Below are 72089 nucleotides of genomic sequence, written 5' to 3'. Positions count from 1 at the left end.
CTCCCAAAATGCTGGGATTACAGGCATGAGCCACTGCACCCGGCCAAGTTTGTGGTTTAATAAATTTTGGCAAATTGCTTTCATTGGGATTGTACTACTTCATATTCCCATCCACAGTGTTTAAGTGCACCTGTTTCCCCTTGGCCTCACCCACATGTGTTGCAGAACATTTGGACATTTGGAGATCTGAGGGCAGAAAAACATTGTTTCAGTATAGTTACTTTTAATTTGCATTTCTCACTTTAGAAGATAAGCATCTGGTAGGATTTGTTTTATTTTTAATTACTTAATATGTTGTAGATATCCACTATATCTGTTGATATAATAATAAAACATGTAGTACATATTAATACATAACATATTATATGGTATATATGTCTTAGGCATTTTTATATTAAACATATGTATTATAGATTTATATATGTTAATGTAATATATCAAGCATATGGATTATATACTTATATAAGTATAATATAGGTATGTTAATGTAATATGTATGAAACATGTATAAGTATATAATATATACATATATTATATTTATATATAATACACATGTGTAAGTATAAAATATTTGTAATGCATATGCTTTATATATTACATTAACATACATATGTTATACTTATGTATAATATGTATAAGTATATAAAACATATGCTGAATATTACATTAACGTATACATACATACATACATCTATATAGGCTAAATAAAAGAAAAAACTGAATGATGATCAAAGAGCTTAAGGTTAAATCTGTGCGTTTTAAGGACATGGAACTTGTAAGTGGAGACTTTCTGGGACCAAGTACAGTACACTTTTTTTTTTTTTTGAGACTGAGTTTCTCTTTTGTCACCCAGGCTGGAGTGCAATGGTGCGATCTCAGCTTACTGCAACCTCCGCCTCCTGGGTTTAAGCCTCAGCCCCCCAAGTATCTGGGACTACAGGTGCCTGCCATCACGCCCGGCTAATTTTTGTATTTTTAGTAGAGACGGGGTTTCATTATGTTGGCCAGGCTGGTCTCAAACTCCTGACCTCAAGTGATCTTCCTGCCTCAGCCTCTCCTGGCTTACAGGCATGAGCCACTGCACCCGGCCTAGTATTCTTTTTATTAATCTTTGCAGCTCATATTTCTAGGGTAGTTCAGAAAGAGAAAGGAAAAGATGATGTCACTAAAAATGAGAAGGTAAGGCCGGGCACGGTGGCTCATGCCTGTAATCCCAGCACTTTGAGAGGTCAAGGTGGGAGGACTGCTTGAGCTCAAGAGTTCAAGACCAGACTGGGCAATATAGTGAGACACCATCTCATTTTTAAAATTAAAAACAATGAGAAGGTAAAATCTTAGCTCTGCTTTCTTATTAGTATTACTGGGATACTTTACACGATGGGATAGTTTACACGATGCCAGGTATTCTATTCAATGCCAACTAGAGAATGCCAGCTCAGGGTCAGCTTCTGAGATCTTATAAGTATGTTGGGAACATAACCTTTAGAGTCAGTCAGACCTCAGTATGACTTTTAGCTCTGATATTAGCTGTGAGACTGTCTTCTCCCTAAGATGCAGTTTCTCCACTGGTGAAAAGCAGATGACAACGCCTGCCTATAATAGAAAACTTGAGGTATCTGCTTAGCCCCTTGATTCTTTCTCTCTGACTACTCTCCCCCTCTCTGTTTGTACCACATGATTCCAGGCCCCTGGCAGAACTGATTGGACCCACAGTGGACTGACTCAAGTTAGGTCAGTCAGAATCTAAAAAATACTTAAGAATAACATCCAGAGGCTCTGTTAATTCTTGATCCGGGAAGTGGGGGTGACACCATGACTGGGTAACCCTATCTGACTACATGTTGGAGTTTGAGGGGGCCCAATAAGTAGCCTCCCCTTTCCTTGCCTCACTTGCAAACCAATTAAGGGATTCATGAGGTTATGGCAGAGGAGGAGTAACGCATGAGCTTTTTGCAGGTAAACATGGTTTAGTGTGGCAATGCTGAACACATAATGAGACAGACTTTTCATAGACAACCCTGAATAGCCAGAGGCTGTTGCATGTAGATGGAGGGGAAAATACGAGGGGAAACAGTTGAACTATGAGTGCTTGGTCCCTTCCCCAAATTCATGAACCAAAATCCAGGAGTATAGCCCTAATGGAGGTTTTTGTACTTAGAAACAAGAAGGTTCACCCCGACATAGAGATGCATAGAGAAGCAGGGTCAAAAGACAATAGCCCCTGGAGAAGTAGGTCCAGTCAGTGTTCTGACTTCCCAGTTTCTGCTTCTCGTCTCTCGTATGAAGCTCAGCCACACTTCCGACCCTTGAGTTCTCCCAGATACACATTATTTATAATTATGGGTATCCCTTTATTTAAATTCTTTCAGGTGGGTCTTGCAACTGGTAACCAAAAACCTTTTATTAAGACTCTAAGTCATACCTTTTTTAGGGTGAAGTTTATTTATTTTTTTATTATTTATTATTATTTTTTTTGAGATTCTGTCTCGCTCTTCTCACCCAGTCTGGAGTGCAGTGGTGCGATCTTGGCTCACTACAACCTCCGCCTCCCTGGTTCAAGTGATTCTCCTGCCTCAACCTCCCGAGTAGCTGGGACTACAGATGCACATCACCATGCGCGGCTAATTTTTGTAGTTTTAGTAGAGGCAGGGTTTCACCATATTGGTCAGGTTGGTCTCGAACTCCTAACCTCGGGTGGTCCACCTGCCTCGGCCTCCCAAAGTGCTGGGATTACAGGTGTGAACCACTGCACCCGGCCTTGGGTGAAGTTTAAAGAAAGAAATGAATGTAGGGCACCTAGCTTGGTAGATTCAACATGTATTTAGTTTTATTCTTCACTTTTTGATGGGAAAGGGGATGGAGCAAAGCTCTGAGGCTCACTCAACTCATTTCCAGTTTGAATATGACACGAAACAAACTCCCAAATTTTGAAATTTCTTCTTGACAGTCAAACACTCATTAAAAGTAGCACATTTGCTATAAAAATGTTGCTGAAGACATATCTATCACAGGCTGGAAAGACAGTGTTGGTTAGTAGCTGGAGTCAGATATACTTGGATAGTAATTCAGGTTTCAACGGCTACTAACTGGAAAGTCTTACAAAAGTCATCACCTCTGGGAGCCTAATTTTTTCAACCATAAAAGAAAAAACTAATTTGTTTGGTTTGGTTGTTTCAAGCACAAAATGTGCTCTTGGTACATAGAGAGTACTCAGTAAATGACTGTTGTTATTATTGTAATATTCTGAATGCTTTCAAGAAGGGTCAGGAGGGCCTTCCTTTCTGTTATTGAGAGCTACATGCCTGATTATGTTTTCATTTTTGCCTTGATTGCCCGGGAGTTCAGAATCAAATTTAAAACTTAGTCATAGCAACCCTGCTACTATTAAGGTTGGCATATTTGTAAGTCCCTTTTCCTGGCTGTTGAGTTTCTACTTCTAAAGCTTGTCAACCAATGAGAAGCAGCTTATCAACCAGACCAGACTAGGGCATGCATATAAATGTATGCGAACACGCGTGCGCGTGCACACACACACACACACACACACACACACACACTCTCTCTCTCTCTCCAGTCAGTTATTTTTCAATGCAGTTTTCACTTGGGTAATTCCTTGCCAAGAGAAAACATAAATCACTTTCCAGTCTAACATCCAGGGGCTCTACAAAACAGTCCAAGAGAAATTTAATCTGGGTCTACATAACAGAAACCGGGCAGCCAGCCAGCAAATTTTTGTTTTGTGTTTTAAGAGAAATGCAGCATGCTCCTTGTCAAGTGATGTCTGGGGTGATCAAGCTCACCCCCACAGGGCCAAGGGCTAACCCCGGAAAAGGTAGCTTGGCGGCTTGTGCTAAAGAAGGGCCTCTGAAGGGGTCAACTCCCCTCGGTGAGTTAAAGGCTTCAGAAAATGCTACAGAATGAAATACTGAGTCTCAGCATTCAGGATGTTGGTTCTAAAAGTGTCACAAATCAGAAGCTGACCCCAGTTGGGTAGGGGTGAAGAGGCAGAGGGTGGGAGGGAAGCTGTGGAAATAAGCTGGGCTCTTGGAGGAAAGGAAGCCATACTGAACCTTTCACTAAAGGTTTTGGAGAACTCTTGGACCATTTTAAACAATGTGGTCTTTCCTACTCTTCAACTCAACATTGATTACACCAGGACTCAGGAGCTTCCTCATTATCATGTAATCACTATAACAACTCTTGGAGGTAAGTTTTATTACTTTTCCAGTTGAGTAAACTGAGAGTCACTGAATTGCCTAGGATTAAGTGGCTAGGTGGAGCCAAGAATTGAACCCAGATCCATGAGCCTTCAAGTCCAGTTTGCATTTTCCAGTTTGGTTCCAATGCAAGGGCAGTATCTTATTTAACTCATTTTTTGTTTTATCTGTCCCTTACTTCTTGGTCCCAGGTCTCCAAAAGTTAACAGAGTTTGGTGGGTTGTAAAAGTCAAACATGCCCTCATCATTTTGTTGTTGTTGTAGGCCCTAGAAATGGCTGTAGGAGTTGGCAAAATAAGTGCACTCTGAGGCCAGCAGCCTCTTTCTTCTCTGAGCACATTCTCTGTTCCTTTCACAGTCTTTGGCAGAAGAATTTTGCCCATGAGAGGTGTCTCAGGTGCCGACCTTTCTGTGCCTCCCTAACACATTCCTGCATCTAAATCAGAACTGGTCAATGTTTCACTCCTCCGCTGTCCTCCCAGCCGTGTCTTCTGAATCTGGTGAACAATTAACCACCAGCAGTCCCTGCTTTTCCAGCTTTCAATCTTACCTCCTTAGAAGCCTCCCTACATTTACTGCTAGGTGTCAATGATCTACCAAGCTTGAGAAGCACCGGGGCTTCCTTCCATTCTTTAAGGAGCCTCTTGCATATCGTTTTACAGTGATCCTGATGATACATGATTCTTCTCAAGGAAATATATCATAGGGAATAATCAAGTCAAAGCACCCACATTGACTCTTGGATTGTGTTTTCCGTTGGGAATTCTTTCAAAGAACTGGAGAAAATGGGCAAAGATTCCTGGCCAGTTCTGCCACTTACAAGCCAGGTGACATTAGTCAAGTTTCTTAACTTCTGTGAGTCTTCTTTTTACACTTATTAAATGAGGAGGGTCATTCTTCCCTCTTAAGTTTGTCATAAAGACTAAATGACAGTGTGTACAAAAGTGTTTGGCCCAGACTAGCAACTTAATCAGTATTCTTACGTAAGAAACTGTAGTCTAAAGTTCATAAGATCATAGAATGCTGGAACTAGAAAATGCCTTATAAAGCTTGTATAACTTTAACAAGAGAGGAGGTCCAGAGAAAAAAGTCTGAGATATACATATTCAATGACCTTTCAGCCAGTTGGTGGCCTGTAGTCTAGTTCTGCTCTGTCCATTAGAAATATAATGTATAAGCCATACATGTAATTTAAAATTTTCCAGTAATCACATTAAAGAAATAGAAGGTGGTTTATGCTAGTAATCCCAGCAACTTGGGAGGCTTAGGTGGGAGGATCACTTGAATTTGAGACCACCCTGGGCAACACGGCAAGACCCCATCTCTACAAAAATATTTTTTAAAAATTAGCTGGGTGTGGTAATGTGTGCCTGTAGTTCCATTTTTTTGAGAGGCAGAGGTGGAAGGCTCACTTGAGCCCAGGAGTTCAAGGTTGCTGTGAGCAATAATCACACCATTGCACTCCAGCCTGGGCGACAGAGACCCCATCTCAAAAAAAAAAAAAAAGTAGACAGGAACAGGTGAAATTAATTTTAATAATATATATTATTGAGCCTGATGTATGTGATATATTATCATTTTAACATGTAATGGATATAAAAATTAATAATGAAATATTTTACATTTAGTAGCCCCAAAAAAGGGCTACTAAATTTTCAAAATCTGGTGTGTGTTTTGCATTCACAGCACAATCAATTCAGACTAACCACATTTCAAGTGCTTAATAGTCACATGAGGGTGGGACCTACAGTGCAGGTGTAGTTTAATTCAAGCCAGCAAACATTTTGTGCACCTGTTATATGCCAGGAAGTCTGTTAGATGCAGGAATATGAAGGTGAACAAACATACTCGGGTAATAGGCAGACAGCTCTGGAAAGCACAAATCATAATTCAATGCTGGGTGTCCCTTCCTGTCTAGGCTGCTGTATTATTTATTCATATGTTTGATTGAGCAAATGTAGAAAAAATTCTCTAGAGAATATCTACATCTTCAGGGCATTTTCTTTTGCTTAGGTATTAAGGGATGGAAAGTATTTTTACTGAGCTACTACTGTGTCCCAGGTATTGTATCTGCACTTAACAGGTACTGTCTCATTTAATCTTCATAGTGATGATGTGAGGACATTATTTTGCCCATTTTGTTTTTATTTTTATTTATTTATTTTTTTAGAGATGGGGTCTTGCTATGTTGCCCAGGTTGGTCTCTAACTCCTGGGCTCAAGCAATCCTCTTGTCTCGGCCTCCCAAAGTGCTGGGACTATAGGCAAGAGCCACTGTACCCATTTTGCCCATTTTAAAGAGGAGGAAATAAAAGTTGAGAGTGGTTAAGTAATTGTCCATCTGATTTATCAGAGGTAGACCTGGGATTCAATCTTGGAAATGAGGCATGTTTAACTTGGTCAGTATTGTCTCACGGAGAGGTAGGAGAGAGGAATGTTCCTTGGCCATTACTATTTTTATCTATTTATAAACATTCCCAAAGTTTCCTGAATAATGTGACTGGAGCTTTATTTTAATAATAACTTTCCATTCCAGGTGACCAGTGGTCCTCCTTTCTGAATGCTCTTGCTACAAAGGAAAGATGAGGATATCCTATTTCTTGATCCCTCTCAGCTACTGGGAGCTGCTTTGTGCCTTGGAAGCCTCAAGCCAAAATGGATCTCAGCCTTAAGTTTACCTCCAAGAGGGTTCACCTTATTTCTCTGAACAAAATGTGCTGCCTGTTGCTTCCCTTTGCCAGGAGTGGTGTTCCCTTTTCCACAGGTCCAGACCACCGTGTTGCTAGCTCCCGCTCCTGGATACCTGGTTATCATGTGTTTCAGTAAAAAGCATCCACAACGTGCATATCCACTAAGCTGTAATAGGGCCTGCTGCAACTATAGTATTTCCTGAAAAAATATCAACTGCCACAAGGGCCACAAATGAAGTTTATGAACTTGGAATAACCATGGAGAATGAAATGTTCTGATTCAGATCGTCAGTGGGATTTCATTGGGAAATCTCCCATTGGGCAAGAGTAGATGATGGAGGAGGAGAAACAGTCACTAGAAAAAGGTGATACTTTGCATCAAGAAACAATTAAAAATTAGATCACATCCTGAAACACTGAGCATATGCCCCTTTGTGAGGCTTGCCTGGCTGAACTTGAACTGGATTGAGTGAATAATTTCTTAAAAACAATCAAAATCACAGATTTATTCTATTTGAAATACTTATATTTACTTATATTTCATTCAGAAATTAGTGAACAAATAATTTTTGAGTATCCTAGGAACTGTTCTAATTTTTAAACATGCAAGTTTGAAGAAAGTAAGGATGAATCTGCCTGCATGGAGCTCTCAATCTAGCAAGAAGCAGATAAGAAGAAAAATGTCAGGGAAGATCACCGAACCTTCAGGTAGCATTTAAGCTGAGACCTCACTAGTTGCTAAGACTGGATTTCAGAGGTCAGGTTTGCATATACAAAATTTAGGAGCTGGTACATGACATTTAAAACCATGGGAATGAATGAGATTTCCTAGATAGAAGAAAAGAATATTGACATTTGATATTGAATGGAGTAGGAGGAGCTGAACAGGGAGACCAGGAAGGAGCAGACAGTGAACCTGGAGCATGAATAGGAGAGTGGGTATCATGGAAGCCAAGAGAAACAAGAAGTCAAGAAAGAAAGTTTCTCACTGTGGCAAATGGCACTGAGAGGGAAAGTAAGGCCATGGAATGATGACAGTGCCAACAGTGACAGAGGATCATTGAGTATGGTATCATGCTGGCATTTGTTTCTACCCAGGCTAGGTAGTTACTGAGGGGTGGTAGCTAAGATAGTGTGGTTGAACATGAGGAAGTGAAGACAGAACATGAATTTTTGGTAAGTTTGGATACAGTAGGAAGTAGAGAAATGGGGGTAATATCTGGAAGGGGAGGGAATTGAGTCAGTAGAGTTTTGTGTTTTGATTTTATGGTAGGGCATCTAGATAGATCATGTTTATGTGCCTATTCCCACCCTGTTCTCTCTTCCTAAACAGTAAGTCTCCTCTGGCAAACTCCATTCTGCGAAAATCCGTATTTAAGTGTCCTGTTCTTTGTCAAACATTCTTCCCAGGCTTAGTATGATATCTGTCTCCAGGCTTCCATGCCATTATGTGTACACATTATCTGCCATAAGGCTTACTTTGTTGTATGGCAATGGAAGTTTTTCCTCCCTCTCTCTTCTTCATTAGACAAGAACAGGGTCTTGAAGAGCAGAGACTGTCTTCTCAAGTTCGGACTTCTGGCACAGGTAGGTGCTCAGAACTTGGCATCAGGAAGATGCTCCTTAAAATATTTGAAGAACAAATAAGTAAATGAATGAATAGACTAACTGAATTTGAAGGCAGTGCTATGGCAGCTTTTTCTCATTTTATGAATGGAAAAACTGTGGCATAGAACAATTTGGAATCTGATAATTTTACAAATTAGTAGGAGTGCTGGAAAACAGTAAAATCTTCAATCTTGCTCTTTGAGCTGTTGCCCAGATCCCTCTCTGGGACTACACTACCAGCCCTAAAAAACACCTGGGGCTGATACCCTCACATTCATACCAAACCGCAGACTTCACCACAGAAGCACAGGCCTTCACGCTGGTGTCTGCAGTCTACTTGTAGTTTGATTTTAGTAACTTTTGCTAAGTTGAGGCTGGGAAGCAGCTGGTGAACAAAGGGTGGACGCACTTTTCCGAATCTAGGGGGAGACAAGGTTAGGGCCATGCTAAGTGAAGCTGATAGGGTGGGTGGGCCACGCAGGGGAACAGGCAAAAATATCCTTGGTTCCCTTAAACTTGGGCTAGAAAAAACAAAGACATGGCTCAAGGAGAACCACAAGATGTCACTGTTGATCCTCAGTTAAACAAAAACTGATTTGGGCAGGGACTTGAGAAACACTGCAAAGATCTTTATTTTGCACATGAAGAAACAGAGGCCTGGGGAGGTAACATGATTTGAGTAAGATCATGTAACAAGTTAATGGCAGAACAATTATGAGAAACCAACTCTCTTAACTGATTTCAGACTGGCAGGACCACTTTCTCCCATTGCTCCTATGATGGCATTTTGAGATGAGGATTAAGCCATCACTACAATCATTCCCTCAAGACAATGGCTTTCAATTAGAAATAGAACAGAAAAAAAAAATAGAGAAGAAAAGAATGAAAAAAGCTCAGCATTCACTCTCATATGTGCCTTATTCAAAGTGCTGGGCTAAGATGCCAGTGCCTATAATGAGAGAGTGGCCCACAGGGCCTCCATCTGTGGCAGGCTTGAATGCCCGAATAGAAAAGTATCAGGTAAAGGATTTCATTCTTTTTATGACTCCAACTTAAAAAAAGCCTGGTTCCCAAGGAAAACAGTAAGCCAAGTTGCTCAGCAAAGAATTGGCTGAAATCTAAGTAGGACCCAGATAAAAACATTTGCTGGATGGAAGGATGTGGGCAAATTTCTGGGCCCCGCTGCTTGGGGATGGGAAGCTATGGGGCAGAAGACCCTTTGTGAACCAGTGACCCGTAGACCAGGCATTTGTGTGGATGTCTGGAAATTGCGAGACAGCGGAGGAGTCGTTAAGTTAGTTGGCTTTTTAACTCCAACTAACTTTACTCCACCAAGTGTCTCAGGAGGTTTCTCCTGTGCTGTTTGGCCTGACTCCCACTAGGCCCTTACTCCTTCCATGGTGGCTTCTAGGGGAGCCTCTTTCTTAGTTCCCAGGTTATCATTTAAAAAATAATAAATTCAATTGCTTTCTTAGGTAATATGTGCTCATTACAAAAATTCAGATATCAAGTAGCAGAATGAAGAAAATAAAAGACATCTGTAGCTCTCCATTCAGAAATAATTGCTGTTAGCTAATGCTGTATAGAGTCAGGCTGTTGGCCTATGGAACACCTGGTATGTGTGTCCTCAGCCCTGGGTTTAGGGCTGTAAAACTGGCACACACTAATCTCAGCTCTCACAGAGCCTATGTTCTAATTGTCCAGGAGAGACAGACAATAATATTTTGTAAAAAAGTAAAATACATAGCATGTCAGATTGTGGTAAATGCTATGAAGACAGATAAATTAGAGAAGGGGATGGAGATTTTAATGGTGGTGAGGTGGCAATTTAAAAATAGGATATTCAGAAAGTGACATTTGAACAAAGATCTGAAGCAGATGTGGATATCTGGGAGAAGACTCCTTTCTTTCTGTACATATACAATAATGTGATTATAACATAAACAAGATGTGAATACATCTTTGATTTAAAATCTTCAAATAATACAGAAATATATGGGAAACAAGGGAACAACCTTCTCACCACCCTCCTATTACCTTCTCCTCTCTCCCAATAAACACTTTGGCAATGATGTGTTCCCTGCCCAAGCTTTGTCTCTGCATTTACATTCATTTCTGTATATACCGACACAACAGCTTTATTTTATTTTCTGCGTAAATGAGCTCATCCTTTTTGAAGGTGATATGTTTTATTTTCAGCAAAAGACTCTTCTTAACATTTTCTAAAATTGAAAGGTATGTGAGAGCTATAGGCCTCATTACTAAAAATGAAATAGCTAAGTTTGATTGCTAAGTGTAGGTAAATGTTTTACTTCTTCCTTTGGGCTAATAATCTAGCATATACTGAATTCTATTGAAATAATTTGTTTCTGCCTGTCTCTGCTACTACACAGTGAATTTTTTGTGGCCAGGGAATTATATCTTCACATCTCTTAATTTCCTGTGCTTGGTGCAATGCCTAGCATGTGGTGTTTGGTAAATGAATAGGCAATCAATTATACTTTCATGCATTACTGTAGAAGGCTTCTAACACTGGGTGAAATATTGGCTGAGATCAAATCATCTGCCCTAATGTGGTCCAATCTTCTCTCCATTGAAATATCTATGTCACTATGGGATACAGCCACTGTGGGATGATAGCCAGGATGACTGTGGTCAGATCCTACAAATCAGATAGTCCAATTTTAAGCATTAGAATTAAAAAATCAACTGAGAGCTACCCTTCATTCCTCTTGCTGAAAGAAAATCAAGAGTTAGGACACAAATGTGCTAAGCACTTGCCATAACACTTCTTGTTCAAGGCATGAAAGCCTCAATGAAGTAGTAGTATTTTGTGGACAAGGAAACTGAAAATCAGTGATTAATATGGATATTAATTAGATCCATTCATGTGTCTACCATACAGACTTACCAGATCTTAACATTTCCCTATGTTTGTCTTAATTTTTTTCCCCAGAAATGTTATACCACATATAAATATACCCCAGAGGGCTATGATCACAAATTGATTGATTGATTGAGACGGAGTCTCACTCTGTCGCCCAGGCTGGAGTGCAATGGCTCAATCTCGGCTCACTGCACCCTCTGTCTCCTGGGTTCAAGCGATTCTCCTACCTCAGTCTCCCAAGTAGCTGGGATTACAGGCACATGCCACCATGACCCACTAATTTTTGTATTGTTAGTAGAGATGGGGTTTTGCCATGTTGGTCAGGTTGGTCTTGAACTCCTGACCTCAGGTGATCTGCCTGCCTCGGCCTCCCAAAGTGCTGTAATTACAGGCATGAGCCACCGCACCTGGTTCCACAAATTTAATTGCGAACACTGGATGGCACATTTAAAAAGCCACTTAAAACAACGTTGTCATTTTAGTCAATAGACATTAATTAGCCTCGGTGCTGGCTAGGCTATATAGATACAGAAAGGTATAATGCTCTGTCCTTGTGCTCACAGGGGCTCACTTTTTAGTGGGGGTGGCAGACGTATAAATTTTACAGTTGAGAAACTGAGGCACAGAGAGGGGTGGTTACTCTTTCAAGAGGCAAAGCCAGGTTTATACACTGGGGGTCAAACAAGCTGGCCTCTCAGTGGACTGGGAGGCCACTACACATTCCTGGTCTGTTGGAGCAGCATGGACTCTGAGTGGAGGCACCTCTTCTCTGGGTGGGTCCAGCTAGGAAGGGGAGCTAGTTTGACAATCTGTGAGAAGCATGCATGAGTATTTTTCTCTCTTTCCACTAACCATCTTTTTGCTGCAAAGAATTAAATTCTTTTCTGGTGACACACACTTCCTGTCAGAATGAGGCACACCCAGCCAGACAAAACCACCCAAAGTAAGTGAAGAAAAATCCTTTTAATTCCTCTAGGTCCACAGATTTGGTTTCTGCTGGATTGTTGCCATTTTCCCAGGGGCTAAGCCAGAGGTGGGTTTGGGGAACAGCAAATAAGAACAATTCACTAATAAGGGTAACACCAATGGCATGAAAACATCCACTATTTATTATCTCCAATTAAAATTCTATCTTCTTATAAAAGCAATTCATTCTCATCATAGAAAACTCAGAAAGCTACCAAAGTTTGTGTTTATGGGTTTTTTTTTTTTTTTTGTAAAAAGGAAACCAAAATCTCTCAGTCTAAACTATAATCACTGTTAACATTTTGATGTATAAACTTTCTTTTTAAATAGTATATTTGTATGCATTATTTATTCTGGTCTGGCCATATGACTTAATATGATAAATACTCCCCTATATATTATGCACATTTTTTTTTTTTTTTTTTTTTTGAGACAGAGTCCCGCTCTGTTACCCAGGCTGGAATGCAGTGGTGTGATCTTGGCTCACTGCAACCTCTGCCTCCTGAGTTCAAGCAATTCTTGTCCCTCAGCTTCCTGAGTAGCTGAGATTACAGGTGTGTGCCACCATGCCTGGCTAACTTTTTTGTATTTTTTTTAGTAGAGACAGGGTTTCACTATGTTGGGCAGGCTGGTCTTGAACTCCTGGCCTCAAGTGATCCACCCGCCTCAGCCCCCCAAAGCACTGGGATTCAGGCATGAGCCACCACACCTGACCTATTATGTTCTTTCAAATATAATTATAAATATAATATTTCATTATACAGTTGCTCTGTGATTTAGTTGGTCAATCTATTGTTGGACATTTACATTTTCTATCTTTCAGTTATTATATTATTACCACTTTAGCCAGGCACAGTGGCTCATGCCTGTAATCCCAGCACTTTGGGAGGCTGAGGTGGGAGGATCACTTGAGGTCACGAGTTTGAGACCAGCCTGGCCAACATAATGAAACCCCGTCTCTACTAAAAATACAAAAATTAGCTGGGTGTGGTGGTGTGTGCCTTTAATCCCAGCTACTCAGGAGGCGAGGCAACAGAATCGCTTGAATCCAGAAGGCAGAGCTTGCAGTGAGCTGAGATCATGCCTCTGCACTCCGGCCTGGGTGACAGAGTGAGACTCTGTCTCAAAAAATATATTTATATCATTATATATTTTATATATATTAGTTGTATACATTATATATTAGTTTTTTATATATCTAATATATTATCATTACAACTCTAAGCAGATATTTGCCTTATTGAGTGACATCACTGGCCTCTTACATTATCTCATTTCCTTATCTTAAGCCTCCAGAGTAGACATTATTACTGTATTATTACTATTTTATAAATGAAGGAACTAGAGTTCAAAGAGGATAATAAACTGTCCCAAGATCAAAGCCAGGTTTTACACCCAGGTCTCTTTAACTCCTGAGCCAACACTACCTATTGCCACACCCTGGCTGTGCCTGGTGCTCCCTAACCCACCCTGAGTTTTCTGTCTTTCCAGAACATCATTACTTGTGATGTGGGAGTTTTCTTCTACTCTCCTTTGCTCAAAAAACTTAATCCTAGTCTCACTCCTTTCATGTTCCCATGAATCCCCTGGCCCCATAGTAAAATTTGGGCCTTTCCAATTAAACACTGTCCATTTGAAAGTTCCCAGGCAGCTGGACTGATGCAATTGATGGTTCCCAACTGCTGTGCCATGTGCTCTGGTCCTCCTTCCTTCTCAGCTGTTCGCAGATAGGCAGGCTGTGAGGTTAATCACGTCTCTATGCTGTAAAACTGAATCCTGATACACTCACTAAAGCCCTCATGGTTATTTGTGCCCCATTTGAATTCCCATTTATATTCTCAAAATTTTTCAAAGTCTGAGATGCTCTCAGCAACTCAGCACATTCTAAACAGGATATTAAACTTTTAAAAAATATGTAAGGCTTAAAACTCTCTTCTAAATTCCAGACTTGGAACAGTTTAATTGATACCCACTCAGATGTTTTGAAACTTAACACATTCAAATCAGAATTATTAAAAGTTTTCATATGTACAATGATTACATGTCAACTAAAAAGGGGAAAAAAGGTTCTGCCACATTATAATCCTTCTTTCCAACTGTTTATTTCTGTTATTTTGAAAGAACAATCAGATGGTACCTTTTCAAAGATAGTCACATAAAACTGAAACAAAATATAGATTAATTACATTTTTTGAAAATTGCATGATACACTATTATGAAATTTGTAGAAATTTTATGTGGAAAAAGAACAAGGGAAATCGAGTGAAATGCTTTGAAGACATCTATGACATAGAATGCTCTGCTCTTCCTCACCTTCCATTCACTTTTTAACCCTCTCCAATCTGCCTTTTCCACCATCCTCTGAAATTGTTCTCACAAAGGTCACCAGTGACTTTCCAATTGCAAATCCAATGGGAGTTTTCTGGACCTCAGCTTACCTGATTAATTTGAGGCATTCGATGTTATTAATCAATAGCACTCCTTCTGCAACTTTCTTTCTTTCTTTCGTTGTTTTTTGCTTTTTGAGATGGAGTCTCACTGTGTCACCCAGGCTGGAGTGTAGTGGTGTGATCTCGGCTTGTTGCAACCTCTGTCTCCTGGGTTCAAGCAATTCCCCTGCCTCAGCCTCCTGAGTAGCACACGCCACCATGTCTGCGCCTGGCTAATTGTTGAGTTTTTTTTTTTTTTTTTTTTTTTAGTAGAGATAGTGTTTCACCATATTTGTCAGGCTGGTCTCAAACTTCTGACCTCAGGTGATCCACCTGCCTCGGCCTCCGAATATGCTTAGATTACAGGCATGAGCCACGAAGCCTGGCCACAACTTTCTAGTCTCGGTGTCATCACAACCAGTTTCCAGCGTCTCTGACTCTTCTTAGCTACCGTGATGTCCTGTCACTCCCTGCCTCTTCCCCAGTGTTCAGCCTATGATCCACTTCCCTTCTCACACTTCCCACTGTCCTAGGAAGATACCGCCCAAGATCATTGCCTCCCCTCTCACCACAACCTACATCTCTATCCAAAAACTCTTGATACTTTAGTTCAGATTGTTTTTAGCTATTTTACCGCAGAGTTGGAATTTAAGAGTCTGGAGCTTGCAAATACAAACTTTCATTGCACTAATTGCTGCTGTTCGGTGAACTCTCATTACCTTTTCCCTGGGTGGCTGCTATATTCCTGACTGGTTTCTCTATCCCTCATCTCATTTCAGATCCATTCTCAACATTCCTTTAGAATACTTTCTAAAACATGGAAATCTGAGTTTCCACTTCCGCTATTGGCAGAATAGTTCCTATCAGACCAACTCTTCCACAAATATAAACAGTAGACTATTGAGAAAAAAGACACCAATACAAACCTGAAGGCTATGGAGAAGAACAAAAAACAAATGCTAGACAAGAGTCAGCATTTGGACAAAAAGAATATCATGTGAAATTTGCATTATATATATGTGTGTATATATATATATACACACACACAGAGATATATATATAAATATATGTGTGTGTGTGTATATATATATATTTGCCTGAGGGCAGACCCCAGTCAGTACTAAGCAGGGCAGCAGCTAAAATACAGGTAGATGCAGTCTTATCAAATAGAAGAACAAGAGGGAAGCATTCAGGGTAACTATAGCAGCTGTAAATTGGGATCAAGGGCAGGAGGATCCAAGAAAGGAAAAAACAACAGAAAGGGAGCCCAAAATTTTATGTATAAAACTCTGCGTAAGTCTCTGGCAATTCCCTGAACTATGCATGTGTGAGACAGACTTCAAGCAGCCCAACTAAGGCCAAACAACTAAACAGAGGTTTCACTTGGTGTCTATTTTAGTGCGAGATAGAGATTGAATTTAGCCATGTTAATTAATTACTGGCTAAAACAAACAAACAAAATAACACTTTTGGATGAATGTAACAAAAAACAGAATCCCTACAACATATCACTCACAATGTCCAAGACGTCATTCAAAATTATTATAAAGAAACAGGGAAACATGACTCATATTTAAGAGAAAGGGTTAATAGAAACAAGCTCTGAGATGAACCATATGTGGGAATTAGCTGGCAAGAATGTTAAAGTAGTTATTATAACTGTGGTTAAAGACATAAGAAGAATAGGCTTCTAATGAATTAACAAATAGGAAATTACATTAGAGAAACAGAAATTTAAAAAAAGAACCAAATGGAATTGAATCATATACAAAAATGCAATATGAGAAATAAAAAATTCCGTGATTGAACTTTACAGTAAATTGTAGGTGACACAAGAAAGGGTCAGTGAACTTGAAGAGTGGTCAGTAGAAATCACTGACTTGCAGAACAGAGAGAAGAAAAATTGGAAAAAAAATGAACAGAGCCTCAGGGAAAGTGGGCCAATATCAAAGGCCTAACGTGTGGAATTGGAGTCCCAAAGACTAGAAGCTGGAAAATGGGGCAGAAAACATTTTTGAAGAAATGATATCTAAAAGCTTTCCAGATTTAATGAAATGCATATGTTCTCAGATTTAAGAAGCTCGGTGAATCCCCGACAGGATAAATACAAAGATAACCATCACATAACTCAGTAGTAAACAACAATAACAACAATGACAATAAAGCCTATGGTTATGTCTGTAATCTTTTGGTGCAAAACCTTCTTGTCTTTTCCTGCTTATCACCACCCTCTTTCTTATTTTCACTAATCTGGAGATGCATATACAAAAACATTTTAAAATCCACTTTTTGGCCAGGTGCAATGGCTCACACCTGTAATCCCAACACTTTGAGAGGCTGAGGCGGGAGGAGCGCTTGAGCCCAGGAGTTCAAGACGAGTCTGGACAACATAGGGAAACCCTGTCTCTGCAAAAATAAAAAAATTAGCTGGGTATGGTGGCACATGCTTGTGGTCTGAGCTACTGACCACTGAGCTACTGAAGTGGGAGGATTGCTTGGGCCTAGGAGGTTGAGGCTGCAGTGAGCTGAAATCATGCCACTACACTCCAGCCTGGGTGACAGAGCTGGACCCTGTCACACTCACACACATACACACTCCATTTCTTTTCTAATCATGGTGTATAGATGCAAGCAATGTTGTTGGTTCTATGACAATACTTTTAAAACTACAAAAACAAGTTTGAAAGTGACGTGATGTGAAAAAGAGTGAAATCATGTTGTCATAGCCACATGGATGCAGCTGGTGGCTACTATCCTAAGTGAAATAACTCAGAAACAGAAAATCTAATACTGCATGTTCTCACTTATAAGTGGAGGCTAATCAATGGGTACACATGCACATAAAGATGGAGATATTAGATACTGGAGACTCCAAAAGGGAGGAGGATGGAAGAAGGCCAGAGTTGAAAAACCACCTGTTGGAAGTTTTGGGGTACTATGTTCACTCTTTGGGTGATGTGTTCACTTGAAGCCCAAATGCCAGCATTATGCAGTTTCCCCATGTAACAAACCTGCACATATACCCCATATATGTATAATACAAAGTACATTAAAATATTTCTATATAAAAAATAATTTAAAAAGAAAGTCATGTGGTAGAAAGGGATGCGATTCCTTATAAGCTAATTACATATACAATACTCTCCTGCCCTTTTTTATTTATGATAATTCAATCATTTCTTAATTAATTTATTCATCTAATCATGAAACCTGTTTAGTCACCTACTTGGGGGCAGGTCCTGAGGATGTGATGACAAATAAGGACATCTTTACCCTTTAGAACTCATCATGTAATGGTCCATATTGGTCACTTTGGGATTCTGGTACTTCTAAAATAACATTATTTTACTTCTTATTACAAAAATCATACATGGGACATTTAGAAGATATAGGAGAGCAAAGGTAAGAGAATTCACTGTGCATTAATTATTCATTGAGCACTTAATTTGTGCCATTGACTATCCTTATTGCTGGAAGCACAGCATTTAAAAAAAAAAACAAAAACGTTTCTCCCACTCTAACAGATGAGTCACATAAGGGGAAAACAAACAAATGCATCATCTATTAGAGTGGGAGAACTTGTTTTTGTAGTTTTAAAAGTATTGTCATAGAACCAACAATATTGCTTGCATCTATACACCATGATTGGAAAGGAAGTGGAGAGTGTGTATATATGTGAGAGAGAGAGATAATATTTAGAATGCCAAAAGTGGGCACTTCAAGGAAGGCTTTTTTAATTAAAAAAAATTTAGCTCATTCTAGATACTTTAGAAATTACCTTTGAGTAGCAAATGTTAAGGACATACGTATTTTGCACATATATTCCTTATTTATAGTTAACCATATGTTATTTTTTACCTGCAGAATACTAAAACATATTCTACCTATGTGCCATCTAAGTTTTGTGGCAGAGTCTTTTTATGGGGGCCAAACAATTCTTGACCAATTTTAAAGCCCTGAAATAGCTCAGTGTTTTGAGGTTATTTTGGTGGAGTATGAATTTACTTCTTTGTCATTTGGAGAAGGCGCACAGTACTATTATGAACAGAGAAGAGCTGTATGAAAGCTGATCTTCCAGCATCTATCATCTCCTTTTAGTCTAATGAGATACTGCCATTATCTCCTGATGAAATATTGTTCTATAAACCCTTACCCAGTCATATGATTTCTGCAGATCTTACAGGAGCAATCTGAGCTCAAGCAATATTAATTACTATTTCATTTGTCCATTTGTCTGTGTATAATCACGTATTTTAATGATCTTCTATTTCCTGTGGCTTGTGTAGACTTGGAGACTAATTCAAAAGAGTTGAATTTTTTTGGATATGTTTAGTTGAATGTGCAGTTCTCTTTTGAAGCATCCTGTCTCCAAATCCTGTTTTGAAAAGAGTGCTGATGAGTAGCACACTACCTGGCATATTGTGAGTATGCAATAAAATCATGCCTTTTCAGCAGACCTTAACTAAAGAGTTAATTTTATTTATTTAAATCCACCTTTCAAATGACTCTCATTCTGTTTTGTCAGTGGTTGACGAGGGTAAAGGCACTTGAGGATGTACAACACACAGGACAGGGGAGCAAGCCTTTCTCAGTGTGGAGAACTAGGATAAACTTTTGCTCATAAAGGGTTACATGAATGACAAAGGATCACAGCATTATGGGAGGATACTACACACCTGTTCTTCAGGGAGTATGTTGGACATCCCTGTTCCTTCCTCACCTGGCAGGTATGTTTTGAGGTACTCCCAGCCACACTACCCTGAATTCCCATATCTGGGTTGCCCTCTATGCCAGCCTCTCCTCTTAGCCTTGAATTTAGCTTTGTTGCTTAAGGCAAGTCACTTCCCTCTCTGGGTGTGTTTCTTCTGAAAATGGATGGGGTTGAACTAGATGAGAGCCAGGGTGGCTTCAACTGATGTGTGGTGGCCCTCTGCCCTGCTTACTTTCATCTCCATGGCTCCAAGGTGGCTCACAAACACAAATCTTCAGCCCCTTGGATTGGGTTCAAGGGAGTGCTATCAGGAACTCATGGGAGAGACAGGAATCTTTTCAGAAACCTCAGCCTGTCCTCTTTTTCCTGAAACGGGCCTTTGTTGACAGTAGTCACTGTCCATGCTGTTTAGCCTAAGGAAGGTGACAGTGGGTGGGCCACCTCAGGCCATATGGAGGAAGGCCTGGCACAGAAACAAGGCCAGGCAGGCTGTGGTTAGTCTGAATTTAGCTGTAGCCTCAGAATCAGGGGACTTGGGCTTGACAGCTGACATTAAATGATACACAACTCTGGTTAAGTCACTTAACTCAAATTTTATCTCTTCATCTGTAGATTGCTTGAAGACCAAATTAAGGAGCTCATTCAACAAATACATTAAAAAAAAAAAAAAGATAATATAAGCCATAAGGCACATACGAATCACTTGGGAATCTTGATAAAATGCAAATTTTGGTTTGGTAGATCTGGAGTGGGGCTAAAAATTCTGCATTTCTAACAAGCTCCAGGGTGAACCTAGCTGATACTGCTGCTGCTTGAGTGTTCATCTATCCTGATGAACAAGGATAGAAACCATTAAAATAGTTGAAAATGAAAATAACAGTGAATTATCTAAACCCCACCACCCTCACACTACTTTCACATCTGATATTTTTCAGTTACCTAATAAACATTTTCCATGTTTCTACAGATTCTATGGACTGCAAAGTTTCTGTAATTATTATTATTGAGTAGCTACACAATATGCCATAGTGTTGAAATAGCATCATTTATCCAGTTGCTTCCCTCACACTGGACCAGTGAGTCCCAGGAAGTGGCTGCAAGGAAGCAGTGTGTTTCTGGGACAGCCCAAGGGCATTTCTTACTTCCTCCTGTTCCTCCCTAGGATCAATCTGTAGGAGTAAACTGGCTCAAGACTGTGAACATCTTTATGAACTCCTGTTACTTTTGACTTCTTATTTTCCAAAAGGCCAACAAAATTATAGATAGGTACATATTTTGATTATTAAAAATACGTGTTTCCTTGTACACTGTTGGTAAGAATGCAAAATGGTGCAGCTGCTATGGAAAACAGTATGGAGTTTCCTCAAAAAGTTAAAAATAGAATTATCATGTGATCCAGTAATCCCACTTCTGGGTATTTAGTAAAAAGAATTGAAATCAAGATCTTGCACTATGTTCATTGCAGCATTATTCACAATAGCCGACATGTGGAAACAACCTAAATGTCTGTTGATAAAGGAGTAGATAAAGAAAATGTGTCATATACATACAATGGAATATTTTTCAGCCTTAAAGGGAAGGAAATCCTGCCATATGCAACAACATGAATGAATCTTGAGGACATTATGCTAAGTGGCGTAAGCCAGTCACAGGACAAATACTGCATGACTCCCACTGACATGAGGAATCTGAAGTAGTCACTTATAGGAGCAGAGAGTAGATGGTGGTTGCCAGGCACTAGGGGGAGGAAAAAATAGAGTTGCTATTCAACTGGGTATAAAGTTTCAGTTATGCAGCTGAATAAGTTCTAGAGGACTGCTCTACAACATTGTACTTACTATTAAAAATACTGCACTGTGCAGTTAAAAATTTGTTAAGGCTGGCGTGGTGGCTCATACCGGAAATCCCAGCATTTTGGGAGGTTAAGGCAGGTGGATCCTTTCAGCCCAGGAGCTGGAGACCAGCCTGGGCAACATAGAGGGACTCTGTCTCTATGACAAATACAAAAATTATCTGGGCATGGTGGTACGCACCTGTAGTCTCAGCTACTCGGGAAGCTGAGATGGGAGGACTGCTAGGGCCCAAGAGGTCGAGGCTACAGGGAGCCATGATGGCACAGTGCGCTCCAGCCTGGGTGACAGAGTGATACCCTGTCTCAAAAAACCCAAAAAATTGTTAAGAGGATAGATCTCATGTTAAGTGCTCTTACCACAATTTTTAAAAAGTTCCTTATAGAAAAGTATTCTTAAAATGACAGTTTCCCTAACACCACTGCTAACATTTTGATTTTTTTTAAATCATTAATTTGTTCAATAAACATTTATTATACACTTAGAATGTGCCAGGTTCAGTGTTATATATGGGGATGCTGCAGCGAGCAGTTTTTCTTTATAGGCATATGTGCAACATTATCCATCAGTCAATCTATATAACAAAAAGTGTATGCAATACAAAATAAACATGTACATATATACTACAAGATGTTTTTATTCGTGTTTTATGTGAATAGCGAGACCAAAAAAACCATTAATTGGGCCCAGTGTAGGCCAGCAATGGTATTCTGTCCCCTGGATATACACAAATAAGAAAAATGATACAGCCCATTCCTTTTAGGCATCTTAAAGTATACCAAAGTTTGTAACAGCTAGGTAGGCACACAACAGAGAATGAGTTCCCTGACATCAGCGGGAATCTATCACGGGGTAAAGTGGACGGAAACCTCGCCCTGCTGCTTACTGCTTGTTGCTCTTCAGGCACTATTTAATTTCTCGGTGCTTTAATTTATATAGAGATACAAATGTCATCTCTGGTTGTGGCCGAGAAGAATGAATGAAATAACGTACCTAAAATGTTCACAGGGCCTAGCATATGGCAAGCGCTTCCTAAATAGACATTGCTTTTGTTGTCATGAGTGCTAGTGATAGAGGACCTTGGGTTTGGGCCTTATTGTGCCACTAACCAGCAGTGTTATTTTGGGCAGCAGTGCTGTCCCTGGACCTCAGCCCTCCCTCTGGGAAATGCAGAGCATGGAGGAAAGTGGTAGTTCAGCGTTTGGAGATTCGTGGCAAACTATTGGGCACAACTCCTTGAAATCTTCCGGAGTTGGCGAGGCACTGCGGGGCGATTACAGGGGGCGCAACCTCGCAGTCCCGGCCACAACCTCCCCGAGCCCGCCAAGCCAGCCTCCAGCCTCTAAGGTGCCCCAGGGTGGCGCAGGGGCGGGCAGCTGGGCGCACGCGGAGGGCGCAGCCTCAGGGGGTATCCTGGGCGAAGAGCTGAGAGTGGCGCTGGTAGGGGCCTTTGAGGGGCCGCAGCCAAGCCCATGGCTTCGGACTTTGATGAAAACAATAGCTGCAAGGTTTGGTTTCCTCGGGACAAGGGTGGAGGAAGGTGCTGGAACCCTTCCCCTTCCAATCCCGGTGTGGCCTTCTGACTGGCAGACAATACTAGAGGTATTAGCTTTCCTCTTGCCTCCGCCCCCTCGGTCCCAAAAGGTCCTGGAGCCCTTCCCTGCAAGGTAATAGTGCACCTGAGAAATCCCAGTGGTGCCTTGTTCTCTCTACAAAGGCAATGAATGCCCAGCACAATTTGGCATGGAGTTGGCTCTCAAGATAATTGTTGAATGAATGAATGAATGAATGAATGAATGAATGAGTGAGTGAGTGAGTGAATGAATGTCATCATTAGGGGTGGGCCTAGGGCACCAGCAAGATCAGGAGATCTCATCTTTCATCCTCACCTTCCTTGTTCACTCCATTTGTTCACATCTGTACAGAATTTTCACCGTTGTGTTGGTCACAGCGGGTTGGTGTAAAGGGGTCATGTTTTCAGGTAAGAGCAGCATTGCATAGTGAGCAGAAACCCCAGCTGAGTGGGACTTCTCAGTTCTGTGTCCCCACCTTGGGGACTCAGACATCTATTCCTGCCTTCTATTAAGCTTGACAGCAAACTCAACAGATGTAAATATTGACACTTGCTGGAAAAGTGTGAAGGAATTTGTTAAAGAGAAGCTTAAAGGGAGGCAGACGTTGCGAGGCTTTTTATGCCTTTCAGGGTAACTTCAGGACTTCAGGATGGTTTAATATGTTTCAACTCAGCATATGACCTAATGATTCATTTCTTCTTAGAAGCTGAGTCTGAAAGGAGTGAGGTTTTTAGCTGGCGTTTTATTTTGTGTCTGCTTGTGGCAGGAAATAACAGGTTCATATGTGACTCTCCACCTCCTGAGGCTAGAGCAAGAGTGTCAATGATGTGCCCGTAGGAAGAGCACCATACGTTTGAATGGTGCCTTATCAGTGTCCTGGGCTTTCACATGCTTTATCATGCTTAAAACCCATAGCCCTGTGGAATAGCCAGAAAGAGATTATTATTCCAGTTTTCCAGCGTTGTTACTTCAGTTATTGAATAGCCACTATGTGCTGAATGTTAGAGGTACAAAGAGTAAGGCCTATCTCTGCCCTTAGCACACGGTCTAGTGAAAGAGAAAGATATGCACATGGATCACTCTGATATGACATGTTACCTGATAGGGTAGATCAAGCCCAACATCTGTTTTTGAAAATAAAGGTTTTTTTGTTTTTGTTTTGTTGTTGTTTCAAGACAGACTGTCCCCCAGACTGAAGTGCATCTAACTCTGTCCCCCAGACTGAAGTGCATCATACCTTGTGACGCACAAAGTCATACCTTGTGACCTGTATAACCATAGCTCACTGCAGCCTCTAACACTCAGACTCAAGGGATCTTCCCGTCTCAGCCTCCCAAGTAGCTGGGACTACAGATATGTACCACCAGGCCCTGCTAATTAGAACTTTTTTTTTTTTTTTTTATGGACATGGATCTCAATATGTTGCTCAGGCTAGTCTTAAATTTTGGCCTCAAGCAATCCTCCTGCCTCAGCCTCCCAAGATGCTGGGATTACAGGCATGAGCCACCATGTCTGGCCCAACGGTAAAGTTTTACTGGGACACAGCTATACTCATTTATTTATATGTTGTCCATGGATGCTTTCGTGCTACAATGGCAGAGTTTAATATAATAGTTGTGATCCAGGCTATCTGGCCTACAGAGCCTAAAATTTTGACTGTCGAACCTTTATAGAAAAAGTTTGCTAACCCGTAGAATAGAGGAATAATGCTCAGGTGGGTGGGCATTTAGAGTTGGGGTACATAGCACCACCTGGGGTTTGAGAAAGGCTTCCTGGGAAAGGCACTGCTTGAGCTAGGAACTGAAGGGTAAGACTTGTGGGAGTTAAAAGGATAAGATGGGTACTCCAGGCAAAGGAAAGCCAAGGGCCTAGACAACAGAATGATACATAGGGAGAACCACAAGCAGTTTATGATTACTAGGATACAATATGCAAGATGGGGATGGAAGCAGATGAGGAAATCAGTCTTGACTTGGGTGATTTGCTGGAGGTGGTGTGTCTAGGTGGGGCAGGACTAAAATCCAGGTTTTCTAACTGGCAGTCCTATGTGCTTATCACAACAGCACGGACAGCAAATACACAGAAACCATGTTGTCATTCCTTCAACCTAGGTCCACAGTGACCAGTGCTGATTGAGCACAGAACTCTTTCCTGCAGCTTTATTTGTACTCCAGGTGGCTACTATTTGTCAGAGTGAGTGTGCATGTTCAGACCTATATGCTATCCCTAATTTACCTCATTCCAGCCATAGTGAGAAGGTTTTAGATTTATTTTTCTCTGGATCTATTAGAAAAAGCCTTCAGAAGCAAAAGCTACCAATTCAAACAGTCCCATTTCAGCACATTCTAAATTATTGCTTACCCTGCCTATGCCAGGTCATACACCAGGTGGTTTACACACTTTATCTCTCTTAATCCTCACTTCAAGGTCATGAGAGAGGTAGAATAAATAAGTCATTTACCCAGGGGTCTGGAAGTAAGCATTTTAATTGTTCAAAAAGATTTTAAAAGATTATATGTTAAAAATTACGATACTTAAGGAACAACTTGGTGTTGTGGTACTATATAGGGCTGGGTTGTAAATGACCAGTGGGCATGCCAGAGGCTCAGCCCCTACAACATCCATAGTGGGATATGAACCATTATGAGTGATTGCAGTGACCTTGTGACTCGTAGCTTGTAAAATAGAAGGTGGGATGATTATTTTTTGTTTATATTTTGCTGGATATCACGTTTTTTATATCTTTTTTTTTTTTTGAGACGGAGTCTCGCTCTCACCCAGGCTGGAGTGCAGTGGTGCGATCTCGGCTCACTGCAAGCTCCGCCTCCTGGGTTCATGCCACTCTCCTGCCTCAGCCTCCCGAGTAGCTGGAACCACAGACGCCCGCCACCACACCTGGCTAATTTTTTGTATTTTTAGTAGAGACGGGGTTTCACCGTGTTAGCCAGGATGGTCTCAATCTTCTGACCTCATGATCGTCCCGCCTCAGCCTCCCAAAGTGCTGGGATTACAGGCGTGAACCACCGCGCCCGGCCACCTTTTTTTATATCTTTTAACTGTGCTTGTGGAAATTGACATTAGACATGCATTCCTTAATCCATGTAATAGGTAAGAACATATAGATAAACAAAGGGCAGTGGGGAGGGGAAAGAAAAAAGAAAGGTAGGAAGGAAGGAAAGAAGGAAAAATATATCCAGAAGATACAAGACCTGGATCAAATGGTAGCAGGAAAAGTTCTTTTGAAGATATCTAAATGTTGGAAATATCATTCATCCAGGACAGGTGAGGTCCTGGAATTCTAGTGAGCAATTTCCCTCTGTGCTGTTATTTTTCATATTTTGGAAAGAAGAGCACTAAGGCTTGAAGAGGTTAGATAGCTTGCCTCTGCTACTTAGTAGGAGACCCAGAATTTCCACAGTGGCCTTCCAGAGTTGACAATCCAAGATCTTAACTACGATTATATTCATCTTTGATCCTTGGGAAGAAGGGAAGATATTTTCAATTCAGACTTGAAAACATAAAGTAGCTGAATGAAGCAGTGTGGAATTAGCAGAGAGCAGAAAAAGCAAGCACCAATCTGTGTCTTGATGTCATGTTTAAATCTTTTTTTTTCTTTTTTTTTTTTTTTTGAGTGGTCTCGCTGTGCCCAGGCTGGAGTGCAGTGGCGGATCTAGCTCATGCAAACTCCTCGGGTTCCCGCCATCTCTTGCCTCAGCTCCCAAGTAGCTGGAACTAAGCGCCGCACCTCGCCCGGCTAGTTTTTGTATTTTTTAGTAGAGCGGGTTTACCATGTTCGCTAGGGATGGCTCGTCTCCTGACCTCGTGATCCCCGTCTCGGCCCTCCCAAAGTGCTGGTTACAGGCTTGGCCACGTCCGGCCTTATGTTTAAATCTTGCTTTGGGTTTTTTTTTTTTTTTTTTTTTTTTTAACTGTCTTTCTAGAAAAGACATAGGTAGTAGCATTAGGTACACTAATCCTTTCTCCTCAGTTATCCACATCTGGAAGTAGTTTGATAGCTAGATATATGATATCATCATGCCTGCTACCTGTCATCTGTTGGCAGCTCCAATTATCCAATTTCTAGGGCATCTCTCTTTAATATCTGTTTCAGAAGTCTTGGGCTGACAGAAAGCCAGTTACACCTGAAGTGGCTGAAGCTTGAGTGAGGACCCTTATCTAGGTCAGCCAAAGATGAGAATGAGATAAGCTGAGTAACAGGTCTTAAGAAAGAAAAAATTAAGTACCAATGCCTTGTTCAAGGAAAGAGAAGACTCCAGCTGGGAGATATTGCCAAAGGTCAGAAGACATGCTGAGTGTAAATAGAGCAGTAGAAATTGGGAGTAAATAGATACGGTTTTGGTTGGGGGCGGGGGGATGATGTAGAGAATGTCCCTATAGGGTCTGAGCACAGGTGGGTCAGTTTATAAGTACATAATCTTTCTAAATGAATATTCCAAGGGTCAACTTTATTTCAGTGAAAGAACACTCCACAAATTGCTTAGACACACTCCCATCTATCCGTCATTTATGTAGACATTCAGTAGACACTAATTGACAATCTACTCTGTGCTCAGCACCATTCTAGGCTCCAGGTAAGCAAAGATGAGCAACACCCAGTTTCTGCCTTGAAGGATCACCCATGCCTGGTTCAGTAGAGACAGAGACAGAGATATGAGTTTCCCTTTTATCTATTTTCTCTCAGAAGTACCCTGGTTTTCATAAAGACCATGGCTTGACATGCTATACCATTACAATAATAATGTATAATTAGTGGAAAACCAAAGGAATGACTGGAAATTGCCTTTAGTTGTGGGAACAGCTGGGCTTCTCAGGATAACACTGGAAAATACTGTACTATGTGAGCAATGTCTGTAGGGTCCAGGTTTCTGTGGAGATACAGCTACTTCCCTTCCAAATGCCAACTTTAAATTCTGACATTTTGGCATTTATGTGAGTGACTGTAGGACTATATATGTAGGTGATTGGCCCTCTCAAAAGACTTTGGATTAGAACCTTCCTGGTTTTGATAAATGCACCTTCTTTTCCTCAAAGTCCTTTATAACCTTTTAGACCAGTGACCTCCCTTTTCTTCTCCTTGGCTAGAAGGAGAAGACAGTCAATCTACCATTTTGACTGTAATTCAATTTGGTTTCAGGCACTTTTAATAATTTGGTATTCTGTTGTGAGATGAGGTATAGAGGCCACCTCTACTCTTTCAGTTCCGACAGCAGGAATAGAAAAGATGGTAGTTTTGTTCAAGCTAGCCATTCATTTATTCTCTAAACATTTATCATGCACTGTGCTGGGACAAGAGCTATGTTCGGTTCTTGGTATATAATGTACATAAAATAGGTGCATATTGGTCAATATCTCCATGAGGTTTACTCTCCATCAGGTGTAGGGTATCAGATATTTGGCAAATAACAAGTGTTAATAAGCAAAGGCTAGGCTGTTATGAATGTACAATAGTGGTTGGCCTAATTTGGATTGAGAGACAGGGAAGACCTCTTTAAGAAAGAGATAACAGGCTGGGCATGGTGGTCATGCCTGTAATTCCAGCACTTTGGGATGCTGAGGTGGGTGGACCACCTGAGGTCAGGAGTTCGAGACCAGCCTGGCCAACATGGTGAAACCCCATCTCTACTAAAAATACAAAAGTTAGCTAGGCATGGTGGTGGGTGTCTGTAGTCCCAGCTGCTTGGGAGGTTGAAGCAGGAGAATTGCTTGAACCTGGGAGGCAGAGGTTGCAGTGAGCTGAGATCGCATCACTGCACTCCAGCCTGGGTGACAAGAGTGAAACTCCGTCTGTTTAAAAAAAAAAGAGAGAGAGAGACAATAATGCTGAAATTTGAAGGAGTGGGCACTAGCCAGGCAGAGTCTGGGAAGGAGATTCCAGGGAGAGGGAGCAGCATATGTGTAGACTCTGAGCTGAAAAGAAGAGGATGTCGCCTATACACTGTCAGAGACAAACACAGGTGTGCCATAGTCATGGTGGGGAAGAGTGGCACAAAATGAGCATGGTGAGGTGGCTCAGAGCCAGCCCATATAGGGCCCTGTAGCACCTGGTAAAGAGTGTGGATTTCATTCTGGGTACAGTGGGAAGTCACAGGCAGGTGGCAAGCAGAGAAGTAGTATGATCTGCTTGCATTACAAAATATCTCTGAAGACTGTGTGCAGAATGAATCAGATATGCATTTAAGAAAAACAGTACATAGCCTGAGTCATCAAATGCATATTGCAAAGTGGGCAGAGAGCCTGAACATATGCTGGGCACATGCAAGCCGCTTCCTCCCCTTGCCTCCCCCTACCAAATGTCCTGCCTGGGAGGCAGAATGCAGTTTGCAGAATGCAGTTTACAGAACTTGAAACCAAGTACAAAGTGTCTACAATTACAGGAGAGGAAAGCATTGAGGAGGAAATAATAAATCAAGTATTAAAGATCTCAACAACTTAGAGAACAAGATACCAGTCTTAAGTGAAAAGAACACATTTGGCATTAAGTATCTCAGGAAACATGTCCTTAGGGTCCTTTGACTTAGAAACATCTCTATTTTCAAAGAGGCATTTAGTCAGCTCCTTCCTTCATCTAACTCAATTTCCTACTTTCCTCCATCATAGACCATGCATTCTTTGGTTATTGGATTTGCCTTTGGATTTTTTTTTTAAGACAACTAAAAGCATCTTTTTAAAACTCTAGCCTTTTCAGTGTCATTTGTCATTAGTTTCTCTTCCCAATTTAATTCATCGCTGAGGCCTCCCTTGGGGTAGTTTTTTTTTTTGTTTTGTTTTGTTTTTTTTAAGAAATAGGATCTCGCTTCATTGCCCAGGCTGGAGTGCAGTAGCATGATCTCAGCTCACTGCCGCCTCGACCTCCCAGGCTCAGGCGATCCTCCCGCCTCAGCCCCCCAAGTAGCTGGGACTACAGGTGCGAGCTTCCATACCTGGCTGATTTTTGTATGTTTTGTAGACACAGGGTTTTGCCATGTTGCCCAGGTTGGTCTCAAACTTCTTAGCTCATGCAATCTGCCCCCTTCAATCTCCAAGAGATCTGGTATTAGAGGCATGAGACACTACGCCTGGCTGGGGTAGTATTTTTTTTCTTGACTTGTTAAGAGTTAGCTTGATTCTCCCCTACCAGTGCCCCATGGGTGGGGTGTGGGGTTGGGGAAGGGATCAGCACAGGAATGCATGCTGGGCAGGCCAGGGTTTGTTGAAACAGGTAGGGTTTGAAGGTTGAGGGACAAATACTTCCCAACTTTACCCTATGAACATGGTAGCAGGTCAGCTGGGACTTGCACATACACTTTGTCTGCTGGGTGTGCCTGGAAGTAGAGTGATGCCCTGGAACCTGCATGACCTGGTGCTCAGAATACCTGGGCTTGGTTTCTAATCACTGCCTAGTCCAGTAACTCTGGGCCACAAATAAATTAACATAGATGAGTGCCCATGACTACCAGACAATATATATAAGTACTTCTGGGCACCCAGAGAGATGTGCCTTGTTTTCTCCACATAGAGGCCAGGAAATGAAGGTTCAGAGAAGTGCTATCCCCACCGCATGCAATTCCCTCTGCCTGGAAAGCCTCTGCTCACCCCATCGCCCTCTGCTGACGGAGTCAGTTTCTTTGTGTGGTCTCAGCATGTTTATTACATCTTCAGTGTGACACATATTTTCTTCACAAGACCTATCTCGCCAGGACAGGGGCCCATGAAGGAACAACAGCAGAGAACTGTAGCTCTGAAAGGTGCTCCGCGTCATTTGTCCTTTCCCCAGATAATGAGGAAAGGGACCCATAGCTATGGTCACGATGGAATTCTCAAAGAGACTCCTTCCTTATTGACTATATTCAACAGAAAATGAGTCCTTGGCATTCTGATCCTCAACAAAAAATATCGACATTAATACTTAGCATCCTTATATATCAAATAGACTCTAATGGGTTATGGGAGCTTTCTGAAATACTTTTTATACTATATTTCTTGAAGGAAATAAATAAGTTATAATAATTCACTTGTCCCATCTGGTTCAGTTTCGGGGGCCTTCTTCACTGTGATTGTTTTTAAAATCCATGGAAATAGAGGTGAAAACCCTTCTCCTCACTGCACTACTGACATTATAAACATTGACCTAGATTATAACCATTAGGTTCTCATTGAAATATTTGCCCTGGGGTTTAAATTCCTAACTTACTGTGTAAGATGAGCCTCCAATTAAAGACTTCTAATAAGAAAATCAGAGATTTGGTGTTAAAACATCCTCAAGTAATCTGTGGGGAATGTCACTTTTATATTTATAGCACTTACTATCATCTGATTTGAAGTAGAGTCTAGATCTATCTTCTCCAGGGAGAGCTCCTTGAGGACAAGGAATTTGCCTCTTTCATGTTATTTGGCACAGTTTTTAGCCCATAAGAGGCTCTCAGTAAATACTGGTTAAACAGAAATGAGAAAAAGGAGATGTTAAGCTCAAAGAGCAAGGTAAAGCCATTCTGCTCTTTTTTTCTTTGACGGTGATGATGGCAAGAGTTACCATAAACTGGCCAGGTGTGATGGCTCACGCCATAATCCCAGCAACCAAAGCCCAGGGTAGGAGGATCACTTGAGGCCAGGAGTTTGAAACTAGACTGGGCAACAGCAAGACCCAGTATTTGTAACAAACAAACAAAACTATCCAGGGGTGCACGCTTATCATTCCAGCTACTCAGGAGGCTGAGGCAGGAGGATTACTTGAGCCCAGGAGTTTGAGGCTGCAGTGAGCTATGATTGTGCCACAGCACTCCAGCCTGAGTGACAGAGCAAGACTTTGTATCTCAATTAAATAAGTAAAATAAATAAAGAGTTACTATAACCTGAGTTGTTTACTATGTGCCAGGCACTGTGTCAAGTACTTTATGTTGGCCAGGCATGGTGGCTCACTCCTGTAATTCCAGCACATTGAAAGTAAGCCAAGTTGGGAGGATTTTTTGAGGCCAGGAGTTTCAGATCAGCCTGGGCAATATAGTGAGACCCTGTCTCTATCTAAGAAATTTAAAATAAAAAAGCACTTTATATGCAATAGTCCTTTTAACTCTTTAATTATATAAGGAATCCATTTTTCCTTTAAGCAGATGAGGGCCCAGAGTCATTAACTAAAGTATCCAAAGTTACCTGACTTAGAGGTGATTTTCCAAGATCTCAATTCAGGTCTCTCTACATCTTTTTAAACATTGTATTACCTTTCCAAGTGAACCAATATTTATTGGCCATTTTATGCAAATAATTGGACCAAGTATTAAAAAATCATTTCTTATGTTTTTATTTCAGCTGGTTTGCAAAGCAGCCCTGCTGGGGCTTCTATAGGGTAAATGATGGGCTGAAGTTAAAGATATATGTATGTATAAGATGTATAGGATGGCGTTTTGCTAACCCTGGAAAGTTAAAGAGAATTAGAAGTTTTCAATGTAACAATTCCAGGCAGGAAAGTGTTAGCAGGTTATGAGGAATTTCCCTTCGTCTGAGCCATTGAGCTTTTGCCAAGGCTTCAGGGTAGATGCTGCATTAGTGGAAGATGAATTTGATCCAAGAAGACATCTTCTCAATCCTTGTGTAAGATTAGTCTGAGTAGGAATCACTTGGTAACAATTTGAAATGGAGTTTGTTAGAAAAACAGAAAAACATAGCTTTGTCTGGGTTGAGCCCAGAAATGGGTGACAGATGTTAATGATGAGTGACTGAACAGATGTTTGGGGGAGAATTACAAAAAGGGTTTCTATCATGCAGCATCTAAACCTTAACCTTTCTGGCTGATGCTGAAAGGAGAGCTTGTTTATGAAACATGTTCTTACAAAACAATTCCGTGGATCGTGACAAAGATGAATGACCGGATACGATAATTTAAAACGGAGAATAAGGTAAATGGGAGTCCTTGTTTATGTGCATGTGTATATGTGTTTTCTTTTACAAAGGTCAATGCTGTATTAAATAATGGGAAAGTTGAATAAGTCATTCCATTCTGCTTCCCTATTTTTTCCACTCCTCCCCTCCAAACTGGAAGGAATGAGCAGTATTTGATACTGTACCTTAAGGCTCAACAAATTATTAAAATACTATCACATATATACATCCCGAAATATCTGCCCTGTAATTACATTTGGAAAAGAAAAGTTTCCTGTACAAACTTAATTGGTAGTTTTAGTTGGGGTCTCTGAGACTTACTTCAAGTTTTAAGGAGTTTAAAAAGATCCCCATTTCAAAATAAATAAGAAACAAAGGCAGATTTTAAAAGTTGTACAGCTACTGCCATAAACCTGTCCCCACTGTGAAGTGGGTACACTTCACAGAAAGATGAACAGTTAGTTGTGTTATACAAATTATATAGTTCCTGATAATTTGACTGAAATTATAGATGGACTGATCAGATGCATTTGTTAATTCATCTTCATATCTGGCCATAATTGACATGAATTTGACTTACCTTCTACTAACTATAGCTGTGACTACACAATAGTACCAAACATCTGGTTAAAAAAGATGAATACAGGCCAGTCACGGTGGTTCACACCTGTAGTCCCAGCACTTTGGAAGGCCAAAGTGGGCCAATCACTTGAGCCCAGGAGTTTGAGAGCAGCCTGGGCAATATGCTGAAACCCCATCTCTATAAAAAATACAAAAATTAGCTGGGCATGGTAGTATGTGCTGGTGGTCCCAGTTACACAGGAGGCTGAGGTGGGAGGCTGAGGTGGGAGGATCACTTAAGCCCAAGAGGTCAAGGCTGCAGTGAGCCAAGATCGCAGCACTGCACTCCAGCCTGGCCAAGAGTGAGACCCTATTAAAAAAAAAAAAAAAAAAAAAAAAAAAAAAAAAAAAAGATAAAGGATAAATACAGTCAAAAATCCAGATATTCTCAGTTTTGTATTCTAATATTAGTGAATGCCATTGAATTTATGATAGACATTGTGTATACAATAGGCTTATATGTCACAATAACCTTGCAAGGTGGATTTATTATCCTCATTTAATGAATGTGAAAGCAGAAGCCCAGAGAAGTTAAGTGACACAGAAGGTCACATGTCAGTGAGTAGCAGGACCAGGATTTGTGCCCTGGTCTGTGGTATTCAAAATTTCTCTCGCTTTCTAATATGCCAGACTGTCCTGGGTAGAATAGATGTTTAATTATTTGATTAAATCCTTATATTTGATTAAATCTTTATATGTTACTCTATATCAAAATGGAATGTGACTTAAAAGCCAGAATTCTCAAACTCATGATCTGAAGTCTCACTGTAATGCCATCAAAGAGTACTGGTAACTCTCTGTGTTATTGAAAGGGAGGAAAAATACTAGATTCTTTCTTTGGCTTTGTCCTGAAGACAGCTCAATAGACAGGATGGTAATAACTGAATAAAATGTCAGCTTTGGGCAGGGCAGTGTACTAGAAGCTATGAGCATTAAAAACATAAATGAGATACCTTATAGCCTACAGAAGAGATAAGATATATACAGAATAGTGATGAGGAAGAAGGGCAGATATCAAGGGACATGAGAGTTTAAGGGAGAAAGATTTTAGCTATGGTGATTAGGCAAGGCTGCATAGAGGGGATGGCATCTGCAGTGTGAGCTTTGAAGTTGCAGACAGTGACCAGTCAAGGTTAGTCCTTTCTTCAGCTTGATTTTCCCTTCCTGTTCCTACTACCTCTCCTTCCCTACATTGCCAAACACGAAAGTGTCACCCTAGAAATGGATAAGCAATAAGACGGAAGGCATTGGTCCCTTGATACTGGGAACTGCCATGGGAGTTCTAGAATACTTACTCTCGTGTGATTATATAAGAGAGTGCCAGGAAAAATTGCAAAGGGTTTTGAAATGGGCAACAAAAAGATTCTTGGGTGTCCTGAGTAGCTTACCCAGCCAGGTTAACTCTACCATTCATTGTCTTTGAACTATTTTACAACTCTGTAAATTGTAGAGAACTGCTAGCAAGGCAAAGATGATTTCTTTTCCACATGCAAACAAATTCTGGCTGGGCACAATGGCTCACACCTGTAATCTCAGCACTCTGTGAGGTGGAGGCGGGCAGATCACTTGACGTCAGGAGTTTGAGACCAGCCTGGACAACCTGGTGAAAACTCATGCTCCTAAAAATACAAAAATTAGCCAGGCGTGGTGGTGCATGTCTATAATCCCAGCTACTTGGGAGGCTGAGGCAGGAGAATTGCTTGAGTCTGGGAGGCAGAGGTTGCAGTGAGCCGAGATTGTGCCACTGTACTCCAGCCTGGGCGACAGAGTGAGATTCCGTTTCAAAAAAACAAAAACAAACAAAAAGAAAGGAAGACAAATTCTGTCCATGAATTGATTACCCCTTTACTCCCTCTCTATTTCTGCCCCTTGGAAAAAACCAGTTTTACATCTATTTGTAAATTCTCTTCAGTATTCCTGATTGACCTCTATAAGTGGGGTACTTTAAATTCTCCTTTGAGCTGGTAGTAATATCTTACTAGTTCCTTCATTAGTTAATGAGTTAAAATATTTGACATGTATTCATTTTATATTTGTATGAGAGTAAATAATTTGCCTTTATTTAAATTTTTTTAACAAGAAGAATATACTTTTATTTAAGCCACGGATATGTTGGGCACAAAATATAGAATGCATGTATATATCTATATCTATATCTATATCTATATCTATATCTATCCATCTATTTTTATCTACCTGTCTATAATGATCACATTTCTGTGCTAAGTAGATAGCTCCTGCCATCCTACCTTAATTATTTCCATGAGGACCAGCATTGACTCTTAATCACCAAATCCAAAGATTTTTTTCTCAGTCTTCATTCATCCTTAATGAGAGATATAGTAGAATAATGTTTCTCCCAATCATGAGTCACAACCGATAAGTGGGTCAGAAATCAATCTAGTGGTTTACAGCAAGCATTAATAAGATTTATCATAGTGCATCACACACAGTAAGTATAATTTGCGAAGCTGTGGATTCAGATACTTACATGTATTAGTTTACTAGGGCTGCCATAACACATTACCACAAACTGGGTGGCTTAGGACATTAGAAGTTTATTCTCTCATAGTTCTGAAGGGCAGAAGTCGGAAATCAAGGTGTGGCAGGACTAAGCTCTCTTTGAAAGCTCTAGGGGAGAATCCTTTCTAGGCTCTTCTAACTTCTAGTGACTCCTGGCATTCCCTGGCTGGTGTTAGCATAACTGCAATCTCTGTTTTCATCTTCATGGCATCTTCTCTGTGTGCCCTTTTCTGTCTCTTATAAGGACACAGTCATTGGATTTAGGCCCCACTTTAACCCAGTGTGATCTTATCTTGATCTTTACCTAAATTATATCTGCAAAGACCCTATTTCCAGATAAGGCCACATTCCAAGGGTCAGTGTAGACACAAATTTTGGGGACACTATTCAACCCACTTATATATATATATTATATATAATATTATATATATATTATTATTTATATATATATTATATATAATATATATATATATTATATATATTATATATATTATATATATATTATTATATATTATAATATTATATATATATTGATGATATATATATTATTTAGTATATATTATATATATTATATATATATATATATATATATATATTATTTAATATATATTATATTATTATATATATATATAATATTATATACTATATGTAAATTCTTGATCACTATGTGAATTGTTTTCCTATTATAAGAAGAGGTCTCAAAACTTTCAAAGATAGGACTAGAAGACCCCAGTACCTTTTCACTCTGATTCCAAGAAGCATTTAACATAGCCGGCTACATTTCCCTTTTTGGCAGTAATAATAGCAATAATTAATGAGTATAAAATTTATCCAAGTAATTTTGCATGCAACAAATAATTCAATCGTATAAAGCCTTGGGAGGTGGGTTTTAATAATACGTCAGTTTTAAAGATTATCACACAGCTAGAGAGCTAAGCAGTCAGTATTCAATTCCAAACCCATGGTTTTCCATCATATCATGTTTATTTGGAACTTCATCTCTCTTTGCTTCCATATTGCTGCATTGATCTGGTGTATCTGACTTGGCTGCATTTTCTGGCCTCTATTTTCTGCTTTCCATCTCGTAATATTGTCATTCCATCAACTCTCAGCCATGGCCAGCTCCTGCCCAATCTCATTCAATTTCTCACTTTCTACTTATAGGGATGGGGAAGACTTAATCCTATCTAGAAGGAGCCAGTGGACAGCAAAGACGGCAGAGAGAGAAAAGAGGGAGTGACAATGAAGTAAGGCTCCAGAGAGAGGACCAAGTGCCCCAGAGGAGGAATTCCCTTTCAGAAAGAGATAGACACCTCTTTCTGTGAGACATTTGGTCATTTTAACAAAGCGAATAGTGATACCAGCAGAACCAGGAAGCTCCTGTCCCATTAGTTGGCTTTGGGTTCCCCAGTTTCTGGCCATGAGGCTTGATGTGAAAGCCCAGGTCTTGTCTCTTGGACAAGGTGCTCCATTTTACAGATCAAGTTCAGCACAGGAAAATAGGATGTTGTATCAGTCTTTTTTCACACTGCTATAAAGAACTGCTTGAGACTGGGTAATTTATAAAGGAAAGAGGTTTAATTAACTCACAGTTTGGCATGGCTGGGGACGGCCTCAGGAAACTTCCAGTCGTGGTAGAAGGCAAAGGGGAAGCACACCTTCTTCACAAGGCAGTAGGAAGGCGCAGGAATGCAGGAAGAACTACCAAACACTTATAAAATCATCAGATCTCGTGAGAACTCAATCACTATCACGAGAACAGCATGGGGGAAATTGCCCCCATGATTCAATTACCTCCACCTGGTCCCTTGACACGTGGGGGTTATGGGGATTACAATTCAAGATGAGATTTTGGGTAGGGACACAAGCAAACCATATCAGACATAGTGCGAAATATTTGGTTACGTAGTTAAGAAATGTGGGAAGGACACAAAAAGAAAAGGAGAAACAAAAATCTAACACCCAGAAGACTTCCTCTTTGTCACCTCATTACCTGAGCTAATGACTCCCCAAAACTCAGAGAACACGTCAGGAATCCAGGACAGCTGTGCTCCTCAACCTGGAGGAGCTTTCAACAGGCACAGGAGTTGGACAATTACACACTGGTACCTTTCCCAGATGATTTATGGAATATCCTGTGGCAAATAAGGAAGACACAAGCTTCAACAAATTATTTCTTTAAGTCAGGACCTTTAAACAAGAACACATTGTTGAGGGGGCAATAAAACCATCAGAATGTGGCTCTGGCTTCTCTCTATCTTATTAGGCTTGAGGTAATTATCCAGGTAATTCAGGGAAAATAAACTGCCATTACCTGAATTATTCTGATAATTACCTGGCTGTTCTACTTCAGTCCAGTGGTGGAGGGCCGGCTGTAAATGTCTCACAGGCTCAGTCTGATTACAGAAAACAGGCTTGGCAATTGAGGAGCCGGGAGTGGAACAGTGGAAGGAGTTGAGCTCAAATAATTAGGTGTTTTAGACCAAGCCTTGGCACATCCTACCTGCTTACTCCTGGTTAGCCACTTTATCTCACCGAACCAAAAGGCATTTTGAAGATGGCAAACTGTAAATTGCTAACTGGTTGTTCTGCTGAACCCTGATTAACCTTAATAGGGAGTGCACCAGGTTCAAGAGGCTGAAGAAGAGACCCAGAATCAGCAAAGGAGATGCGGGGTTTTATTAAGGGCTTACACACAGAAGAGAAAGTCCAGTGGTGGTGGCCTGGACAACATAACCACATGGCCCAGTGGCATTGGGCTGAGCAGGAAAACTGCAACCACTTGCAAACAGCCTGCAGTTTATATAGCGTTTTCACTTAACACCTTCCCCTAATGACCTCCACCTGGCAACCTTCATTTAACCCAAAACTTAGGGCCTCAATCCCACGTACAGCCCGTGTTTCACTTCCATGGTTCGGGCCAGGGGCTCAGATGTTCTTCATAAACAAGGAATAATTTCTGGGTTGGCCACTCCCGAATTCCCTAGCTTGGAACACACATTCAGATGTGTCTGCCATACAGGGTCATTCTAAGGGTATGCTTAAGTTATTGCTATCAGGTGCATTTACCCTACACAGATACAATTTAAGCAATTATTAATCATATTTTTTCACTGGTATTATCAACAGCTGATGTAAACTTGTTCTGACATAAATATGGATAGAAATTTTATGCTTTATGCTGAGGTATGAGATTCCAGGTCAATGCTTCTTAATGTTAGCTGCCCATTAGACTCAACTGGGGAACTTTTCTTTTGGAGAGGGAATCTCGCTGTGTTGTCCAGGCTGGAGTGAAGTGGCATGATCTCAGCTCACTGCAATGTCCACCTCCCAAGTTCAAAGGATTCTCATGCCTCAACCTCTGAGTAGCTGGAATTACAGGTGTGCGCCACGACACCTGGCTAATTTTTTTTTTTTTTGTATTTTTAGTAGTGATGGAGTATCACCATGTTGGCCAGGCTGGTCTCAAACTCCTGACCTCAAGCGATCCGCCCACCTTGGCTTCCCAAAATGCCAGATTTCAGGCGTGAGCCACCGCACCTGGCCTCAATTGGGGAACTTTTAAAAAATAGAGGATTTCCAGACCCAACACCAGATCAATTAAATTTGAATCTCTAGGGTCGAGCTCCTGACTTTGGTATTTTTAAAAAGCTCTCCAGATGATTCTAACAGGCACAACCATTGCACATCAGAGAAAGAAGAGAAGGGAGATTTCTGTTACTGAATGGTCATATTCAGGATTTGACATTTCTGATGGATAAGTCTCAGAGTGACAGGTGAAGCTGAGTGTTCAGCCTCTTCCCCCAGAGTTCTAGGCACAAGGGATCTATGATGGTTTGAATGTTTATGTCCCTCCAGAATTCATGTTGAACCATAATCCACAGTGCAACAGTATCAAGAGGTGTGGCCTTTAGGAGCTGATTAGGCCATGAAGGTTCATGGATGGTATCAGCACCCTTATAAAAGGACTTGAGGGAGTGCATTCAGCTCCTTTTTTGCTCCTTTCATTCCTTCCAACTTGTGGGAACACAGCATGCCCTCTGGAAGATGCAGCAACACAGCACCATTTTGGATGCAGAGACCACACCCTTGCAAGACACCAGACCTGCTAGTGCCTTGATTTTGGACTTCCAGCCTCCAAAACTATAAGAAATATATTTCTCTTCTTTATAAATGACCCAGTCTCAGGTATTTTCTTACTGCCATAGGAACAGACTAAGACAGGGCCCACATTGCCCCATCTCTGGATTTCAGAAGTCCCTGATATGAATGGCAGAAGAGGATTTTGCCGTGCCTCTCTGCTGAACTGTACACCACTCCCGTACAAAAAGGCCATGAGGCTGTGGCAGTGCCTGCTCTACATACCAGGTTTGTTTGAGTAACCAAAGGACTCATCAAAGCTGCTTAACTATTGCTAGTTGTTAGCAGAGATGGGCAGAAAGAATCATTTTCACTTCCTTATAATTTCCTAAAACTGCCTCTCCCAAGGATTAGGACCAGGCACATCCCCACCATGAGTGACCAGGGCTCTGTAAGGGGCATTTGTGCATCACATCAACACTTACTAAAAACAATGAGACAGTAACTGCAAAAAGACATTACTTCATCCTGGCAGCAAGTTCCCAGGGGCAAACTTGCCATCTGCTAGGCAGGGCTAGGAACCAGAAAACTTTTGAAGCAATTCAATTGGATCCTCCAGCTTTGAAGCATCTGGCTGGTAACTGTGCTATCAGCATGAAGTTACCTTCTCAGTTTCAAACACCCCAGTGTTGGAACCTGAAGATAGAATTCCTGTGGTCTAGACACAGATGCCTGCTACTAGGTTTTACAGATGGGGCTCTCCTTTAAGTCTTAGGGGACATGGCTCAGAAATGATCATACAATCTCTCAACAATTTCTCAGGAATGACCAACAATCTCTCAGAATACAGCAAAACATCTGTTTCTTACGTGTAACTCCACCAAACACAGGCTGCCTTCCCCATACACATGTTTTTCTGGCGGGGATTGTATGACATGTGAATTCAAAGGACCATTTCTTTTGCCCCATGACAAGCCTTTGAGAGGGTGAAGTGCTTGGATTTAGAGTGATTCTCCTAGAGGATTTACCCCCAGTTGTTGAAATATAGCAAATACCAAGTGTCCACGATTTATTGTAAGACAATGAAGTGATTATTCCTTATGGAGTACTCCCTACACTCTGGAGAAAAGCAAACAATAGCATGTTTCCTTTCTTCCTCTTAGAAAATAGTCTGTTCAAATTCCCCTTGACTGCATAGAGGCTTGTTCTCTTTCAAGGTCCTGTTCAAATATTGCCTCCCCTGTAAAGCCTTCTAGGGCCTTCCTGAACAGAATCAACCATGCCTTACGTGGCAGCTTAGGTTTTGTTTTGTTTTGTTTTGTTTTTTTTAAAAAAAAACCAACTTGACACTCAGTAACTGTGTGTGTGTGTGTGTTTTGTTCTTTTTTGTTTTGTTTTTTTGCTTGAGACAAGAGTTTCACTCTTGTCACCCAGGCTGGAGTGCAATGGTGCAATCTTGGCTCACTGCAACCTCCGCCTCCCGGGTTCAAGCAATTCTCCTGCCTCAGCCTCCCAAGTAGCTGGGATTACAGGCGCGTTCCCCTACACGTGGCTAAATTTTGTATTTTTGATAGAGACAGGGTTTCACTGTGTTGAGCAGACTGGTCTCAAACTCCTGACCTCAGGTGATCTGCCCGCCTCGGCCTCCCAAAGTGCTGGGATTACAGGCGTGAGCCACTGTGCCCAGCCAACATTGTGTAATATTATTTAGTTGTTCAGTATGTATGTCTGCCTCTCTTCCCTCCCACCCCTACTCCCAGTACACCGGACTATGAGCTCCTCAAAGACAGAAATAATGTAGGTGCACAGTAAATATGTGTGGAATTGAATGTGATTCCTGGGACAGTTATAATATTCTTTCACAGTGGGCGTCAGGACTATTTGACTTTTTAAAGTGTTTCCGTAAAGGGGTGTTCCATGTGCTCACAGGGAATATTTTCTGAATCTTCTCATCTATTCCCTCACATTCACTAAGAAATTTTCCTCTGGAGATAGTCCTGGCTTTTTTGCTGGGACGTTCATGCTTCTGGTTTTTTGTTTGTTTTTTCCTGACTGTTTTTTGACCCCTTCTGGTCATTTCCCATTTACCATTTCACCTCTTGGGCAGAGTTGGCATTTGACTATAATTCACTACCATCCCAAACTAATACCGAATATTGCCTTAAGAACCCAATCCCCACCTGTCATGTACCTTCCTCCAGATATTGCATTTGGGGAAAGTCTCCAGAATGATTTTTAAAAGAAGACAGGAGAGTGTAATAAGAACGAGCACAGTTCTGGAGTCAGTCACATCTGTATTTGATATCTACCTTGAATTTTGCTATGTAGTGATCTTGGGTGAATTATTTAACCTCCTTAAAGTTCAATTTCTTCACCTATAAACTGGAGATAATAATAGTTCCTACCTTTTTAGGTGGCAAATAATAATAATTCCATCGTTTGACTGCTTGCTTAATGTTAGGTCTTTTTTTTTTTTTTTTTTGAGACGGAGTCTGGGCTCTGTCGCCCAGGCTGGAAGTGCCGGTGGCCGGATCTCAGACTCACTGCAAGCTCCGCCTCCCAGGTTTACGCCATTCTCCTGGCCTCCGCCTCCCAGAGTAGCTGGGACTACAGGCGCCCGCCTCGTTTCCGCCCGGGCTGTCGCCCGGCTAGTTTTTTGCATTCTTTAGTACAGACGGGGTTTCACCGTATTACACAGGATGGTCTCGATCTCCTGACCTTGTGATCCGCCCGTCTCGGCCTCCCAAAGTGCTGGGATTACAGGCTTGAGCCACCGCGCCCGGCCTAATGTTAGGTCTTGAGCAAGTCAACTTTTTTTTAAATTTATTTTTTTGAGATGGATTCTCACTCTTATTGCCCAGGCTGGAGAGCAGTGGCGTGATCGCAACTCCTGGGTTCAACCTCTGCCTCCTGGGTTCAAGCAATTCTCCTGCCTCAACCTCCCCAGTAGCCGGGATTACAGGCGCCTGCCACCATGCCTGGCTAATTTTTGTATTTTTAGTAAAGATGGGGTTTTGCCATGTTGGTCAGGCTGGCCTCGAACTTTTGACCTCAAGTAATCTGCCCACCTCGGCCTCCCAAAGTGCCGGGATTACAAGTGTGAGCCACTGCACCCAGCCGCAAGCCAACTTTATGTGGACGATTACATTTAATCTTCATAACAGGATTGTTGCAGGTTGAGTCCTCTGAGAGACAAATTCTAAGATGCAGATTAGTATGCAGGAAGTTTATTAGGGAGTGCTTTCAGGATTAACACCTGTGAAGAGGGAGCAAAAGAAGCAGAATTGGGCAGACAGAGAAACTGAGCTGCAGTACAGTTTTAACAGAGGCTTCATGCAACTTCACAGGACAGTTTAAAGCTGGGAGGGCACTTCAGAGTTGTGTTGCAATGCAGGGAGGGAGCTGTGGTCTTTATACTCCTACAAATGATCCATCATGGGAAGCAGGCTATCCTTTCCCTGAAGGGAGTGTGGCCTCAAATGAGGTAGCTCTCTCCAGCTAAGGGCAATTTTTGGAAAGCGCTGACAACTGTGGGGCTATACTACTAAAAGCACCCATTGCACAAATTATTATTATTATTAGAGACGGGGTCTCACTGTTGTCCAGGCTGGCCTCAATCTCCTGGACTCAAGCGATTCTCCCGCCTCAGCTTCCCTAAGTGCTGGGATTACAGATGTTAGCCATCATGCCTGTCCTATTGCACAAATTATGTGAGATAACATATAAAACACTTAGCACAATGCTTGTCAGAGAGTAATCACTTTCTAAATGTTACCTCCTATCACTGTCATCATCATCATCATTATTAACCATCAGATAGTCCACACTTGCCATCTTGCAAGCAAGAACATAATAAATTGCTCAGCTTTTAGAGAAGTGATGGACGTATTTTCTGAATTCTTCTTTTAAAATGAAAGACCTAATGCCCAAGCCAATGGAAAAGATTCCTAGACAGTGTGTTAGTCAGGGTTCTCCAGAGCAACAGGATCAATAGGATATGATGTGTGAGTTTATAAAGAGAGAGGGAGGGAGCGAGAGAGAGATGTTAAACAATTGGTTTAGGTGATTATGCATATGAAGCCTGGCAAGTCCAAAATTTGCAGGGTAGATCAGCAGGCTGGAGAGGCAGCGAACAACTGATGTTGCAGTTCAAGTCTGAAGGTTGTCTGCTGGCAGAATTGCTTTTTGCTGAAGGTAGATCGGTCTGTCCTACGAAGACCTTCAACTGACTGGATGAAGCCCACACACATTATGGAGGGTAATCTGTTTACTCACAGTCCACTAATTCAAATGTTAATCTCATCCAAATACCCTCATAGAAATATATAGAATAATGTTTGGCCAAATCTCTGGGCACTGTGTCCTAGCCAAATTTACACATAAAGTTAACCATCATGGGAGTGAATACGGGACTTCGCCTCTAATTTATGGAATCAGAAAATTTGAGGAAGAGAGTCATATGGTGTGCATAATATTATTCACTCACAGTGCTGAGAAAGGGTTACAGGTTTCTTTCGTTTGCTAATTTTGCCTATGAAGTTCTTGGGATGATAGAGTTAAATCAGTAACATTCTTGAGTCACTGATGGTGATAGAAATTTAATGATGTTATATAGTATGTGGTAGGGTACTGAACAATGGAGATTTCATCACTGAATACTTATTTTAGGCCAAACTTTACTGTAGCACTGGAAATATAGAGATAAATAAAATAAATGTCCTGTCTTCAAGAAGTTATTTTCTAATTAGAACACCAACATTCCAATGAACAGAATATAATAAAATAATTGCTTTACTGAAGACAGAGACAAATATATTGTGAGTATAGGAGGAGCACCTCAATTTGTTTGGGGAAATGGCATAATTTCCAGAGGTGGCAGTTTTTCAGCTGACATGAAAGATGTCAATTTGAAGGATGCCAAGTTTGGCAGGAGATACCTAGGAGCTAAGGCTCCTATCACCATTCAAGGTCATGGTAGCATGAAAGACACATGGCAAGTTCAATAATATATGCATTTTCTGGATGAACAGAGTAAGATGTGATAGTGTAGGGGAATGGTGGGACATGAGGCAGGTTAGGGAGATAGTGGCCATATCTCGAAGGCTTAAGTGTTACGCAAAGCAATTTGGAAATTGTTCCATGGATAATAAGGTTTTGAGAAAGAAAATAGTATGATCAAATATGAGTGCAAGGCTGGGCGCGGTGGCTCACGACTGTAATCCCAACACTTTGGGAGGCCAAGGGGGGACGGATCACCTGAGGTCAGGAGTTCGAGACCAGCCTGGCCAACATGGGGAAACCCCGGCTCTACTAAAAATACAAAAGTTACTTGAGTTTGGTGGCATGTGCCTGTAATCCCAGCTACTTGGGAGGCTGAGGCAGGAGAATCACTTGAACTCAGGAGGCAGAGGTTGCAGTGAGCCGAGATCGCACCTCTGTACTCCAGCCTGGGTGACAGAGTGAGACTCTGTCTCAAAACAAAACAAAACAAAACAAAACAAAAACAAATATGAGTGCAAGAATATTATGTTGGCAATATGGGGAGTGAATTGGAAGGGTCAAAAACTATAGGCCAAAAGGCAAGAGATGTAATAGTCAAGGAGAGAGATGATGAGAGTAGCTAGTATAGAGTAGTGTTGGTAAAGACATGATGCATGCCAAAAACTGGGGAGGAAAGGGATGGAGAGGCAATAAGACTAGATGATTTACTGGCTATGGCCATAAGAAAGAATTAAATAATAATATGGGATATCTCCAGGGTTACTGTCTTGGGAAGTGGCTAAATAATGATGCATATCATAAAGCTAAGGAAGATAGGATGAAAAGCAAGGTGAGGTAGAGAGAAGAGACAAAAAAGTTAGTTCAATTTTGGGCTGCTAAATTTGAGGTGCTTAGGAAGCATACTAATGCTTACAATTCATCAATATGTAGAAATCAAACAACACATTCCTAAAAACCAGTGGATTAAAGAGAAAATCACAAGGGAAATTAGAAAACACTTTGAAATGAATGAAAATGAAAACACAACACACCAAAACATATAGGATACACAAAAGCAGTGCTTGGAGGGAATTATAGAGGTAAACGTGTGTATTTAAAAATAGATCAAGACCTCTTCTTCTGTGCAGAAGCTCTTGAGTTTAATTAGATCCCATCTGTCTATTTTTGCTTTTGTTGCATTTACTTTTGGCGCCTTCATAATGAAATCTTTGCCCATGCCCATGTCCTGAATGGTATCACCTAGGTTGTCTTCCAGGGCTTTTATAGTTTGGGGTTTTACATTTAAGCCTTTAATACATCTTGAGTTAATTTTTGTATGTAGTGTAAGGAAGGAGTCCACTTTCAGTTTTCTGCATATGGCTATCCAGTTATTCCAGCACCATTTATTGAACAGGGAATCCTTTCCCAATTGCTTGTTTTTCTCAGGTTTGTCAAAAATCAGATAGTTGTAGGTGTGTGTGCTCTTATTTCTGGGTTCTCCATTCGGTTCCATTAGCCTATGTGTCTGTTTTTGTACCAGTACCATGCTGTTTTGGTTATTGTATCCCTGTAGTATGATTTGAAGTCGAGTAGCATGATGCCTCCAGCTTTTTGCTTAGGATTGCCTTGGCTATTCAGGCTCTTTTTTTCAACAGAGTAAACAGACAATTTACAGAATAGGAGAAAATTTTTGCGAACTCTGCATCTGACAAACATCTAATATCCACCATTTATAAGGAACCTAAACAAATTTACAAGAAAGAAACAAACAACACCATTAAAAAGTGGGCAAAGGCCATGAACAGATACTTCCTAAAAGAAGACATAGATGTGTCCAACAAGCATATGAAAAAAAGCTCAATATCACTGATCCTTAGAGAAATGCAAATCAAAACCACAATGAGATACCATCTCACACCTATTATAAAAAAGTGAAAAAATAACAGATGCTGACGAGGTTGTGGAGAAAAAGGAACACTTATACACTGTGGATGGGAGTATAAATTAGTTCAACCATTGTGGAAGACAATGTGGTAATTCTTCAAAGAACTAAAGTCAGAAATACCATTCCACCCAGCATTCTCATTTCTGGGTATATACCCAAAGAAATAGAAATCATTCTATTATAAAGACACAGGCACATGATATTCACTGCAGCACTATTCACAATAGCAAAGACATGGAATCAACCTAAATGCCTATCAACGACAGACTAGGTAAAGAAAATGTGGTACATTTACAACATGGAATAAATGCAGCCATTAAAAAGAATGAGATAATGTCCTTTGTAGGGACATAGATGGAGCTGGAGGCCATTATCTTTAGCAAACTAATACAGGCACAGAAAACCAAATACCACATGATCTTGCTTACACGTGGGACCTAAATAATGAGAACACATGGACACATAGAGGGGAACAACACACACTGGGGCCTGTCAGAAGGTGGAGAGTGGGAGGAGGGAGAAGATCAGGAAAAATAACTAATGGGTTCTAGACTTAATACCTGAGTGATGGAATCATTGGTTCAAGAAACCCCCATGACATGCATTTACTAACAAATCTACATATCCTGCACATGTACCCCTGAAGTTAGAAGTTAAAAAAAAAGATAAGACCTCAAATTGATAACCTAAGCTTCCACTTTAAGAAACTAGAAAAGAAGAGCAAACAAATCTCAAGGAAGATAGAAGTAAATAATAAATATTAGAGCAGAAATAATGAAATCGAGAATAATGAAATTTCCTCTATTGTTTAATAGAGGAAATCAATGAAACAAAAACTTGGTTCTTTGAAATGATCAACCAGATTGACAAACATTGATGTGGTCTGACCATGAACAAAAGAGAGAAGATTCACATCACTTAAGTCTGGAATGAAAGAGGGGACATTACTACTGGTGTTATAAAAATAAAAAGGTTTACAAGGGAATATTATGAACAATTAATATATATGCCAAAAAATTAGATAACCTAAATGAAATGGACAAATTGCTAGAAAGACACACACTAATGAATTTGACTCAAGAAGATATAATAAATCTTCATAGGCCTATAACAAAAAAGGAGATTGAATTACTAATGAAAAATCTTCCCACAAAGAAAAGTCCAGGACCAGATGATTTCACTGGTGAATTCTACCAAATATTTAAAGAAGAATTAACACTAATTTTTCACAAATTCTTCCAAAAAATAGAAGAGGGAACATTTTCTATGAGGTTAACACATTCTTTGAGGTCAGCATAATCAGGCAAAGACATCACAAGAAAGGGAAATGATAGAGCAGTATCTCTTACGAATACAGGTGCAAAATCCTCAACAAAATACTAGCAAGCTGAATTCAGCCACATGTTAAAAAATATATACACCACGCCTAACTGGGATTTATCTCAGGAATGCAAGTTTGTTTCAATATATGCAAATTAATCAATGTGATACACCATATTAATAGAATACAGAGAAAAACCCTACATGATCACCTCCATAGATGCAAAAAAGAAAAAAACAAAACATTTGATAAACACCAACACCATTTCATGATTAAAAAAAAAAAAAAAGAAACACTCAACAAAGTTTCTTCTACCTGTTCGCTCAACAGTTAGAGGGAACTTCCTCAACCTGAAAAGGGTATCTAGCAAAAACTCACAATTAATATCCTACTTAATAGGTGAAAGACCGACAGCTTTCCCCCTAAAGTCAGCAACAAGACAAGAATGTCTGATCTTGCTATGTCTATTCAACATTATACTGGAGGTTCTAGCCAGGGTAATTATGAATGAAAAAAGAAATCAAATAATCCAGATTGGAAAGGAAGAAGTAAAACTGTCTCTGTTAATGGATGACATCATATTGCATAAAGAAAATCTTATGGAATCCACTAAAACATTACTAGGGCTAATAAATAAATTCTGCAAGGTTGAAGAATGCAAGACTGATATATAAAAATCAAGGGCATTTTTCCATGTAATGCTCTGCAGCCATAAAAAGATAATGAGATCATGTCCTTTGCAGGGACATGGACGAAGCTGGAAGCCATCATTCTCAGCAAACTAACACAGGAACAGAAAACCAAATGCCACAAGTTCTCTCTCTTAAGTGGGAGTTGAAGAAAGAGGACACATGGACACAGGGAGGTGAGCAACACATACCAGGGCCTGTTGGTGGGTAGAGGGCAAGGGGAGGGAGGGCATTAGGACAAATACCTAATGCAGGTCTTAAAACCTAGATGGTGGGTTAATAGGTGCAGCAAACCACCGTGGCACATGTATACCGATGTAACAAACCTGCACATTCTGCACATGTATCCTGAAACTTAAAGTAAAAAAAAAAATCAAGTGTATTTTGTATATTGCCAATGAACAATCAAAATGAAACTTAAAAAACAATTTTATTTTTGGATGCAGTAATATCAAATATAATACAATTCCAATTTTGATACAATATAAAAAAGAGGTGCAAATGTGTACATAAAAATTACAAATCATTACTGAAAGAAATTTAAAGAAATCTAAATAAATGGAAAGACATCCTGTGTTCTATAATTGTTAAAACTTAATATTGTCAACATGGTGATACTCCACAAAATGGCCCACAGAGTCAACGCAATAATTATCAAAATCCTAGCTGCACACCCCCCACCCCCACCTCTTTTTTTTTTTTTTTGCACGAAATGAAAAAGCCCTGATCCTAAAATTCATATGAATTGCCCAAAAGCGACCCTGAATAGCCCAAAACATTTTGAAGAACGCAACAAAGTGGAGAGCTTACACTCCTGATCTTCAAAGCAATAAAAAACAGTACAGCTTATCAAGACGCTATGGCACTGCGCATAAGATGGATATAAAGACAGATGAATAAAACTGAGGCAGTTCAATGTACAGCTAAATGATTCTGCACAGCGGCTGCCAAGACAATCAGTGCGGCAAAGAATAGTTTTCAACAAATAGTGCCCTGCAGACCTAGATAGCCATATGACCAAACAATAAAGTTGAACACCTCCCTACCTTCCACTGTTATATAAAAGCTTATAATAATCAAAATAAAAAAGCCCTCAATAAAATATGTAATAAAAATCTGGTTTAAAATGAATCCAAAGACCTTGCTACAGCGTGAAGATAAGAACTTGAGACAGGTACACAGAAAGGAATCAGAAGAATGGCGAACCGTGTTAAAGAAGAAAAGGCTGTCCATATGCGATCTGACCAAAATGGGGACTTTCCTGAACACAGATAATAGGTAAAATGGATAAAGTCTATAATAGATTTTTAGTGAATGAGCGCATTGTGAAGGCTAAACATACACTACACACTTACCCAATCTTGATTGATTGCCCCAGTGCCACAGTGGGGCCCCAGGCGACCATGAAGTGCCTCGCTCATCAGGATGGCTAAAATGACCTGTTGCCAGGCGCCTCAGCCATGCAGTAGAAGACAGGTTATACAACTCCTTTCTTACGATGGCAGACTCTTTACTCAGTGACATTGGTGATGCAGACTGAAGCATGTTTCAAACTCCACAACCTCTAGAAAGCCTCCATTAACTAGCCCTGTCCTATTAGGGGCGCCGCTGTCTTTCTAATTGGCCTTTCTTAATAAATTAGGATTTTAGGGCCGGCGCGTGCCTCGAAGCCTGTAATCCCAGCACTTGGAGGCCGAGACGGCGTATCAACGAGGTCAGGAGATCGAGACCATCCTGGCAACACGGTGAAACCCGTCTCTACCAAAAAATAACAAAAAAATAGCCAGCGAGTGGCGGCGGCCTTAGTCCAGCTACTCGGGATCTGAGGCAGGAGAATGGCGTGAACCCGGCGAGGCGAGCTCCAGTGAGCTGCAGAATCTGGCCACTGCAACTCCAGCTGGTGACAGGAGCGCAGACTCCGTCTCAAAAAAAAAAAAGAAAATTAGGATTTTAGTTTTATTAGATCATTTTGCATGGGCCCATAGGTTGCTTTGTAATGAATCTTAAATGGCTTCATTTTTTAAAATCAGAATGTTAACTGTTACACAGATCACTGTCTTTCCAACATTAATGAGCATGGGAATCACAAATAGTCTTGTTAAACCGTAAACTCTGATTCAGTAGGTCTGGGGTGGGGCCTGAGAGTCTGCATTTCTAACCAGCTCCCAGGTGATGTCAATTCTGGTGGTCCATGGGCCACGCTTTGGTTAGTGACGCAAGACTACACTTTAATAATTTAGTATTTACCAAGCACTTTAATACCTACTATTTTGGTAATATTCAGAATAATCCTGTGAGGTAGGCAAGGTGTTTATTATTCTCATTATAACATATGAGGAAATTGAGGCAATAATGGCTAGCCAGAGAATGCTAGGACGCACCTTACTTGGAACTCAGCCTCATACTCTCTGATTCCTTCATAGGAGATATGCTAGTCCTTTAATCATCTATGTTATTTCTGGTGACAAGAACTGTGCCTTGGTCATCCATCCCTGTGTCCCCTGCAGTTTCTAGTGTGGTGTTTGGTACATGGCAAGCATCTGATGATGTTTATTCCAAAATTTCTTTTTATATCCCACCCATCACTATGTAATCTTCTGGGTGCTTTATTTTAAATTTATTATTCTAATTCTCACACTAACTCTTTCAGGCAGGGTTATTAATTGCATTGCACTGTGTGGAAAATAAGTCTCAGAAAGGCAGAGTGACCTGTACAAGTCTACCTAGATAAAAATGGGAGAAAAGGTAGAATTTAAATCCACACCTGCCTTATAAAGGAGCCCACAGTGTTGTATTTTATATTTTTCATTATGGATCCTTGCACAGATGATACAATGAGGAAGTACTTTTCAATCAACTATTTATTACTGATACCCAGATTGTCAAAAGTCTTTAGAAAGTTGATTGTGAGAATAATCGTTGGTCTGCCCAAGATCTCTGAAGATGAAAAAGGCTGCCCTCATTTTCCTTCTGCACATCCTCACAGCTGTTGTAACTTCTATCTGCAGCTTTATACCAAATGACAGAGAATAATTATTGGGATTGGAGGTCTCTGTCTGTAAAGAAAAGAAACTTGTTCTGATGTTCCTTCTATATTACACAGTTGCTCAAATTTTTAATCAAAGGGTTGTTAGTCAAGAAAGAGTGCAGAAAAAGTTAGTGGTCTTGTTGGTGCCCCCGAGGATGCTCTGAGTAGATGTTAGGAAAGAATTTTATGCCACAGACTCACAAAGCATTTGAGTTCTTGCTTTCTGAAAGAGCCAGCGTTCCTACCAGAGCAGGGTCTTTCATAGACATTAAGAGGCAAGAGGGATCTTTAAAAGTCATGTGCTGAGCCTGATCAACTAATTAATGTGGCACTTTATTTTATTTATTTTATATATTTTTTGACACGGAGTTTCACTTTTGTAGCCCAGGCTGGAGTGCAACCGCGTGATCTCGGCTCACTGCAACCTCCGCCTCCCGGGTTCAAGTGATTCTCCTGCCTCAGCCTCCTGAGTAGCTGGGATTACACGCACCCGCAACCTCACCCGGCTAATTGTGGCACTTAAAAATATGCCTATAAATTCTTTCTCATTGTAAGGTGGGGTCTAGATCCCCTCTCCTTGAATGTAGGTGGCTTGTGCTTGCTTTGACCAGTAGGATACAGCAGTTGTGAGGCTGTGTAACTTCTGAGGCTAAGACATTAAAGACCATGAAGTTCCTACCTTGTTTACTGAAACAATCATGCTTGGGGTCCAAAGTCTCTAAGGAAAAAATCCGACCACCCTGAGGCAGTCATGTTGTGAGGAATTCCATGCCACATGGAGAAGACATGTGTAGGCGTTCTGGTTCACAGTCTCAGCTGAGCCCAGCCCTCAAGTCCTCCCAGTCTAGGCACCAGACGTACCAGTGAAGAAGCCTTCAGATGACTCAGTCCCTCAGCCACTTGTATCATCCTTTGTTTTTGCATCCCAGATGAGGCCTCAGACATTGTGGAGCAGAGATAAGCCATCCTCCCTAAAAAATGTCCCAATTCATGACCCATAGAACCCAGAGGCATAATAAAATAGTTTTTGTTTTACACTACAAAGTTGGAGATGGTGTGTTATAAGTCAATAGGTAACTGTAGCAATCAGTCAGAATTCTTTAGATTGGAAGTGAAAAAGGTAAACTCCGACTAGTTTAGGAAGAAGCGAAATCTACTGGAAGGTGTACTGTGGCAGCCACGGGGCTGTGCCTCACACATCCCTGATTGTGAAAGCGTGATTGGCCGATGGTCCCAGCTGCTGCACTCAAATCTATTACTGTGTTACACTGAATACAAGTGCCCCATAAGCTTAGGTGTGTCAGATTTAGCAAATAAAAACGCAGGATGCCCATGCAATATTTGGGACCTATTTTTACTAACAAATGATTCATCATTTATCTGAAATTCAAATTCGAATTTAACTGGGTGTCCTATATGTAATCTGGCAATCTTACACAAGTTGCTCCCAGCCAGTGAGTGAATGTGGCAAGATTCTGTATTGGGCTGTTCTTGGGAGACACAGGACTCCTCTGATAGGTGACTCTGGCTCAAGGATTCGCCATCAGACTTGGTAAGCTTTCTTAGAACTGCACTGCAGCCCAAGACTCTTCCACCAGACCTTTCCCCTTTATTCTTCTCTTCACAAAGATTAAACCCTCTTCTTGGTCTGATGGCTCTCCCAGCCTTCTCTGTCTCCATCTACATTTTCTCTCACATTTTCTAGTATAAGACATAGATTAGACATTTTCCCTAATCTATGTCTTGCACTTCTAATCTCACCTAAGAACTGCTCATAGGACTCAGAATAACACAGCAACTTCACATTAATGAAAGTCTGAGTAACTAAATCACAGGAAGAGCTCTGATGCAACTGAGTGTCAGGAACTCAAATGCCTCCACATCTCCCTCTCTCTGTTTCTCTTTTATGCCTCTCATGTTCCATCCGTTCATTCTTTTGGCTTCCTCCATCTGATAATGGAACATGGTTGTCAAAACTCACAAATTTCACATCTTGCAACATTCACCATCAGTGAGGTGTTTACTTACTTCCTCACTTTGAGTTTGAAAAATTGAGGGAAAGGCTCTGAGTGGCCTTGCATGGGTTAGATGCCCATCTCCGGACCAATCAGCTATGGGCAGGGGTAGAATCTTTAAGAATATGGGCATGGTGGCTTATGCCTATAATCCCAACACTTTGGGAGGCTGAGGTAGGAGGATCACTTGAGGTCAGGAGTTCGAGATCAGCCTAGCCAACATAGCAAAACCCTGTCTTTACTAAAAACACACACACAAATGAGCTGGGTGTGGTGGTATGTGCCTATAGGAGACTGAGGTAGGAGAATCACTTGAACCCAGGAGGCAGAGGTTGTACTGAACCGAGATTGCACCACTGTACTCCAGCCTGGGTGACAGAGTGAAACTCCATCTTAAATTGTATGTGTGTGTGTGTGTGTGTGTGTGTGTGTGTATAATTTCCTGTGCTTGCAAATCACATGGTTGCAATTGAAGGAAGAACTATTCTCAAATGGACAGAAGGGGTTGGATAGACAATATCATAGTAGGTGGGTATCCACTATAGCCCCTGAAATACTGTGGAGGATCAGCTAGACTTACTGTTGTACATAAAAATTCAGAGTTAATTAATAGTTGATTGAATCCACTGGATGATGAGAACTGAGTTCCCACAATGTAGCATGGATACTCTGTGGTAGAGTCTTTACATATATTATTCTTTATAATCTTTGTAACAAACCCCATGAGGTAGTTATTATTCCTTTGTTATAGATAAGGAAACTGAAATTCAGGCTATTAACAACTTACTCAAGGTCATTTAGTAAATAGGAGGGAGCTAGGTTTTGAAACCAGGTCTCTGCTTTCCCATGTCTTTCTACTACTCGTAGTGGGTTGTTCAGTATTAAGTGTAATCACAATGGGATAATTGGATTTTCGTCATTATAACAGATTGCTTTGGTGTGGTATATGCATAACTCCAAATTTTATTTTCTTGCATGAAAAATTAAGCCTATTTACTCCTTTGAAGAAAAATTCATAATTTTGAATAGACATACTATGTGTTAGGTGCTGGGCCACTGTCTGTAAGAGAGACAAATATAAATAAAACTTGTCTCTGCACTCAAACAACCTTAACAGTCTGACCTGAGGGTGGAGGAATGGGCAGAGTACAGATATGTTTATAAACAACCCAAATAAGATAATGTTGGAATCAGCAATGTGTTAAGTGTGGGATATGTGTGAAACTTTCCTTTTTTCCTAGTTGAATAACTTGATATTTAAGAACTTTAAAGAACTCAGAAAAGTGGTATTTATATTTGGAAAATAGTTTCTGTATTTTAAACATTGCCCCGTATTTTATACATTATATTTCACTCTTTGAACATTATTTACAAACTTACAGAAGAGGAAATAATAACACATTATATACTATTTATTCTGTTATCTTGCCAGATACTTAACATACTTTATCACATTTAATCCTCACAAGAGTCCTGCTGCATGTGTGTAACAACTCTCATTTGACAGAAGAAAGAGTTGAAACCAAGAGTTAAGTGAATTGCTGAACATCCCTTGCTGCTACTTGTAAGTGGCAGGATTTGCCCCTGGGATGTTTGATTCCAGAGCTCATACTTTTACTATTATGCCATTTGAGATAGCTTTAGCTATATAGATGTTTACCAACCTATGTGTGCACACAAATACAGTCACACATATATACAGGTTTTCTCTGGAAATACAGCAAGCGTTGCTATCTGGCCTGTGCACATGTTGACCCTTCTGCCTGAACAGCTATTCCTGTGGCTTTCTGCGTAGTTGGCTTCTTGTCATCTTATGGGTCTCAGCTTAACTGTTAACTCCTGACTTTCTTTTATTTATTTATTTATTTATTTTTGAGACGGAGTCTTGCTCTGTCACCCAGGCTGGAGTGCAGTGGCCGGATCTCAGCTCACTGCAAGCTCCGCCTCCCGGGTTCACGCCATTCTCCTGCCTCAGCATCCCGAGTAGCTGGGACTACAGGCGCAGGCCACCTTGCCCGGCTAGCTTTTTGTATTTTAGTAAAGACGGGGTTTCACCGTGTTAGCCAAGATGGTCTCGATCTCCTGACCCCGTGATCCGCCCGTCTCGGCCTCCCAAAGTGCTGGGATTACAGGCTTGAGCCACTGCACCCGGCCTACCTCCTGACTTTCTATATCTCCCATTGTAGAGTTATGAATATCAGAGTTCTCCTCCCACTATCAATGACAACAAAACGGAACAAAATATATGAGGCAACTGTTGTCAGTCAGTGGACATTAGAAGTCACAGGATTGTGAGGCTTAACAGAAGAGAAACTTACAAAATGATTTGGGAAGAGACTGCAGTTCTCTGAAGTTTCGTTGAGTGGAAGAAATAGAAATAGAGTTTGGGGCTACTGAGGTGGCCAGAATTTGTGGGACAGGGTACTGGAGAAGAGAATACTGTACAGAACAGGAACTTTAAAAATATGCATAGAGAACCCATTGGGTCTTGAATACTAAGCTACATATACGCAGGGTAAGACTATACAAGGCTTAGCAGAGAAGAGTTCCTGGGGAGCTGAGAAATGATTCCAGAGGTCACCCAGTGCTTGGAGATGTTCACATTCCAACCATTCAAAGTGAAGCAATCCCATTGAAAACTCAGAGAATTTAATTGAGATGTTAAAAAGACCACATTTTAGAATTAAGGATCATTGCCTGAAGTAAGGGCAATTCTAGACCCACCCTAAAAAGGCATAAAACTGAGCCTCAATAGGATCAAAATGATCTGCTAGTAGCTTAAGTGCGTGCTAAAATAAAACTCCATGCTCTTCAAAGGAAAATATAGTCTAAGCTCTCCAATTCAGCTGGTCCAATGTATAATAAAAAAATTACTAGATATGAAAAAAGCTAGAAAATGTGATTCACAATCAGGAAAAAAATTGTCAATATAAATAGTCCCAGAGATAACATGGATATAGGAGTTAGTAGACAAAGACTTTAAAACAACTATTATAAATATGTTTAAGAATTTGAAGGAAAGGTGGACAGAATGATTGCAGAGATGAGGAGTTTCAACTCAAAAATTAAAAGTATAAAAACCAAATGACAATTGTAGAACTGAAAAATATAAGATTGGAAATGACCAATTTACTGGATGGGTTAAAGAGAAGATTGGACACTGCAGAAGAAAGGAGTGATAAACTTGAAGACAAATCAAAAGAAACTACAAAAAATTGATGCACAGATGAAAGGAAGATTGATAAATAAATAAACAGAATCGTGTTGACCTGTGGGACAATTTCAGGTGATATAAGGTATATGTAATTGGAATCCCTGAAGAGTATGAGAAGGATTGAAAAACGCTTTTGAAAATATAAAGGTCAAAATGTTTCAAATTTGACAAAAGTAAATGTTACCATCTAAGAAGAAGCTTTTCCTGACTTATTTATTTACCCCTGTCCTCCATCCCTGTTCTAGCTCACAGCCATCTCTGCCAAAGGAGAAGAGATTAAAGCTACTTTGGGGCTGACAAAAGGAAATAGGTTACCAGGGATCCAGGGAACTAAACACAGTATGAAGCCCTATTTCTATCCAGATCCAACCATCCAATAAATAGGACAGGATGTTGGGATAATTTGGAAAACACTTTCAGCTCTGGCAGGTTTTGTTGTTGTTGTTGTTGTTTTTTCCCCTCCCTTAAAAAAAAATCACCGTCTCTGCAGAGCAAAGGCACAGATGATGACTCTGGTCAGAGGGCCTGGGATGCTAGTTCCATCCAAGCCTGCCCTCTGCTGGTCAGATGGAGCCATATCATAATCTATGAAAACAATTTGGGAGAAAAAAAATCATTTGAATCTTTGCTCTTCCAGGCCAGGCAGAATCATTCACTGGTTGTTCATTTTTTCCCTTTACTCAGTGTTGAAAGAGAGAGTCACAGAACTTGTATCTGCACCAGCCCTGCTGCTTATTAGCCAAGTAATCTTGTGCAAATCAGGTAAACTCTGTGAGCACCATTTACTTATTAATTCAGTATTCAATATTTATTGATGACGTACTGTGTTTCAAACCCTGTGTTGGGCTCTGAAAGATATGTATCTCTTGCCCTCTTCCCATTTCCCCAGTTAAGCCCTTTCTCGTTGGTGCCCTGGGGACAATGCCATTTTTAGTACTTACCATGGCAGATTTCAGTGATTGTTTGCCTCTCTCAGTAGGCTCTGAGCAACTCGAAGGCGGGGCCCATGTCTGTCTCATTCAAAGCTGTATCCTCTCCTCCTAAAACAGTGTCTAACCCTTGATAGGTGCCCAGTTGATGTTTGATGAAGGAATGTAGATGTGGAAGAAATGTGAACCAGAAAATGACTTCTATGAACTTCATGTATTATGGCTGCTGCTTTCTGGATACATCATGGTATTTAGTCTCCCTCATGTTATTATCTGCCATTTATCAAATACTGACTTCATTCCAAATGATGTTCTGTCAAATCTGATATGTTTGTCTACCTACCTTTCTTCTCACAACAGTCATTTGGATAGCTGACATTATGTCTGTTTTTCACTCCAGATGAATTTCAAAGTCATTAAAAACTTATCTAAAATTGGCGGGGAGCAGTGGCAGTTTGGGAGGCCAAGGCAGGCAGATCGCTTGACTCCAGGAGTTCTAGAGCAGCCCGGGCAACATGGCAAAACTCTATCTCTACAAAAAATACAAAAGGTTAGCTGGCATGATGGTGCAAGTCTATAGTCCCAGCTACTCAGAAGGCTGAGGTGGGAGGATCACCTGAGCCTGGGAGTTCGAGGCTGCAGTGAGCCGTGATCGCACCACTGTACTTCAGCCTGGGTGACAGGGTGACACACTGTCTCAAAAACAAACAGAAATTTATCCAGAAACTGAGTTGGGAAGTGACAGAGAAAGATTTCGACCCAAGTGTTCTGATTCCAAAGTGCTTTGCTTCCCTCTATGCAAGCTGCCTCTCTAGGGCTAGTTAGATCCAGAGAACTAACTTTCTTGCCACTCCTCCCAGAGTAAGATGTGGCAGGCTGCAAAGAATCCCATGGCATGCAATGACCTAAATTAGATGGTGCTCAAGGGCATTTTTTGGGCTACCCAGGGCCAAAGGGGGACTGGGAAGGAGTCTTCGCAATGTCTGGGGTCCCTATAATAATAAGATAGTGAGCACCCAGTGCTTTGTGGGGCAAGGAGCTCTCTTGTTCCTCCTAACATTGGTCAAGCCCCCTTACATAAATGAATGTGTCATTCCTTTGCTCTTTCAACAACATTTATAACCTCTTTCTCTGCCCTTAACCACTGAGTGTGGATCAGTGCAGCCTCCACCATCCATACTTGCTATTGTTCAGCCAGCATAACACATGGAACCCACAAGGCGATGAAGAACGGTTTTCTCTTTCTCACTCAAGAAACCCACCAAAGTCTCATGTTGACTAGAGAATGGTTAGTGCTTCTTTTACTCCACTGAGTTCACAGGGTGTGCTCAGCCTTTGTCCTTCATGCTCATGAATGCCCTGAGGGTCTCTTGGGAGCCTCTCCTGTCCTCTCCCACAGCTCCCTGTGGTCTCAAATGCCTTTGCTCAGCCTTTCACTCCCTCCTCCCCTAAGCTTCACTTTTTTTCCTCCTTGGCCTTTGGCTTGAATTATCATTCATTATGTGTTGTGGAGCTGTGGTGGGGTCCCTGAGGTGAAGAGGGGCCGAGGCGAGTAGCCTCCGAGCATATTCCTTTGAGTTGGGCTGCAATGGCCTTCACTTCTTTTCCATACCTCCACTCAAATTACAAAATCCTCTGTTGTATTTTTTTTTTTTTTTTTTTGGGCAGGGTCTCACTCTGTCACCAGCTGGAGTGCAGTGGCGCAACCTCAGCTCACTGCAGCCTTAGCCTCCGGGGCTCAAGCGACCCCCCCTTATTCAGCCTCCCAAGTAGCAGGGACTACAAGCACTTGCCAGCACACCCGATTTTTTTTATTTTTTGTAGAGACAGGGTCTCACTATGTTGCCCAGGCTGATCTCAAACTCCTGGGCTCAAGCAGTCCTCCAGCCTTGGCCTCTCAAAGTGCTGGGATTACAAAAGGGGAGGCAGTACACGAATAGGGTGTGGGTCACAGAGATCACATGCTTCACAAGGTGATAGAATATCACAAAGCAAGTGGAGGCAGGGCAAGATCACAGGACCACAGAATGGGGCGAAATTAAAATTGCTAATGAAGTTTCGGGCACTCATTGTCATTGATAATATCTTATCGGGAGACAGGGTTTGAGAGCAGACAACCTGTCTGACCAAAGTTTATTAGGTGGGAATTTCCTGTCCTAATAAGCCTGGGAGTGCTACAGGAGACGGGCTTATTTCATACCTTTGGCTTAGACCTTAAAAGACGCTGCCCCCATGGGGCCGTTCATAGGCCTACCCTCAGGGGCGCATTCTCTTTCTCAGGGATGTCCCAATATCGCAGGGTGTGTACACACCTGCTGTGATATTTTTCCTCTCCCTGTTTGAATATTAAGAACAATATCACAGGGGGGTGTCCACCCTCTGCGATATTGGGAGTAATATCATCCTCTGTTTCGCCAGATATTGGAAACATTATCACAAAAAGGTGTACACCCCCTGTGATATTGGGAGTAATATCATACTCTCCTTCCCTGGATATTAGAAACAATATCATAGAGGGTTAACAGCCCCTGCGATATTGGGGGTAACATGTTCGGTTTCACAGAACATTAGGAAAAATATCACAGCAGGTGTGTACACACTTTGCGATATTGGTAGTAATATCATCCTCTACCCCCCGGAATATTATCAGCAATATCACAGGGGTGGTGTGCACCCCCTGCGATCATGGAAGTAATATCATTCTTTCCATCCCTGGATATCACAGGAGGGGTGCACATCCCCAGTGATATTTGGAATAATGTCATCCTCTTCTTCCGTGGATATTAGGGACAATATCACAGGGGGTGGACACTTTCTGTGATATTGGAAGGAATATCATCCTCCCCCCCTAGATATTAGGAACAATATCACACGTGGTGTACACCCACTGTGATATTAGGAAGAATATGACAGGGTGAACACCCACTGTGACTTTAGGAGAAATATCTCCCTAAAATGTTACAAATATCACAGGGTATACAGTAATATCTCCCTAGGATTATTACAAATAATATCACATGGTGTACACCCACTCTGATATTAGGAGTAACACCTCCCAAGGATATTACGAATAATATCACAGGCTCCTACACCTCACTAGGACATTAGGAGTAGTACCTCCCTAGGATATTATTGAATTAACATCACAGAATGTACACCCATTATGTGCACCCACTGTGATGATTAGGAGTAATATCTAACTAGGATATAACAAATAACCCTTGCACAACGTGTACACAGATGATGATCCCTGTGACATTAGAGAAAATGTCTCCCTAGGATATTATGAATAACATTACAGAGCGTACACACATGGTATGCATCCACTATGACATTAGGCATAATAACTTTCTAAGATATTACGAATAACATCACAGAATATACACACATGGTGTACTTCCACTGTGACATACATTAGGAGTAATAGCTCCCTAGGATGTTACGAATAACATCAAAGTGTGTACATACATGGTGTACACCCACCGTGACATTAGGAGTAATTTCTTCCTAGGATATTATGAAAAACATCACAGGGTGTCCACACATAATGTACACCCACTGTAATATTAGGAGTAATATCTCCCTAGGATATTACAAATAATATCACAGAATGTACACCCACTGTGCTATTAGAAGTAATATCTCCCTAGGATATTACGAGTGATATCACAGGGTGTACACCCACTGTGATACTGGGAGCAGTATTTCTTTAGGATACTATGAATAATTTCACAGAGTGTACACTCACTGTAATATTAGGAGAAATATCTCTCTGGAATATTACGAATTATATCACAGAGTGTACACACATGGTGTACACCCACTTTGATATTAGGAGTAATATCTTCCAAGGACATTACGAATAATATCACAGAGTATACACCCACTGTAATATTAGGTGTCATATCCCCGTAGGTTACTATGAATAATGTCACAGGGTGTACACCCACTGTATTATTAGGAGTAATATCTCTGTAGGATATTACAATTAATATCACAGGGTGTATGCCCACTATGATATTAGGAGTAATATTTCTCTAGGATATCAAAAATAATATCATAGGGTGTACAACCTCCACCTCCCAGGTTCTAAGGGATTGTCCTGCTTCAGCCTTTTGAGTAGCTGGGGTTACAGGTGCCCCCCACCACGCCTGGCTAATTTTGTACTTTTACTAGAAACAGGGTTTCACCACGTTGGCCAGACTGGTCTGGAACTCCTGACCTCACGTGATCCACCAGCCTCAGCCTCCCAAAGTGCTGAGATTACAGGTGTGAGCCATCACGCTCGGCCAAGAGTTATATATTCAATTAACTTCGAAACACAGCTCCCATACTTGAGTGTGCATTTACTTTTATGGAGAAATGATGTCAGAAAACCTAAGGATGATAATAAATATGAAAAGTAACTGGAACATAGAAAGGTCTTCTGACTAAGAGCTATAAGGTTTGATTTTGTTTTTAGATAGTATGGTCCTAGCTCTTGTATAATGCTTATAAATATTCTACATCAAATGAATTTGTAGCACAGTGTCAGAATAAAATAAAATGTATTTCACTGCTTCTTAATTTCTTTCAATTAGACTGAAATCTTTTTCTTAAAGAGAGAAGAACATTTTTTATTGCATTTTATTTTTTTCTGAAAAGAGTAGGCTGTATTTTACTGAGATCATGGATTTGTTACATGTTACATTTTGGTCTTCTAACATTCTTTGGTGGATTTTCTCTAAAGTAGGTATGTAGAGAAAGAGTTGAAGAGCAAAAGAGTAAATCATGTAATAATTCTGAGATTTTTGGGTTTGTCACAACTGAGAAATATTGCTGATGGTGTATGGTCCTCAAGTGTGAAAATGTTCCTTGTGAATTTCTTGTATCCAAAATATACACACAGCATTAAGGGCTAGTTTTTATCTTTTATTTTTCCAATCGTCTTTTCTTCTCAAGGTGTCCAAGTCACACAGAGCCACAGAATCTCACAGGTGTCTCCGGATTCCTCCTCCTGGGACTCTCAGAGGATCCAAAACTGCAGCCCGTCCTCGCTGGGCTATCCCTGTCCATGTAGCTGGTCACAGTACTGGGGAACCTGCTCATCATCCTGGCTGTCAGCTCTGACTCCCACCTCCACACCCCCATGTACTTCTTCCTCTCCATCCTGTCCTTGGCTGATATCAGTTTCACCTCGGCCACGGTTCCCAAGGTGATTGTGGACATGCAGTCGCATGGCAGAGTCATCTCATATGTGGGCTGCCTGACACAGGTATCTTTCTTTGTCCTTTTTGCATGTATAGAAGACATGCTCCTGACTGTGATGGCCTATGACCGATTTGTGGCCATCTGTCACCCCCTGCACTACCCCGTCATCATGAATTCTCACCTCTGTGTCTCCCTAGTTTTGGTGTCTTTTTTCCTGGGCATATTCATATATTTAGATAGCACTATGCTTGGTTTTCTTTCCACTTCAGGGATCCTTTTTTGTTACTCTAAAATTGTCTCTTCCATTTTAAGAATTCCATCATCAGATGGGAAGTATAAAGCCTTCGCCACCTGTGGCTCTCACCTGGCAGTTGTTTGTTTATTTTATAGAACAATATTGGAGTGTACCTGACTTCAGCTGTGTCACCATCCCCCAGGAATGGTGTGGTGGTATCAGTGATACACGCTATGCTCACCCCCATGCTGAACCCTTTCATCTACAGCCTGAGAAACAGGGACATTCAAAGTGCCCTGTGGTGCCTGCACAGCAGAACAGTCTAAACTCATGATCTATTCCATCCTTTTTCTTGTGTGGGTTAGAAAGGGCAACCACATTACATCTCTACATCTGCAAATCCTAACCCCTTGGTCACATTAGTTTTGTTGCTTGATGGCTTTTATTCCTTTCCACATTTCCTATGTGAATATTGCTTTCTTCATTATGCCTTCAACTGGAAAGGGTGAGTATTCTGGGATCCTTTGTTTAGCATAAACATCATGACTGAATCCTCTATACCTGGGAGGCCTCCTTTAGTTTCTGAGCAATAACCCTGTCATCCAGGTGAAATCACAACCACCTTTATATACAGGAAGTCCCCACTTCATTTTGTAATCCCCTGAAAATTGACTTTATGGAAACAATGTATAGCAGGTCCTTCAACACCAATGTTTTGTCCAAAGTTGTTGAGTTATAATGTTGATGAAGAATAAGCGGTTTCGCTCTACAAAATTTTGCTTAAAGGTGTAGTTTCGAAGAGACTTTCAAAGATGCTAAGTGAGGACATACTGTACGTCAAATTCACATCCTTTTCCACAGTTCATGTGGAATTTCTTTATAAACTGCTTTTAGGGAATCTGTTTAGGCAGGTTATGTGTAGAGATCCATGTCACCAGTCCTCAATCTTGGCTTTGATTGAAGTCACCTGGGGAGCTTCCAAACGATGAGGCCTGGGTCTCATTACCTGAGATTCTGATTTACTTGCACCTGTGTGGGCATGCGGTTTTTTTTTTTTTTTTTTTTTTTTTAAACACCAGAGATGGTTCCAATGATGAAGTTCCTAGAGGGATCAAGCTCCAATGAGTAAGAACAGAAATTAATTGTAATATAATTTCTTCAAATATTATCTTCAAATGCATTGTCCTTTAATACCATACAGATTTTTATTGTGCTGTTCTTGCTTACCACTTGGCATTTTCATTTCACAATTGTTGAAGTTGTACATTTATACACACATTGATTGCTGTTTTATTTCACACTTGTATATACATAAAACGGGAAATAGAAAAGAATAAAATGGTCACAGTATCCCTAAAGTTTCACATTCTGAGACATTTTAAAAATATTTGTTTTTTAAAAAAATTGTTTCAATTAAGACACTGTGGTATACACACACAATGAAGTGTTATTCAACCTAAAAATGAATAAAATCCTCTCTACTGCAGCAAAAATGGATGAGATTGCAAGTCAGTATATTAAGTGAAATAAGCCAGGCGCAGAATGACAAACATTACATGTTCTCGCTTATATGTAGGAACAAAAAAGAAAATCTTGGCCAGGTGTCGTGGCTCATGCCTGTAATCCCAGCACTTTGGGAGGCCAAATCAGATGGATCACTTCAGGCCAGGAGTTCGAGACCAGCCTGGCAAACATGGTGAAACCCCAGCTCTCCTAAAAATACAAAAATTAGCCAGGTGTGGTCGTGTATGCCTGTAGTCCCAGCTGCTTGGGAGGCTGAGGCAGCAGAATCGCTTGAAACTAGGAGGCAGAGATTGCAGTGAGCCAAGATCATGCCTCTATACTCCAACCTGGGCAACAGAATGAGACTCCATCACACACATACACACAAAAGGAATCTCATGAAAGTGGAGAGTATAAAGGTGGTTAGCAGAGGCTGGGAAGAAAAGGGGTGGGATGGGGAATGAAGAGAAGTTGATAATTGGGTACAAAAATACAGAAATATGGAACTTATGAGTTCTACTGTTTGATAGTACAGTGTGGAAATTTTAGTTCATAGGAATTTATTGCATATTTCCAGATGGCTTGGAAAGAAGCCTCCTAACTTTCTCATTATGCTGGTTTTTAAGCTATTACGTTTCTGCTCCAATCAAACCATTCTATATGCTTCTTTTTGAGGCTAGATTGGGACTCTTGAAATCATGCTATCTATCTATCTATCTATCTATCTATCTATCTATCTATCTATCTATCTTTTAAATTGAGACAGAGTTCTGCTCTTGTTGCCTAGGCTGGAGTGCAATGGTGCGATCTTGGCTCACCACAACTTCTGCCTCCTGGGTTTAAGCGATTCTCTTGCCTCAGCCTCTCAAGTAGCTGGGATAAGAGGCATTCGCTACCACTCCCAGCTAATTTTGTATTTTTAATAGAGATGGGGATTTGCCCTGTTGGTCAGGCTGATCTTGAACTCCCAACCTCAGGTGACCTGCCCCCCTTGGCCTCTCAAAGGGCTGGGATTACAGGCTTGAGCAACCACGCCCGGCCCATGCTGTATTTTTATCTGCTATTGTTTGTTTGTTTTTAAGCCCAGAAATAACTTCCCATATATATGTTCAAATAATTTTTAACATATGTGCCAAGAAAGTCCATTAGTGGAAAAGCAGCCTTTTCAACAAATGGTGTTAGAGAAACTTGATTTCCACATGCAGAAGAATGAAGGAGGACCCTATGTCACACCAGATGCAAAAATTAACACCAACCAGATCAAAGACCTAAGCCCAAGAGCTAAAACTATAACATGCCTAAAACACCAGCAAAACCTTTATGATATCAGAATGGATGATGCTTTCTGGGATATGACACCAAAAGCATAGGCAACAAAAGAAAATTAGATTCCTTGGATTACATCTAAATGACAAACACTTTTGTGTATCAAAAAACACTGCAAACTGAGTGAAAGATAACCCATGGATTACGAAAAATATTTGCAAATCATGTATCTGAAAAGAGGCTGATATCCATAATATATAAAGAACAGCTAGATCTAAACAACGAGAAACCCAAGGCATCCCATTAACAATGGTCAGAAGACTTGAGTAGACATGTCCCTAAAAAAGATATAGCAATGGCCATTAAGCATATAAAATGATGTTCAAAATCACGAATCTTAGGGAAGTGCAAATCACACCAAAAATGTGATACCACACATTAGGATGGATATGATAAACAAACAAGCATTGGTAAAAACTAGAGGGAATGCTAGAACATGATTGGAGGGAATGTAAAATTGTGCAGGAACAGGGAAAATAGTATGGAGTGTATTTGAAAAATGAAAAACAGAATTATCAGATGATCACGGAGTTGCATTTGTGGGTACCTACGAAAAACAATTAGAAGCCAGGAGTGGAAGAGATATTTGTACACCAATATTCATAGCAGCATTCTTCACAACAGCCAAAATGTGGAAGCAACCCAAGGGTCCATGGACAGATGAATGAAAAGCGCAATGCAGTTCATTCATACAATGGAAGACTATTCAGCCTTAAAAAGGCAGGCACCTCTGGCCAGTGCGGTGGCTCACGCCTGTTATCCCAGCATCTTGGGAGGCCAAGGTGGGCTGCTCACCTGAGGTCACGAGTTCAAGACCATCCTGCACAACATGGTGAAAACTTGTCTCTACTAAAAATACAAAACATTAGCCAAGTGTGGTGGCATGTGCCTGTAGTCACAGATATTCAGGAGTCTGCGACACAAGAATCACTTGAACCTGGGAGGCGGAGGTTGCAGTGAGCCCAGATTGTGCCACTGCATTCCAGCATGTGCAACAAAGTGAGACTCCATAAAAAAGAAAGAAAGAAAGAAAGAAAGAAAGAAAGAAAGAAAGAAAGAAAGAAAGAAAGAAAAGAAAGAAGAAAGAAAAAAGGCTGGCACTTCTGACACAGGCTGCAACATGAATGAACCTTGAAGACATTATTGTCAGTGAAATAAATAAATCCCAAAAGGATAAACACGAGCAGGCTCAGTTTTCCACACCTGTAATTTCAGCACATTGGGAGGCTGAGGTGGGAGAGTCACTTGAGGTCAGGAGTTCAAGACCAGACTGGCCAACATGGCAAAAACTCGCCTCTACTAAAAATACAAAAATTAGTTGGGCATGGTGGCGCACATCTGTAATCCCAGCTACTCGGGAGACTGAGACATGAGAATCACTTGAACCCAGGAGGTGGAGGTTGCAGTGAGCCAAAATCATGCCACTGCACTTCAGCCTGGGTGACAGAGAAAGACTCTGTTTAAAACAAACAAACAAACAAAAAAGATAAACACAGTATGATTCCACTTATATCAAGTCTCCAGGGTAAACTCATGGAGTTGCAAAATAGAATGGTGGCCCCCAGGGGTGGGCAAGAGAGAGGAATGGAGGGTTTGTTTAATGCTCTTTGTGGTCATGGCCCGGCAGATGGGAAGTGCAGCTCAGTGAGTGCTGAGGGATGGTCAGGAGCCTCGTTTTGTTTCTTCATCCTCAGTACAAACAGGAGAGTGTGGTGGGCAGATGCGGAGAGACCAATGTGCAAAGTGTCAGCTCAGCGGACTGTGGAGTTTCTGTTCTTGGTTGTGGTGGGGGTCTCAGAAATCTTATTCAAAATTTTGCTTTCCTCCCACACTGGTTGTCCTTTTCATAGACATCTCACCCATGACAGCAGGGAATGGGTCCCTCTAAACGATTCCCTAAGCACAACAGAAAGATTATGAAGGTGATGATGAAGATAAAAAGGAAGATGGCAGATACCATGGCATCAAGAACTCTTACTGAGGGCTTCGTAAATGCCAGCTTCTTAGCTGTGTGGTCTATGCAACTTGTTTTGTTTCATTAGCATAGTCTTCTCCCAGTTACTAGTGCACATTTCATTATCATTTTACAGACTAGAAAAGGAGCAACGCATTTTCATATAACTTGTACCATATCATGAAGTCAAAAAGGGTGAAGTCCCATTTGAACCAGGCAGTTTAAGTCCAGACACATGGCATTTGGTCAGTCGTCTCCCTGCATCCAACCTGCCCTCTCAAATCCTTGTCACTCGGGCAGATGCCCCTGCTCACTGTGCCCTTCCCTTTGGGGGTTCCTGGTAGACCACAGCTAGAGCAGTGGGTGCCACATTCACTGTGTCAAGTATAGAAAAGGCAGCTGAGATCACATGAAAGATGCCAGAAAGAATTAGCACAGGATCATTTGAGGGGCACCTCTCCCTTGCCCTTGCCCCTGCTCCTGGCTTTCCTTGTATATATCAGCTTCCTCAAAGGAGTCATAAATTCATTTGGTTTCCATTCCTATTGAGGAAGCTGGAAACTGTTTCAAAATGCAACTCAGATATGGTTATGGTTAAGACCTCTGACCTCTGCCTAAAACTTTTTGAGTGTTGGAAGACCATGAAGTTCAGTGTCTGGCACTTAGAGACTGGCCATTAATTTTGAATACCACCCTTTCTACTTATCTGTATGGCAAGGGGTGAGAAGCCCATCCTCTTGTAACGCCTAAGGTTCTTGCCTAGTGACGCCAAAGAATTGGTGTGGCAGCTGACCACGGCGAGTGAGAGAGACATGGACCGAGAGAGAGAAACAGTTGTAGACTTTATTGAGCTGAGAGAAAGTACAAAACTTCCACAGTGTGGAAGGGGGTCCCCAATGGGTAGCCAGAGTTAAATTATACAATTTCCTTTTAAACTCTTATGGCAGGAAATAGGTGTGGTAGGAAGATGTTACCAGAGCGAGAAACAAAGGCAGTAAATTATTTTGTGACATGTCTTAGATTTTGAGGAAAACCGGAATTGCAACTTAGGTTTTACCTACTTTATGACCTTGCAGTGGCATGGCAAAGGAGACAGGATCTTACAGGACCTTACAAAGTATGTTTACAAGGAATTAGAATTGGGAGCATAGATAAGGTCTGCTGGTCACAGAGAAATGAGCAGTTAACATTCCTTTTAGTTTCAGGGGAGGGGAAAGGGAGAGAGGACACAGGGAAACTTACAGCAAAATTTTTGCTGTTTATAGCTTTCTTGGGGAAGAAAACACATGCACAAATCCTGGTGTTAGGAATATTTTAAGCTTATATCTTCAATATTATTCATCTAGGACCAAAGTAAGTCCTGATGCAGGGAAATGAGTGAGTTTCACAGCTTTCTGAGCCTCTACTCAACCAAGGAAGTCCAGCTGGCACCTCCTCTCACTCTGAGACTCATCACTGTCATCTGAGTTCATTTCTTGTTGATCCAACGAAAGTGAGCAACAATTAAACCTATCGTGGGTGCCCACTGCATGATATCTATGTGATGGATGCATAAAGTAAAGACAAAGTGAATTTTAGATACATTCATAATATTTTAAGCTTAATCTCCATACAATTCAATGGAAAAATCCCCTGACCTGAAGTTCTGGTTTCCCTGCATTCCAGACAGGACATTTTATTTTATCCTGATCTCAGTAAGTACTGAGTATTGTGAGAGGAACAGGTGAGTTCCTTTTGTTTCTGATTCCCCAGAGTCTATATTTTGCTTGGCACACAGGAGAGAGCAAAAGTAAAACTCTATGTTAATTATTGAATAGAACCTTCCTTGGCACAAAAATTGGCTGTGATCAGTGTGACTTCGACATACTTGATTCTTTTTTTTTCTGAAACAGAGTTTCGCTCTTGTTGCCCAGGCTGGAGTGCACTGGTGTGATCTCAGCTCGTGGCAACTTCCACCTCCCAAGTTCAAGTGATTCTTTTGCTCAGCCTACTGAGTAAGTGGGGTAACAGGCATGCACCACCATGGCCAGCTAATTTTGTATTTTTAGTAGAGATGGGGTTTCTCCATGTTGGTCAGGCTGGTCTTGAACTCCAGACCTCAGGTCATCTGTGCGCCTCGGCCTCTCAAAGTGCTGGGATTACAGGTGTGAGCCACCATGCCCAGCCCGGCAGACTCAATTCTTTGCTGCCTGTTCTTTCATCCCTTCCAGCAATGTGCTATAGAACTAGAGACGATAAAACAACACTTGTTTGTTTCTATGTCATGACGTGGGCCCTATGATTCTATTGATTAGTATTCACAGCATCTAATTATTCAAAAACCAAGGAAGAACTTTTCGTAGATTTAATAGGAAAAAAATAGAGGCAGAAAGAAACAGGGGCAGGTAAACCTTATTGCTTGGACTGACACACATTTTACACTTTCACATTACTCCAGACAAAAAAAAAGTAAATCAAAAGTGTTCTTAGAACTTCATTATTGTTTAATCATCGACAGCTGTATTGCACACTATGGACATTGGTGTGGTAAGTGATGGCCTATGGTTATGTCCAATTTTTTATTATACTTTAAGTTTTAGGGTACATGTCCACAACCTGCAGGTTTATTACATATGTATACATGTGCCATGTTGGTTTGCTGCACCCATTAACTCAACATTTACATTAGGTATTTCTCCTAATGCTATCCCTCTCCCAGCTGCCCACCCCCTGACAGGCCCCTGGTGTGTGATGTTCCCCACATTGTGTTCATGTGTTCTCATTGTTCAACTCCCACCTATGAGTGAGAACTTGCAGTGTTTGGTTTTCTGTTCTTGTGATAGTTTGCTTAGAATGATGGTTACAGGCTTCATCCATGTCCATGCAAAGGACATGAACTCATCCTTTTTTATGGCTGCATAGTATTCAATGGTGTATATGTCCCATATTTTCTTAATCCAGTCTATCTTTGATGGACATTTGGGTTGGTTCCAAGTCTTTGCTGTTGTGAATAGTGCCGCAGTAAACGTTCATGCGCATGTGTCTTTATGTAGAATGATTTTTAATCCTTTGGGTATATACCCAGTAATGGGATTGCTGGGTCAAATGTATTTCTAGTTCTAGATCCTTGAGGAATCGCCACACTGTCTTCCACAATGGTTGAACTAATTTACACTCCCACTAACAGTGTGAAAGTGTTCTTATTTCTCCACATCCTCTCTGGCATCTGTTGTTTCCTAACTTTTTAATGATCACCATTCTAACTGGTGTAAGACAATATCTCATTGTGGTTTTGATTTGCATTACTCAGATGACGAGTGATGATGAGATTTTTTTCATGTCTGTTGGCTGCATAAATGTCTTCTTTTGAGAAGTGTCTGTTTAAATTCTTTGCCCACTTTTTGATGGTTGGTTTGTTTCTTTCTTGTAAATTTTTTAAGTTCTTTGTAGATTCTGGATATTAGCCCTTTGTCAGATGGATAGATTGCAAAAATTTTCTCCCATTCTGTAGGTTGCCTATTCACTCTGATGGTAATCTCCTTTGCTGTGCAGAAGCTCTTTAGTTTAATTAGATCTCATATGTCTATTTTGGCTTTTGTTGCCATTGTTTTTGGTGTTTTACTCACGAAGTCTTTGCCCATGCCTATGTCTTGAATGGTATTGCCTAGGTTGTCTTCTAGGGTTTTTATGATGTTAGGTCTTACATTTAAATCTTTAATCCATCTCGAGTCAATTTCTGTATACAGTGTAAGG

At 40.9% G+C, this 72089-nt stretch overlaps 2 protein-coding genes across 2 annotated transcripts in view; both read left to right on the top strand.

Moving 5' to 3' along the window:
- FZD4 (frizzled class receptor 4) overlaps positions 1-7320 on the top strand; it is a 33626-nt gene extending 26306 nt beyond the window's left edge. The window contains exon 3 of the mRNA XM_017850865.1: positions 6753-7320. Within this exon, the coding sequence (XP_017706354.1) occupies positions 6753-6776 (24 nt within the window). The 3' untranslated portion in view covers positions 6777-7320. The remainder of the gene's footprint in view (positions 1-6752) is intronic.
- A 15213-nt stretch (positions 7321-22533) lies between these two features.
- Positions 22534-63751, top strand: LOC108514562 (olfactory receptor 7E24-like). The gene is given in 2 exon segments (XM_017850853.1): positions 22534-23024; positions 63091-63751. Coding segments are annotated over 2 exon segments (1152 nt in total).
- The last annotated feature ends 8338 nt before the right edge of the window (positions 63752-72089 follow it).

The sequence above is a fragment of the Rhinopithecus bieti genome, unplaced genomic scaffold (assembly GCF_001698545.2).
Source record: "Rhinopithecus bieti isolate Rb0 unplaced genomic scaffold, ASM169854v2 scaffold_30846, whole genome shotgun sequence".
In the NCBI taxonomy this organism is placed as follows: domain Eukaryota; kingdom Metazoa; phylum Chordata; class Mammalia; order Primates; family Cercopithecidae; genus Rhinopithecus; species Rhinopithecus bieti.
Note: the sequence above shows the minus strand (reverse complement) of the source record. Positions and strands in the feature narration are given on the sequence as shown.